The following is a 71,914-nucleotide window of genomic DNA, read 5'->3' as shown; positions in this document are numbered from 1 at the left end:
TTTGAAGATTATTGTAGATGGCTAAATTTGTTTGTTTATTTTCATGAAAAAAATGTTCCTTGCAATCCTCAATTTTATTTCTATCCCATGTTTTCATTCACCTTATATATGTGAAATGAAATGCATATAATAATTTGATTATCTAAACAAATTCATGATTGTTTTTGTAGATGTCCAACTTAATATCAAACCGGCGGTCAACTAGTAGGGGCAGTGAGACACCTTCTCAAGGAGGTAATGTTGCTGGCACCTCCACACGTAATTTGGACACAACGGGTGTCCCTTCGATCACGCCATTGGGGCCAACGGTGTCTACGGCTGCTGCGTCATCGACTTGTTCGGTGACGCATCCTATCCTAAATGCCCGATGGACTCATTGAAGGCCCCGGACTTCTAAGGAGGCTCAGCCATCTGGTGACACTTCTTCTGTCCATGGAGAGGCGTCCCAGACAGGTAAGCTTGCTCCCTCCCTCCCTCTCGCCTTCTCCTCCTCTTCTGGTGTATATTCGTGTAGATAGCTTATATGCAAACATATTTAACCAAAAAAAAAATAGGGAACATATAATTATGGGGATGCTCGTTTAAAATGATTCTATATCCTTGACTGTATACACCAGTTGATGAAGCACTTGAAGCACAATAATCGTTTTGATCTTGTTTTCAAAGAGCATCATAATTAAATACTATTCTAATTCTGTTCACTGAAACATTGAGGGAAATTATTAAATTGCATGGAATTCCCTTATCATTAATCAGCTTTATTTCTAAAGTGACTTGATGCTGCTAAAATTTGTTTTTTTCTTTTTTTTTTTTTAGAAAAACAGCAGCATGCCTGTAGATTTAAATTTTCCTATATTTCCGAAGTCGAAAATCCTTGAGATTTTAACACAACTTCGTTGTAGGTGTCTACTTTAAATCTAGAAATTTTCATACTTTTTGGTTAAACAAATTATTTTCGGTGAATTTTACGGTACAGGTTGTTTCTGCAATTTTTATTACCATAATGAGTCTTTAACTCTATTTCTTTGAGTTACCTTTGTAGTTTGGTGTAATGTAATTGTTGAGTTTAAATCTTCATTGACATAATCTTAAGCTAATATTTATTTTACACCCTTAAACAACCTTTTTATTCTATTTATCTCTTAATCTCACACCTTGAGTTTTGGGGTGTGACAATTTTGCTCTTAGCAACTAGAGGCATAAAGTCCTAATTTACTGCATTATTAGTTGCAGATAATCAAACTTCCGCTTAAAAGATGGATATTCAAAATCCCACCATTTTGGTTCAAGTATAGAATGTGAACTTATCTTGTGTAATTAAAATGTGAACCATAATATAATTAAGGAGTCTTATCTCTCCAATAATAAGCAGCAACGTTAAAAATATTTGATGCAAATCGTAGTGATCTTTTAATTTATGCAGAAAATAATATGCATGCTAGCTAGTTATTTTGAATTGTGATTTTAACCTATATTAATGATTGTTAAGTAGCACTGAGAACTCAAATCAACAAGTTGTAAATTTTTAGCTACGTTATTTTATTTAATTAAGTTTATTTGGTTTTTGTTCATTTGTCCCTTTTAATTACCTAATTTGGTATGATGATTTGTTTCGTCGCAGATCATAAGAAGGTGTAGTTCGTGAGGTATTGAATGCTTTAAATCATTCGTTTTCTTTTATCGTTTTTTGGGTTTTTGCTTAATAATTGTGAAATATTTTTCTGATTAAAAAAAAGTGAATTTAGTGTAGGCTTATTTAACTAAAGCATTATAAGTAAAAGATTTAGTGGTATTTTTCTTCGCTTGTAAATTAGTGGTCTTTGGTTCGATTCTCAGCAAAGACGAAGTTGAACCACATTATAGGAAGCTCATTGTAAGGCTTAGCCTACTTCCCCACCCCTTAGTGTATATACTATTGTTTATTGTTTGTTAAAAAAAAAAAAAATCTAAAGAATTATAGAGAGAGGTGTGGCAACACAGAGAGGTGAATTCTGAGGTGTGTATTATCTCACCCCATTGTGCCTTTGTTTATAGTAGTAGGGAAGGTAAATTCTTTACCCTTTAGGTATTACATTACAATCAGGAAGTTAGCCAAAAAATGGTAGAATCCCATAAAGATTTACTAGGATTTACAAAAGCACATTTAATTCCTAACTAAATTAGAATTGCAACACCCTCCCTTGAGTGTGTAAAAACTCAAGTAAATGGTGCATCATGTCTTCATCGATGAAGTAAGTATAGTTGATGAAGTTGTCGGCACATGATCGAATGTGAGTCTCAAATTAACGGAAAAATGCATAGATAGTAAAACTCACAAGACCTCGCTATGGTAAAACCTAGGATGAGAGGAGAAAAAAAAGAGAATTTGCAATAAGTCAAAACTATACGTCTTCAGAACGCAAGTAGAGCACACACAAGGGTATGACTAACCTAGGATGGATGCCTAAAACCTTGTCAGGTAACAAAAACCCAATGGGAAAAATGCTCCTAAGTGTAGAAAAAAATAGTACATTAAGGTTAAGTAAGTATACTTCTGGATACTCCCCCTGAGTTTGACAAAACTTCCAAATGAAAATAACAATCATTGCAAATAAATAGTTACGCATACTAATTCCTCAAACAAGTTATGTTGAAGGCTGATGTTGGCAGTGACTTTATGAAGAGGTTGACAAGGTTGTCTGGGATCAGATTGCTTAACTTCAATCTCTTGATGCTTTGCTGATGTGATGTAGACGTAATATGCTTAATGTTTACTTTGTTGATGTATTGTGTCTCGGTCTGATCGATACAAACAGCATAGTCTTCATGGACTTTGCTGATGGATGAAAAACTGTAGGTTTTCGAATATGCTCAACAAGAGCTCTAAACCATGTCTTGTGAGGGTTTGATAGGTAATCTGCATCAGCATAACAACAAGGTAAACACATCTTGAGGACCAAGGGGGTTGAATCTGCTCGGGATCATCACGTGCTTTGCAGTTTTTTGAAGCTCTTCCAGAGTCTTAGTGAGATTCATGTCATCGATATAAACTGCAACTCTAACAATTCCAAATATGACTTCTTAATTGAACAGACAAGGGCATTTATTCATATCACTGACTGATCAAATAATCACTTAGATGGGTATACCACATCCGCCCAAAATTGCTTAATCTAAGTGAACACCTCAATTGAATTGAGAGGGTGTTCTATGGTCTCAAACTATTTGAATTAGTCCATGTAATTCTTTGGCAACTTACATGTAAATCTCTGTATCAATATCCCAATGAAAAAAAATTAACCATTTTGATAAGGTTGTAATCAATCTCAAGGCAATTGAGAGAAGTCTTGCACCATAAGGTGTGCATTACATGTCATTGTTTTATTCATTCATTACGTTTCATTTCCCACTTATAACACAAAAAGGTTACCTTGGATAGTGTAGAAACAATAGGTCCAAACATACTTTGGTAAGGAATTAAACGTAAATTGTAATTTCAGTTGTCCAAATAATTTTAAATTATTTTTATTTAAATCATGAGGCATTTTTTCTTAATTACTAACATTGTGAAAAAGGGGTTAAAAAATAATCATATTTTCGTTCAAAATTCTGTTGTTTATTTTCCTACAGTCCCTACGTTTTCGCAACGCTGTGTTCATTAAGCTGTTTGGCTCTCAATGTAACTTTCAAGAAATAATCATTAATCAAATAAACTTCGGAGTTTTTCTATCCAAACTGTTGAACTCCAGAACTTTGTTGTTCTACTCTTGTAGTTCACTATTATATGAATCAAAAATCCAAACCAGTTGCAGGCAAGCTATGAAGCAATTGATCATGGATTTTCCTACCCTCCAACTACTAAATAACGAAAGTACTGTCTCTGCACATTGTAAACATTAGTAATTGATTGTAATATTTCTTCTAACAGATTCGAAAAGAAAGAAAAAAAAAAAAAGAACCTTAACATATTTGAATATAACAGTTGATAATTACAGTATTCTAAGCATTAAGAAAAATAATCAAGGGTATATTCGATATAATTGTACTTGGCAACCAGAATTGACTCACTACGAAAGCGGACAAGTGATTTAGAATATTCCACTAGAAATTTCAATATCATATATGGACTTAGCACACCAAGCTTGATTTTTTTTAGATCAAGTTGTAGAGACGGCTTCCTGCTTTCTTTGGCCAAAATTAATGTAAGAAATTGGTATGTCCTATTAGCATGGGCAACATTCATGGGAAAATTAATTTTCCAAACTCCCCCCATGGATTTTCTTTCCTTCATATTTATTCCAACTTTTAGATAATTTTCTAAGCTCTTAAAAAAACTTCGATGGTACAAGAAAAATTATTGAATAAAAAAAATTACATCTAATTGTGACATCCCACATCGCCCAGGGGAGTAATCCTTATATGTATATTCTCATCTCTACCTAGCACGAGGCCTTTTGGGAGCTCACTTGCTTCGGGTTCCGTAGGAATTCCGAAGTTAGGCGAGAAGGGGGCTAGAGCACTCCCATGATGGGTGACCCACTGGGAAGTTGCTCGTGAGTTCCCAGAAACAAAACCGTGAGAGAATGGTAAGCCCAAAGCGGACAATATTGCGCTACGGTGGTGGAGCGGGCCCGGGAAGTGATCTGTCCCAAGCCAAGCTGTGACATAATTGAGCGGAATATAAACCTTATACCTCTAAAACAAAATGGAATATACAAGAAAAAAAAAGAGACATAAATCTAACCCTCTTTAAGACAACAAGAAAAATACAAATAAAAGAGGGAAGACATAAAAGCGATCCTTCTTGAAAGCAAAATGAGATATACAAGAAAAATAGAGGATGTCATGAGCCTAACCCCTCTAAAAGTTATAAAGGTTTGAAACACCAAATATTTTGGGAATAAAAATATAATAACACATTAGGAAAGGGGATCTAACCTGTATGCCATGATATGCACTAATCTGAAAAATCAGAAGCCAGACCAACTAAGAAAAATTAGATTGCAAGAAGTAAGAACCGCCAACGGATGTGAGTCATGCTACACCAAAGATGAGGAAACAAACTCTTAAATCATCACCGTGGGTGTGTTGGCTCATGGGCACGTATTATGGTATGATTTACAAATTGGTTTACAAGGAAAATGAAATCAGATTTTTCATTTCATCTTTTTGAGGCCCAATAATATTGCAAAACAAAACTTGCAAGAATCATCAGATCCATAAATTTCATTTTTATTTATTATTGCAGATGAAAGGAAATACAGCATTCACTCTTTAATCAAACCTTCAATATTACGTAGAAGCCAGTTTTCGAAGGGAAAAAGAATATAAAAGGGAATAAAATCACACCAATATATCATGGAAAAGATGACACGAGACTGAATAACACATGAATGCAGCAACAAACAATGTTTAGTTGTAGGCATCTTGGTGCTCCAAGAGGTAGTTCTCAATCAACTTGAAGAGGTGGGAGGCCTTCTCTTTGCCAGCCTTGACATGCTCTTCCTTGATCTCAACATCACCCTTGATGTGGTAGTGGCTGGTGCTCTTGATGATGGAACCATTGCCAGAAGCTACCAACTTAGTCTCATAAGAGATCTTCTCAATTGTCTCAGAGATAGCATCTCCCTCAATCACACTATACTTGTACACAAAGTTGTCCTTGTCAAGCCCATCGATTCTGTGCTTCACATAGCTGTATGTGCTACCTTCACCAAAGTTGATCTTCTTAATGGTTCCAACTCCTCCATCTCCTTCAAGGATCTCAGTGCTCTTCACTGCCTGTGGTGCAATCTTGGGGATGAGGTTGTCAGCATCAAGGACAAAGGCATTGTACAACCTAGCAGGGGGGATGACAGAAGTAAACTCAGATTCGTATGTGAAAACACCCATGATTCTGAGATGTGTTTAGGATGTGGGAAAATAATAACTGATGTAGAGGAAGACTAAGAAAGAAAGATGATGTATTGGGAGATTTTGAGGTGTGAAGAAGTGAGGAGGATGTATAGGTATTTATAGGCCGAGGCTGAAGGTGTGGATCAAAAGGTTTACGCATGCTCCTAACTGTTAAATGGGTTCTATTCGTCGTAGACGTGGGAACCATTACTTTTGTATAAGGAAATTTGTAATGTAATCAAGGAAAGAACCATCTGGAAATTGAATAAAGAAATGCCCAATTGCTCCGCGAGGTGGACTAACCTAATTTTCTTTTAGTTTCTCTGTCATTTCCTATTTTATAAGAAAAAATGATCATATATATAGCTCAAATAAAACAATATTGTCCGTGGGCTATTGAAACCCGCTTGGGCTGCATGCACCCATAGACTGGATGATATGAATCATTAAGCAAAGCTGAGAGAAATTAATTTTATCCTGATGACGTACAATAATTTAGTTTTTTTTTTTTTGTCCGATCATACAAATGCAATGCGATGCGGTGTGTCTTGCGCTGTTATACACAGCCGACTTTTTAATAATTCAATTTTTGTTGTCGAATTGTTTAGCATTTGTTATCGCATCTTTGATCAACGTTTCCCGTGACAGTCGACACCTACTGACTCGTCAAATTAGGGATTGAAAGTTGATTAGGTTTAGAAATTTTTATTTAAACTCATATAACTTTTTTTTACATACAATTTATTCTCTATTTTCATATTACTTTTAATTAAACTATCAATATCTCTTTAAACCCAAACTCACAACCTAAATTACTCTCACAAACTTAATTCAATTTATAAAATTTATCTTTGCACCCATTCAAAAAATAAAAACCCAAAATCAATATTGTACAACTCATTCAAGGCTTAAAGGGTGCAATATATATCACATTTGTCTTGTGCTTAATCTTTTTTTTGCTTCATATTTGTCACTCTGACAAAGTCAAGGACCTGGTAGATACTGGATATGGTGCAATACGAGTCACTTCGATATACAATTGAGTCAAGTTAAAAAAATTGTATCATCTCAATACTAATGTTCGATCCTTGCTTTACATTTTCCAAGTTCAAGCTTAATTATTTAGAGCTTATAAATTATATTCAATGAATCAATGGTTAAGTTATACAAAATAGGCAACTTGCAGTTTAGAAAGCATAAAGATAGTTTGCTGTGTGCTCTCCATACGAGACTGTATTTTATCAGAAAGACTGTTTTCCCATAAACAAGTACATACTAATCTATGGGGATGCTATAGTTCTCAGCCAAAAGGCCAAGAAAATTACATCTCTAGTCTAGGCTATAAATTGAACATTTATTTTATTACCGTCTTTAACTTAGGTTTATCTTCTAGGCGTGCGTCACAGTGAATGCGTTAATTTTGCTCTTAGATACCAAAAAAATGAAATCAAAAGAAGAAAAAATTGCATAAATCAATTCATACCTCAATTGGAGGATTCAAAACTTGAAAATCACTATCCTTCGGTCAGGAAGAGTACGTTTTTCCCTATGAAAGCATCTTGGAATTTTAACTAGAATGAAGATAAAGATTGCATGATAGTAGGGTTTGATGTGATGATAGGGTTTCATTATTGAGTGGTTTTAGTGATAAATTTTAATCTTATAGTTAATTTCATCTTGTACTTGATTGTAATCATGCAATAGGGTAAAAAAGGCAATTCACATTTAAAATTTAAGTTGGGTGCAGAAAGAAGTTATATGGGTTCAAATAAAATTTCCCTTAGGTTTTTTATGAAAAGCACTAAATGTATTGTTGAGAGTATCCATCGCACATCAAAGAAATATAGAATCTTGCAATGCTTATATGTATATTCTTCATATTGTCAATTGATTTTATAATGGAACCTCAACTTTTTTCATGGTATCAAAGCAGAATATTCCTTCGACATGCCCTGGCTCAATTTTCTGGGATCGAATTCACCTTCTTAAGCTGGGCTTTCGAAACTCAACCTTAAAAATATTGGGCCTCAAAAAGATGCATTGGCTCTAGTCCTCAATAATGACTCGGCTTTCGAAAAACTAGCCTTCATGCATGTGCTCACGCACGCGCAAAAGACATTTTTTGAATCACGGCATGCTACTCACGACTTACACGTTTTAAATGTGTTTATATGCATAAATTGACAAAATGAAAGTCAAATATTTGAAGTAAATGAATAATCTTAAATCATGCTAGAAAAAAAACTCCTCACAAACCATCAAAGCAGCTGAATTCACATAATAAATTCGGTCTTTCAATTTCATCAACATTCTATTGAATTTACATTAAGAATAGAGAAAATAATATCTAATAAACAACTGATTGAGTCATATTATTGCTAGCTTATTGTGAGGCTTAAGTCCACCCCTCCCCATGTAGATAATATTGTTTGTTAAAAAAAAATTATTTGACAACTAATTTAATCACAGTATTATGCACGTGCAAAAGATCCTTTTTATAATCGGCACGCCTCTTAAAATGTTTTGAACGTGTTTAAAAATGGAGAAAATAATATTTAATGAACAACTGATTGAATCACATTATTGTTAGCCTATTATGAGGTACTTAAAAAAATGTACAAAAAGAATTAATTATTAAACAAACACTATTAGAATGATAAAAATACCCATGCATTATTTTGGGTTGCTTTTGAAATTTTTTGTTTTGGGGGCATTTTGTCCAAAAATTTTTGGTGAAGCTTGTGACCCCAAAAGAGGTTTATATATAAAGATTATGTTAGCTCCAAGTACAGTGACTTGATTAGTTCCCGATGTGGGAATTAGTTTCCCTTGTGACCTCGTGTCGGGCCACTAGTGAGCAGGCGTGTTAGAGAATATGGCCTTAATTTTCTTCATAGTATCAGAGCAGACTATTCTTTCTACACGTCTCAAGCCCGATTTTTCAGGCTCGAATTTACCTCAAGTTGGGCTATCAAAAAGTTGCGCTAGTACCAACTTGATGATATTGACTAATTGGTTTTGAAAAGTTGCGTTGACACTAGTCCCTAAATGATGATTGGGCTCTTAAAAAATTTGCATTAGCATTGGAATGTTGGCTTGATTAGTTTCCAATGTGGTATTTGGTTTCCTTTTGTGACCCCATGTCGAGCAACTCGTGAGGCTGCATATTGGAGAATAGTATTGTACATTAGTTATATGACATAATATACAATTACTATATGAGAGTTTCCACTAGTAATATTATCGAGACATTTTGTGACAAAACTCAATACCAAATAATATGTGATTAAATTGGGACAATATCGACAATATTGGAGGTGGACCATGCTGAGCCTAAAAAGTTTCTTCATGGTATCAGAGCATGTTGTCATGCGTGTGATGTCCAATCACTACACGTGATGTACATCGCCCTATTTGTATTGTCCAAATGCTAGACTTGAAAATTCGCCACACCTAAGAGGGTATGTTGAAAGTAAATCTCACAACGGAGAAAGAAATGATGTTACATGTGCTTATAAGTAATTGTGCTACTCCTCATATTGCCAATTAATTTTACGGTAGAACCTCAACTTTCTTCTAGTAGAATACGTAAAAAGAAAAACAAGCATGCATGCATAAAACAAAACTAAAGTCGTGACATAGAATCGATTAAATAGTGTATAAATATTACCTCGACTTATTATTGCTCATTACTATTCGAGCTAATCAAAGAAGTTCATTCTAAATATCATCTCGAAGTTTCAGAAACACTAACGCAATGATATTTTAAATCAATCATCCAAACTCGTTTGACTAAAACACTTGGCAACACATAACATTGCAATTTAATGAGAGTCCTCATGTTGATACTGTCAAATTATCAAAGAAACAGGCTAAATGCCCACTTTCAACAACACCGATATTGTCCCTAACTTATTAATTCCCTTGCACACTTCAACACGTGTGAGGTTCTATCACAAAGGACCTCGGTATATGTTGGTGTGGGGTTAGGATATTTAAACTCTTATTTTTCTCTATCTCTGCCTAATGTGGGATATTCAACCCGACCCTCCACTTGGGACCCAACTAGTGAGTCACACGTGAGAGATCCACATATCGACAACTACGAGGTACTCACCCAACACACAGGCCAAGGGACCCAGCATCATCACGCAGGCCAAGGCAACCCACCCATCACATGGTAGTATGATCTTGTTCTCTAGCTCCAATACTAGATCATATGAGTGCAATCATCCACGAAAATAACAACCCACTTAACTCCCAACGTAGTACTAATAGGGGAAGGCCCCAAATATCAAATGTCATGATCGAAGATCATGCACATGGCATAATGAAATTTCAAATGATATAAACTTGCACATAGAATATTCCTCTCCGCACCACATCACATGTCATGATCGAAGATATAATGAAATTTCAAATGATATAAACTTCCACGTAGAATATTCCTCTCCGCACTCTCGAAGGGCACATTAGCGGACCCTATTTAATGAGAAAATGTTTTGTTGTTATTGTTGTTACTCTTGAAGGGCACATGTTTGGAGATAAAAAAGAAGCATTAGTGGGAGTAAAATTAAGAACAAAAAAATAAAGTGAGTTTTAACGAAATACTCCTGGTACTATTCACTTTTAACGAAAAATCACATTTTTATCTTTTTCTAGTACTATTCACTGCACTTTTATTTATCATTTTTCATTAAAGCTAAAGTTTTTTTGAACTTTTTATTAGTTTCCTAAAAATAAATAACTAGCACCGTAAACTTGAGGGAGTCGGGATATAATTAACTAACCTATACCCACCACCATGAAACATGGATAAAGCTAAAGAATTTCATGCATACACACTAATTTTAGCATCGGAGTAGTTTCTTTCAAGTCCTTCTCCTCCCTCTTACATGTGGATTAACTGTTTATGATCCATAAAGAATGTTATATATGGTTGTACTCTAAAACCAATTGGCATCAGGACAAATAGCTAAGATAATTTTTCGATGTAGAATTCACTCAGCAACTAATTATTGACTTTAGGGTGAGTGGCCAAGGTCTCATATACATATCATATATGCAAAACAGTTATCAGACATCTACCAATGTGCAATCACTTTTATACAACCGTAGGAAAATAAAGGATTGTAAAGAATCTTAAAAGGATTTTCCGGGTCTCTACAGCATCTTTGGCGGTGGATAGAATTATCCAATTATTTGGAAGCCCGTTTAACGTCGGTACAAAATGAATTTTCAAGCAAAAAACACATTATATTTGATCAACCACAGGAAAATATCCATGCACGTCGCCACTAAGATCGAAATAAAGATTTCAGCCCTTGGCTCTTGAAACATATCAAACTGTGATGTAAAGGAGTATGTCTGAGTCAAAAATGATTAGTTGAAAATGTACTTTTGATGATAAGCTCACTTTCAAGAGAGTCTCAAACTGATGCAGCTGCAAGTCAATGAAAAGTATAAGAAAGGCAAAAAAAATTCTTGAACGCAATTTAAGTTTGGAGATAATCGATTTTAATGATTAAATGTACTTCAATGTAGCCTAATTTTCAACATCAAACACTCCTCCCACGAGCCACCAACTGCGCAGAGACAGGCAATGCCACCCTTGGAACCACGATTGGATGTGAATCTAGAGTAGAAGTATTATCTTGCTTTTAGAGTATTTTAAACTTGAATTATAAGGGATTTTGCATCGAAAAGTTTACTTTGTAGCATGAAAAGTGACACACCCCAACTTCGATATCCCCAAATACCAAGATAGGTACGTGTTGGTTGACACCGAGAGTGACAAAACCATTTTAACATACATGCAAGTGGTATCGGTAAACAAAAGTAAATAAAATATGTAAATATAAAGAAATATCCAAATGCGGAAACATGTTCAGAGCATACAACTAATCAAGAATAATGTGAAAGAATTACTATAAAAAGGTACGAACAAAGGAATGACTCCTACACTGAGAAGACTCAAAGATATATATGTGGAAGTGCCCTAACGTCGGGATTGTACGCCTCAATTCTAAATCTTGAAAGGGGCACAAAATAAAGAGTGAGTGGACCAAAGTTTATAATAATAATACTAATAATAAGAAAACCATTTTCTTTTTTAACATACTAACCCCCTATTTTGAAAACTCATAGAGTACTACATAGTAGGTTTTCTGAAAACTCTAGTATGCCATGAAAATGTTCATAAAAGATGTATGTATAAAACAGTGCTCGGTAATGATAACATAGTAGCCCGAAGCCAAATCCATAAAACCTTCGTAAACTCAAAATAATAAAGTACTCAACTAGGGGTATGTATCATAGTTGCCCAAAGACATAACCATCATCCGAAGGTGAAGTTGTACGACACTGGGTTACGCCAGTGAAGAAATATAGTAGGTCCCATCACCTGAAGGTGAAGTTGTACAACTCTGGGTTACGCCAAATAAGAAATATACATAACACACTGACACTAGTCGTGGCTAGTGAAGTTGTCCGACACTGGTTTCGTCAGTGAAGCTGGGGGTAGGTCATAAATATCCTCAATTGTGTCATATGGCTATAGACATATACATACTCAGGTTGTGTGTATGTGTTATGATTACCCACTAGATAAGCACACAAAATGTATCTCAAAAAAACCAAAACCTCATCATCTGAAATCATAAGAAATTTCATAAACGTGATTTCTATAAACACACCATTTTATAAATCGTAATTAGATAAACCATAAATATCTCGTAAAAGCAATTTAAATAAATTATAAATTCTCCGTAAACCATAAATAGATAAATCTGTAAAATATAATATAAAGCATAATCAATTCATGAAATATGAAATGCATGCAAGCCTAATGTTCTATAAAAACATGCAATTTGAGAAGGGGTCCACTCACAGATACTCCATCGCCGAAGAGCGGTGTAAGTTAAAGAAAATAGGGTTGCCCTTAACAAACACACCTAAAAACATAAAAGGAACAATTAATAAAACCCTACTAAAATGATTGAATTTGGGAAACAGAGTGCAGATTTGGAATTAAGGTGTCGAATTACCATAAGAGGGGTACTGGGAAAACTTCGTAAAAAAAAAATCAATGAAAAGGTCAATGATTGACCTGAAAAGTCAATTGAGACACCAAGCCAGTTAACTATGTTAAAACTTTGGAATTCCACTAAATGGATGTCAAAAACAGACTTGAAGCATCAAAATTAGATTAGGAAAGTTCCCGAGAAAATTTCGTAAAAGTCGACGTAAGGAATATTTCAAAAATATTCCTAAGAATATTCCTAGAATTTTCTGGTCACCTAAGCTGTGACATCCCACATCGCCCAGGGGAGTGATCCTTAAATGTATATTCTCATCCCTACCTAACACGAGGCCTTTTGGGAGCTCACTGGCTTCGGGTTCCGTAGGAACTCCGAAGTTAAGCGAGAAGGGGGCTAGAGCAATCCCATGATGGGTGACCCACTGGGAAGTTGCTCGTGAGTTCCCAAAAACAAAACCGTGAGGGAATGGTAAGCCCAAAGCGGACAATATCGTGCTACGGTAGTGGAGCGGGCCCGAGAAGTGGTCCCGCCCGGGTCCGGATGTGACAATTTGGTATCAGAGCCAATCCCTGGCCGGAAATGTGCCGACGAGGACGTCGGGCCCCTAAGGGGGGTGGATTGTGACATCCCACATCGCCCAGGGGAGTGATCCTTAAATGTATATTCCCATCCCTACCTAACACGAGGCCTTTTGGGAGCTCACTGGCTTCGGGTTCCGTAGGAACTCCGAAGTTAAGCGAGAAGGGGGCTAGAGCAATCCCATGATGGGTGACCCACTGGGAAGTTGCTCGTGAGTTCCCAAAAACAAAACCGTGAGGGAATGGTAAGCCCAAAGCGGACAATATCGTGCTACAGTAGTGGAGCGGGCCCGGGAAGTGATCCGTCCCGGGCCGGGATGTGACATGAGCCGCTGGCCGCCAGGAACTCCGCTGGAATCTATAGAAAATGGCTGGAAATATGGGCAATTTTCAAATGGCTATATCTCTCTCATTTCTCAACCAAATTTGATCCATAATATATCAAAACAAAGATAGGGAAGTTTAGAACAAGATTATACTTGTTTGGATTCTAAAAAAGGCCGAAGATGGCCAGAAACGCCTGCAAAGGCATGGAGGTCGCCGGAAACTGGGGAAAATTCAAATGGTTATAACTTCTTCAATACTCAACCAAATTCAATGATTCAAAAGCAAAAATCATATCTCTCGATGAGACGAAGAGAATGGTACTTTTCTTGACAGCTAGCTCGCAGTGGTTTGGCCGGAAAATAACCAAAAATGTCGAGGCCTGATTTTGTTTCTATCCCAACGATCCGGAAAGAAGTTTGAGATTAGGTTGGGTGTTCTAGGTTCGTGAGGATGAGACAAAGCTCGTGGTGTTCTTGGTTTGGGTGGTGGTGGTCGGGAAATTTGTGCACAATGACAAAGGGAGAGAGAGAGAGAGAGAGAGAGAGAAAGATGAAAGAGCGGGAGGGTTCCAGAGAAAACACACGAGAGAGGAAGGGGAAGTGGGTTGTGGGCCCCACGGCAACAAAATCCCACTTAAACTAATAAAATAATATTATAAAAATATAATAATAATATATAATAAACAATAATTATTTAAAATAATAATATGATATTAAAATATCTAAAATAGTAATTTTACAAAAGTATCTTTTGGATTCGTAGTTCCATAAACTCTCCGTCGTAGTTTCGAAATCGAGTCCACTTGCACCCACGCATTCATAACGTCGAGCACTACAAGAATATACTTACATAATGAGTCATACGTCGCATAATACGAGGGTCAACAAAAGTCAATGATTTCTCCTCGAAAGGCAATTTAGTACCCACACTTTAAAATTATAAAAACCGTAATATTTGGGACGGGCCGTTACATAAAGACAATAATTTGGTGTTAAGAAAGTAAAAAAAAGATTGAAGAAGGAGGGGATCGGTAAAACGCTACCAACCCCTAGGTAAGAGTTGATATGGTACAAATCCTCCGACCTAAGGTCAATAACGTATTACCAATCCTCCCCTTCTTCAACATTTTTTGTGGTTTTTTTGTCTTGCTATGTTATTTTATTTAGTTGAGTTTATTTGGTTTTTGTTCTTTTTTCACTTTTAATTATCTAATTTGATTTAATTGTTTGTTTCTTTACAAAATCATAAGAAGATGTAGTTTCTGGGGGTATTAAATGCTTTAAATTGTTCCTTTCTTTTTCTTTTTATTTTTATTTTATATTTTTGGATTTTTGCACTCATTTTTCAACCATTATTCTTCACTCATTTTCAATTATTTAAAGATGGATTTGATTGTATCTTTCACTCATTTTCATGGATGTGTCTACGGGTAGACAGTGACGTAGGGATCTCTGTTAGGCATAGAAAGAATATGTATATTGTGGTATTGTAGAGAATATCAGACTTAGAGAGAAGTCCCAAAAAGAGATAGATGTCCCCTTGATAAATACCCAGGCTAGAGTATTTATAGGGATCTTAAGAGTCTTTGTTGGGAAAGTAATCTTTATCAAATCGAGAGACTATCTAGGAGGAAATCTAAGATAAGATACTAAACTCTCCTATAATCTTGATTATGTTGCCTAATCCTCAAGATATCCTAATTTGACCGTAAATAGGGTATCCTTACTTGGGAGGCAAGTAATATCTTCAAAAGGCCTAAGCCTAGCTTGCTGGACTGTGTTTCATGGGCTATGGGCATTCCGATCCTTCTTGTCACGTGTCATGGGCCCAGAAAATTATGGTCCCATACATGACTTTTCCAGTCTTCTTGAATGAAGAATAAAAAAGATATGTTGCCATTAGTGTTTTAGTTAGGGTTGGGATGGCATTCAAGGCATGAATCAAGATTGAAATAACCAGTTTTGGAATGATTGAAGACGTTGTTCAAAACCAATGGTAAAGGTGTAGGATTTTGGGAAATTACGAGTTTTGCTAAAACTTGTTAGAAGAAGATGTTGAACACTTAAAGTTTAAAAGCAGAAAGTCTTGTTAAGCAAAGATAAGATAAGAGAAAGAAGAGAACCCTGGGGTTTTATAGATGAATCAATAAGGAGCCTTACGGTTTCTGTCTGAGAATCTAGGAGGAATTTTGGGGTACGCACTGTAATGATTGCAAGAATCGAACAGCTCGGGTCAGTCTTTGCATTGCCCAACGAAATTTTTAAAAGTGACTGCTTAATTTCTAAGGCAGTCATATTAAAGGAAAGGCCAAAGACCTTTCGGTAGCTACTTTGTCTAGAAAATCGTGGCACGTGAGTAACAGAGTTCGAACAGTCGTCCCTAAGAATCTGGCACGTGGTAGGAGCAAAGAGAAGTGTGTCAGTCGATGCAAAGTTGTCATGTAAATTGGGATTGAGGAAATTAATGCAAGATAGTGGGTAATTTAAAGAATATTCATTTCTTAAAAATCTTCATGCCAAGTGTCCATGGCCAAAGATTTCAGAAGTGAAGGGCAATGTTTAGGCCTAAAATAACAGTTTGGGCTGAGATAGGTTAACCTGGGTTGAAAAGGCCACGATACTTCGCTTAGTAAGTATCCCTAGGCCAGTGGGCTTTTTAGCCCAAAACAGGGTTGGTTTGACTGAGTCCTCACGAAAGTAAGATTATGTTAAGATTAAGAGCATATGTGCTCGGTTAAGTCCTATGCAAACTAAAATTGCCAAGGATCATAATAAGTCTTGGATAAATACGAACTATCACAGGGTCATAATGCCTACATGATTAGATAAAGATGAAAAAGTCGCATAATGAGATCAAATTCAGAGTCCTAGTTGGAGTCAAAGATGCCGAGTCTGGATGAAGTTTTGGCTAAAAAGGGAATTAAAGAGATAAAAGAAATATTCAAGTAAAAGCCAAGCAAGCACAGTCCCATCAAAACTCTGCCTCGATAGACTTGTTATCATAAAAGCCTTGCCTATAAATAAAGGAGGCTCTGCAACATTGGTAGGTCAAAAGACTAATTTTCTTGGAAGTCCAAATTTTAGTTTAAATAGGAAACCCATTATTTTCTATTTTATTATTTTATTATGTTTCCTAGTTTTATTCTAAGACCTTTTAGGGTTTTATTTTGTAGAAGTATAAATAAGGCTATTTAGCCATTAGAGGTGGAGAGGTATTAATTTGGAGAAATTAGCTAGGCTTTGATGATTTGTATTTCAAAGTGTTTTCTATCCTTTTTCTATTTCAATAAAATTCCTTTTGTTTTATAGTTGTTCATAACTAATTTTCGTTTACTAGGGTGAAAGCCATGAGCCTTAGCATAAATATTTGATTTTATTAATTTGCTTATGAATAGATGCATGCTTGCTTTGAATTATTAATCACCGTGATTAAACTATCTAATTATCTTAGTGATTCGCGACCATTAGGGTTTTTAGACAAGTAATTTGATGCAATTTCTGTTAGAACATCACCCTGAAATTGAAGTGGGCTTTTTGTGATTAGTAATTGTAAGTTCAGTTAAGGCAAACATCATGCTCTCAAGGGTTGCATGGTTTTTCAAAGGGTTTTCACAAAGCTTAATGAGTCTTGCATGTTTATATTTGATCTGACCATCACAGAAGGGTTGCATGTTAGATGTACGTTTTTACTTGAATATCACAAGGAAAATATGTATTAGGAAAACCTAATTTTCAAAGCATGTATGTAGAAATTCATAAGTAATTGGTGAAATTGCATTTGTTAAGGGACGGCAGAACCCTAGGCTTTTACAATTTGGTTTTCAAAACGTTTTTCTTTGTTTTCTTTACTTTTCTAATTTCTTTAACCTTTTTAATTAAACTCGTTTTTATTATTTTTAAATTCAAAAATCAACTTTTTCCAATCTTTGTTTTCAAATAATTAATTAAGATTTGGTATTTACATAAATTATTCATTCAATCCATGTAGAAAATGACCTTACTTGAGCTGCGATACTATGACAACCTTGTACTCTTGCAAGTATTTTTTTTAAATGTTTTTATCCTTACTTTTGCATGTGGTAAAAATCCCTATCATTATGTAACAAAATATTGGATTATAATCTGTAGATGGAAATTAGATCATACAGCACTCACATTAACCTTTCAATATAGGTTTTCGTTTTTGGTGTACCTTTCTGAAATGGGGACCAGCTGACCAAGGGAAAGCGACCTGAGAAACAATGAAATTCATCACGTCCTCTTAGATTTTCTAATTTTCAATTCAAATGGTTTTGTTATTAATCACGGGGAAGTGTAGTATATACTGTCGTTTATGTGCATGGAACATGTGCGTAGGTGCAATTTGATTTAAAATACACTGCTGACGATCGGGTCGATCGTGAGTTGTCCCTCACTACTGAACATTGCTTATGCCGATCGATTGTTATTAGCATTCTAAAAATCTCATTCTACACTCTAAACTTTCTATATTAGGAAAGAAAAATACACTTATGAGGAGTGTAGAATGAAATTTTTGAAGTGTCAATAACACTTCACAAAAAAAGAAAAAAAAAAAAAAAAGGCTAATTATTAGTGTTTAACCAGATAAAATAATTGCTTATATCATATAGTTTGTCGGTGCAGCCCCAGTTGGTTTCAAATTTGAATACACAACCAAAAAAAAACAGAGAGTTGTTGAGGAGAATATAGCACATTGGAGAGATGAAGTTTCCGTCAAAAGATGTAGAAAACGTCTCCATTATTGCATTCCGCCATTTTTTTTCACAGCTTCTCATATCCTTCTCCTTAAATCTCTCTTTTGCTTTTTGGGACTTCTCCTCCAGATTAAATATAACAGTATTTTTTTTTAAATAAAAAAATTGGAAACAAAATGTTGAATTTATGTTATTTTGGCCAAAAAAATTAGATAATAATTAATTTTGATAGGGTTTCAAAAGTCATTTTATAAAAGGTTAAATATGTCACTAAAATTTCCAATAAAAGTGGGTGGGAAAATAAGGTTGAAGGTGGGTTTATCATCACTCTAAATAAGGTTTTTATCACAAATGGTCTCCATCATCAAGATGATCTCTGAAATTGAAAATCAATCAATGTAGTCCCTGAAAAACGTTGTCGCAAATCAATATAGTCCTTCCATTAAAATTATGTTAAAAATTTCATTAAGTGTTGATGTGGCACATAAATGGGCCTCACAAGATTTACGGTTTTTTATCACAAATAGTCCCTGAAATTGACTCACACCATCAAGATGGCCCTTGAAATTGACCTACACCATCAAGATGGTCCCTAAAATTGAAAATCGATAAATGTAGTCCTTAAAAATAGGTGTCACAAATCAATATGATCCTTCCGCTTCAATTCTGTAAAAAAAATTGTTATATGCTGATGTGGGTTTAATAATTAATTTAAAAAGTTGTCTAAATATCTTTTTGCACAATAGAATTTTTTTTTCTTATAGTAAGACCTACTCCAAAGAGAGATCTCTTCCATAAATTCTCAAATGCACAAAACTTAACCAAGGTCCAAGAGGGGATTTAGAAAGAAAAATACATTTATGAGAAGTGCATAATGAGATCTTTGGAATGCCAATGACATGTCCCTAAATTTTTACTAAAACTGTAGGGTCTGTGTTTTTGGTCCTTGGTGAGGCTCTCCCAAAAATGTTACAACGGAATAGATAGCCTCTAACCTCAAGTTATATTGAAGGTATTGATTTTTCATTTGGAAGGGATTAGAAGAGACTATTGATACACTAAACTTCTCCATTCTAATCATACCATTTTGGAAAAGAATTGCAATGGATAAATTTTCTTCTTAAGTAATTCATCTCCTACCTCTATGTTTGCCACAAAATTTTTCATTTTTCCTTTTAACATATCTTGAAAAGTAATGGTTTATCCATTCCAATCCAATCCTTTTTACCCAATGAGGCCCACTTGATAATCCTTTTACCTTCAAATGATAGTAGTTTTAGCATTGTAAGCTTTCACACGCATGTAATTAGTGGTTAATGTATATTTCTTTTAATAGTAGGAAATGATCTTGCGAGATTAACTCTTCGAAAATAGTCACATGCGTTGCAAAAAGGAATGACAGTGAAAAGAAGATAAACTGATTGCAAATCCTTGAATTTTATTCTATACCTAGACACACAAGAAAGAAACACTACACATTTACAAGAATACTACCTTAATTACAATATGCACTTCCAGAAGTTCAAGTTAGGTGGCCTTGACTTACATTTCAAGATGGGCTAGCTGCAATTGGTCAAAATTAATTGCCCATCGTTTAATCAACCTTCAGCCTCTCCCTATAAATACCATACCTCCTCCCTCACTTCTTCACAACTCAAAATCTCCCATTACACCATCTTCCTTTTCATCAATTTCTTTTTCTCACTTTCCAAACACTTCGCAAAATCATGGGTGTTTTCACGTACGAATTCGAGTTCACTTCCATCATCCCCCCTGCTAGGTTGTACAATGCCTTTGTTCTTGATGCTGACAACCTCATCCCTAAAATTGCACCACAGGCAGTGAAGAGCACTGAGATCCTTGAAGGAGATGGCGGAGTTGGAACCATTAAGAAGATCAACTTCGGTGAAGGTAGCACATATAGCTATGTGAAGCACAGAATCGATGGGGTTGACAAAGACAACTTTGTGTACCAGTACAGTGTCATTGAGGGAGATGCAATCTCTGAGACAATTGAAAAAATCTCTTATGAGACTAAGTTGGTGGCTTCCGGCAGCGGTTCCATTATCAAGAGCACCAGCCACTACCATACCAAGGGTGATGTTGAGATTAAGGAAGAGCATGTCAAGGCTGGCAAAGAGAAGGCCTCACACCTCTTCAAGTTGATTGAGAACTACCTCTTGGAGCACCAGGATGCCTATAACTAAATTCTTCTGCCCCTACAATGATTTTCTAAGTATTGATAAAAAAAAAACTTTGTGTCCTATTTGGTATCAATTAATGAATTGTCCGTGTGGTCATTATTTTCTTTCTTTTTATTTTTTTTATTTTTTTTATTTACAACTTCTAAAACACTATTCTGGCTTGTAATTGGAGCTTTGATTGAAGACTGAATATTGTATTTCCTTACATTTATCAATGAATAAAAGGAAAATCATGGATTTGATAATATATTTGAATGTTTCTTTTTAACAATAGGTTTGATGAGTTGGTCTCCGTAAGTGTGGCCATGTTGAAATTCAGGAAGGGTGGCAGCTGTAAGTCTTGAGAGCCGACCCTCTTAGGCATTGAATATGCCTCCTTAAGGATTCGTCTTTGGCACCACATCAAATAAGAGATGACCATTTAACAAACCCAAGGTATTTAACATCTAGTTAGGGCCCAATTTAAGCATGCATATCCTAAATACGGAATCATTTTTCTAAATGACATGCCCATGTTCAAAAAAAAAAAAAAAATGACATGCTCATTATAAGTAATTTATTTCGAATCTGTACCGGCTGTGGGGAGAGGCTTGTTGGTCGAAGTTACCAGCCTAGGCCGAAGCTGTGGAGTCGCTGTTTAGAGTGCTATCTATAACGTGATGTGACCAGCGGGGTCAGAGTCTCCTTTGAAAAATTTAACCGGAGGCGGAGTGGTTGATCAGGCGGAACCTCCAACGTTAAACCCAGAGCAATGGGTCATCTCCGATCCGCGATCAAAGTCGATACTCAGAGTGGAGGTGGCTCAGGCCTGAAAGGTCGAAGTTAAGCTATTGGGGATTGCTCAGAGTGGGTTGGATCAGTGATTCCGCGTTGGTCACTCTGACCCGCGGGCCACCTACGAGCAGCTCCAATAAATTTTACGGAGTTCAATTAGTTAGTGGGGACTTGACTTGCATTTCAACGTGGGCCACCTGCGAGCAGCTCCAGCGGGACCAAATCCCCTTGCGAGTAGGCAATCTAATCCATTCATTCCCCATCAAAAACCCTCGAGCCCAATCCAGGGATCCAGGGGAGCCCGATTCTTCCATCAAGGCGATAATCCACTGGTCCAGTGCCTAGCCTATGTAACATAAGGCTGATGTCATCATGACGTCAGCCACAACTTAAATTATTAAAAATTCATTAAAAAAATTTTAAAAAAAAATTATATAAATACATAACCATGTTCTTTTTTCTTTTTCTTTTTTTTTTTTTAATTTTATAACCATTTTCTTTCACTTTATCCTATATTTCAATATTTTCAAGTACTTTCAACCAATTTTTTATTATTATCCGTAAATAAAAATAATATTTTAATATTAATAGCATGAACTATTCAGTTTATACGTGCAAATGCACTTGAGCAGTTACTGTTCACGTAGGGGAATTGAGTTGCTTATAGTGGAAATGCTCTGTCAAACATTGATTGCTCATCGGACAAACAGTTGTTATGAACAATAATTGAGGTCCGTCGACCTTGTGGTAAGCAGCGTATTTTTTTTATTCAATATCCAGATGGCCCCTTCCTTCCCCTTGACAAAAATACGAAATTACATGTACACAAATTAATGGTTCCCACGCCAATGAATAGAACCAAGCAGGAACTAGCATAAATAAACCTTTTGATCATCCCTCAGCCTCACTCTAAAAATACATAGCTCTTCCCTCACTTCTTCACAGCTCAAAATCTTCCATTACATCATCTTCCTTTTCATCAAAATTTTTTCACTTTCCAGACACTTCGCAGAATCATGGGTGTTTTCACATACGAATCTGAGTTCACCTACGTCATCCCCCCTAGATTAGGAAAAATGCTCCTAATCGTAAGGAAAAAGAGTACATTAAGAACATTTAGAGCAAGTGAGTATACTTCTGGCTACTCCTCCTGAGTTTGATAGAACTTCCAAATGAGAACTATAAGCATTGCATATGAATAGTTAGGCATATCAATTCCTTGGACAAGCTTCTGGAAGGTTGACTTTGGCAGTGACGTTGTGTAAAGGTTGGCAAGGTTGTTTGGGATCAGCTTGCATGACTTCAATCTCCTAATGCTTTGCTGATGTAGATGTAGACGCAATATGTCTTGGTGTTGACTTCATTGATGTATCATGGCTTGGTCAGGTTCATACATGCGGCATAGTCTTCATAAATCGTCGTCGGGACTCAACGATGAATGAAAACAACAAGTGCTTCGAATATGCTCAACAAGAACTCATAATCATGTCTCACGTGTAGCGTAGTGAAGTGAGGTGAGGTGAGTCTTGCAACAATTCGAAGATTTCGCAACTCGTGGACCTCCAAGATATTGCGATATCCCTAATGGTAAAGACATAACTATTTGGGGATTTTGCCTTCTGCAGGTTTAATAAGTAACTAACGTCAGCATAACAACAAGGCAAACATCATTCCAAGGATCAAAGGGGTTGGATCCGCTCGAGATGTGTTGGGATTATCCCAAATCCGTAGTACCTTTTAGGGTAGGGAAAAAACATCTTTAATACCAATTCAGTGGTTGCGTGTAAGCACGATGCTGCATCTTTACTAATAGATCAACAACAAAGGAGATGTCCTATCTAATATAATGAGCTAAGTACAATGAAGTGCAAAGTTGAACTCATATATGGAATTTCGGATTCCATAACCTCTTCAAGGGTCTTATTTGCATATAGCTTATGGAAGATCATAGGTATACTTAAAGGTAACACCTTCAGGGTGTAATTCGATTGGTAGACCAAAGTACCATCAGAACAATGCTTCAACCTCAGGTCAAGGCATAAATGAGTTTTTCCAAGATCCTTCATCTCAAATTCCATATTCAGGTGCAAGACAGTTTTCTCAAGCTCTTCTAGAGTCTTAGTGAGATTCATGTCAACGACATAAACTGTAACTCTAGCAATTCGAAATAAGACTTCATAGTTTAACACTCAAGAGCATAATTCATATATTTAACTGATCAAATAATCACTTGACGGTTTTAATCTGTAAAATGAACACCTCAAATAAGTTAAGAGAGTGTTCCGTGGTTTGAAATTGAACTAGTCCGTATAATTATTCGAGAACATACATGTCAATCTTCGTATCTATATCCCCATGGAGAAACACTAACCATATTTCATAATGATGTTATCAATCACAAGGCGTTTGAGAGAAACATTGAGCCGTAAGGCATGCATCATATCACATTATTTCATCATCTCATTTCACTTCCTTTCTCACATGTAACATAACAGGGTTACCTTGGACAGTGTAGAAATTATGGGACTAAACACTCTTTGAAGGAAGATTTGTGAAAAACAAGTTCATTTGAGCAACATCAACAACATGCAATTAACAATTAAAAGGCGGAATCATGTTTATATGCACTCAAAAAACAAAACTTAACCCATGAACTTCAAAGCCTAGTAGATAGGTGAACCAAGACTCAACTCAAAACAAAGTGAGTTGAGAAATCAATACCTTTGTAGATTCCTCTTTGCATAAGCAAAGGCTAATCACCCAAAGAGAGGGCCTTCATTCCTTGCATCTTAGATCCATGGATTTGAATGGATGAAAAGGTTTCTCCAAGTTCCCAAAATTGAGAACCTCTAAGTCTCCACACCAAGGCATATTGTAGAAGAAATGAGTGACCTTGGAGGAGTTTGATTGCTAGATGATCCCTCCAAGGTGGCCGGCCTCTTTGAGAGCAAAGGGAGGTTTGTGTTCTCATCTTTACTCCTAAGAAAAACCCTAAGGATGAAATGGCTATAAAGATGTCTTTATACCACCTCACAATGGAGTGGCAAACTTGCAATTAAGCCAAGTTCACTACCCTCCTCTAAATGGCCGGCCTAAGGGGATTTATTGGGCTATTTGGGCCTTTGTGAATCATTATTCATTAAGTTGTCATACAACTTAAGTCAATGGACTTGACGTTCGAAGCCCATTGGGCCTTAAGGTCCAAAACTATCCCGAGGTCTTTAACGAACTTATTCGTTTGATTAATTAACATATTAATTAATCCTTGCCATAAATAATTAAACCATTTAATTATTCTTACTCATCTTCGTTGAATCTTCAATCTCTACCTTACACGGTGTACGATCCATTAGGTTCCGTTTAGCGAGGCAGTGGGCGATTCAAACTCTTTCAAATCGATTGTGAATTGAAACTTACTTTCAATTCTCCCGTTAGTGATAATACACTTTTAGGGCTTCCACAAACCATGGTTGACGCCTAGCAGCATGTCATGGTTACCCAAGCTAATCAGAAGAGGTGGAGAACCTATTCAGTTTTAGGATTACAAATGCAATACGGTCTTTCTCTAATACAATACTCTTGACCACATTGTTTGGTTTGATAGTTTATTCATGTCTACTATCCAATGTGAGTCTTGTGCTTATATGATTACCTTGAATGTGATTTGGAACACATTCCTAAATCTCATTCATACTTTGGCCAAAGATTCTTAATCATATCATAGAGTATTCTCCCTCAAACAGTTTGAAGGTTAGAGATCCCTTGTTGCGCATTCACTTGCCTCCATGGCTAAGTGGCTTAACCCCAACGATGCCATGGACACCCTCCTGATGGAGTGACTTTGACATAATCAAAGATTAAGGACCTAACCACAAGACAATTGTGATGCCTCAGGTCAAAAGACTAATTTGCATTATCCCAACCATGAGTTCTCATGTGACATGAATATGAGAACTCTTCGTTGATCGTGTTCAGTGAACTCATTCTCTATAGAGCACCTACGTACTTGTCTTGATGTCACACACACCAATGACTCGAGACTAGTCACTCTCCTTGAGAGAAAACATAGCACGTACTGATCTTAACGAACTGTCAATGCCCAATTGACAATCCTATGATCAGGAACGTTTAGGATGTGTCAACGAAAGAATGGTCTCATGAATCTAACTTCTTTAGATCGCATTCTTCCAATCACATATTCCTTGGACTTATCGTTTAAGCATATAACATTTATATGAGACGGCTCAAACAATAATGTTTGCCCTTAATATTAAACTAGATTAGTTTAACATGTGAAATGTCCATAAAGTATCATCATATGATTGGTTTTAGGGCACATTTCCAACACTCTTTGCTAAGGAATTTAACCTAGATTGTAAATTAGTTTATCCAATCAGTTCTACGTTGTCACTAATCAACGAAACACGGTTAAGTCGGTAATTACCATATAAGTGAAAACATCATCGATGATAATCTCATTCCAATTCCATTAACTCATCCAAACTTGTATGCTGGACCAATAACTTCAAGTCTCGGGAGTAATCCGAATTAATCTTATGAGATGAAAATGATTTGAGACAGCGATCGAGTATGGATTCATTTTGTGACATGACTTTCCTCTTCTAAGGAAGTGAATATTAATCGAGTAATCTGTCGTGCTTCAGGCCGAGACAAATTGATTGGCTATCTGCCGGTGTACCAGACCATCCAACAGAGGCGGCCAAACCGTCTAACAAGGGCGGCACATCCTTCAGGGATGTTGACTTGACGTCCGTTAAGTACGTCTATCCTTGCAGGAATGTTTGCAGCTAATATATGATCTCATCGCTTTAGCTAGATAAGAGGAATGCATCTGGAGCAACATTCTGAAAGCTATAATTCATCGCATTTGCCTTTCATACTTGTGCAGAACGGGGATCAAGATGAGACATAGTGGGCAACATCCACGTAAATTTGCGTCGTTTTACAGGAACGTTGACGTTCTTATCTCCCCCTAATGGCGAAAATAATGTCTCATTGAAGTGACAATCCGCAAATAAGCGGTAAAGAGATGGCATGCAAAGGCTCTAAGAGAGCTGGTGTAAAGGAGAATCGTAATCGACAAAGATTCACATCCTTCTTTTAAGGACCCATATAGGTACGTTATGGCGGTGCAACTTGGCACATGGAATGCACACCCAACTGCATAAATACGAAGTGTCAGGTTTATACCCAGTAACCAACTATAACATCGAAAATGGTTGGATGGCAATTGGCCTCAAGACAGACCAACATAACTGCGTACAAGATTGCATAGCCCTAAGCAGAAATCGAAAACTTTGGTATGTTCACCAAGGTTCGGACAATCATTTAAATTGAACTTTATGATCACTAGGCGATGCTATTTGGCGTGAACATGGGAATTCAATGTTCAATTATAAACCCATAAAACATGCAATACTTATCGAAAACCGTCGATATAAACTCTCAGGCATTATCCAGTCTTCCAGACTTTATGGGATAAGTAGGGTGGTGAACCCTTAAAATCGGCCAGAAGGTTTAGCAGCAATGTGTGTGTATAAGCATATGACCAGTTTGTCGATTCATCAACCAAAACCATAAGTACTTATATGGTCCGCATTTTGGTTGGATTAGTCCACATATATTCCCTTAAATCCACTGTGAAAAGAGAGTTGGTTCGTATCTTTGCTAAGGATGATATAGAAATCAAATTTCCTAACGAGCGGGCTTGGCAAAGTGTGCTTGTAGGCACAACATCTTTACTTTGGGTAAAAAGATGCATCGTAACATCATTGTTCGACTTAAGTGTCCCAAAAGGTCATGCCAAAGCAAGTAAACTACTTGAATTAACCGGCTCCAGGCCAGCCACATGTGGCGTGTTCCCAATTAGGAAACAGCTCATTGGCCCCAAATCAAAGCTTCAGGCTCATTTTTGGAGGTGGTGCAAAGATATTCTACTCTATTTTCCATCAGTGGTTTCATTCATGATCATTGTTCTTTCGAATATCCTTAAAACTCAATGACATTCTTCTAGAACGAAAAGAATATAAGGTCTCTGAAATGGTAATTTAGTACCATTCATACAATGAGGAGAATGTCAATGCTCTTAATCAGGTTGGATAGACCTAAAGTCATTGCTAGAGATGTGATTTAGGTATAAAGTTATTTTGCGTATTATCACATTCATCCAAACAACTAACTTTCCCATATTCTTACCTAATCACTTGTTTAATTGAATTCAATCACATGTATGCAAGAAACATGATTCAATTAACTCATATTCGAGGATAATATCAATAAGATTATCCATAACTAAAACATACACCAAACTTGAATCCAAGAACATGAAAAAGTGTTCACAAAGTAAATGGTTTACTAAGGGGATTCGGCCAACAAGGTTATCCACGTCAAAATTCTGCTATTCCAACGATGTTTGGTGGAGCAAAATTAGTGTCACATATTGACTACAAGAATGGTACTCCTCAATAACATTGGTAGAGACACGAACTGGTGCATAACCAATGATCTATTCCATCGAGACGGAAATAGATTATGCAGGGTTGAGGTTCAGGAACAATATCCCTTATTCTTGAAGTTTTAGGTCTTAGGTGCCAAAGATCACGCTTCAGGCATGATGCCACACCTCGATAGGCCTTGATTTTACCATATGTTGTTAAAAAAAAAACTCGAAATTGGATTGTGAGAGAGACAGACCCAAACTTGGGTTTAGTAGGCTCCTGCCAAAGTTTGAGGGGTCTGTTTGGTAGGCCTCTGCCGAAGCAAAGCAATACCGTTCAGTGCATCTCTGCTGAAGTAGAGCATGCCCTTCAGTGCATCCCTGCCGAAGCAGGGCATCACTATTCGGTAGGTATTGACCAAACTGGGTTAAGCCATTCGGTAGACTTCAGCCTGGGTCATATCATTCAGTAGACTCCAGCCGAAGCTGGGTCTATACCTTTCTCTCACGTTTGTGGTAGTAATTAGATCTGAGAATTTGATAAACTTTCGTTTTCTACATTGCTGCTTCAGGAGCGAGTTAGAAACATAGAAGGACGAGGAAAATATTCTCTATTCAAAATTCGAACGGATTTATAAACTTCAGAATTTTATTCATTCATGGACGTAATCATGGTGTGGTTCAGGCAATGTTTTTCATGATTATATTGTCCATATGAGCGAGCCAAAGAGCCATGGAATCCTCGTTCGGGAGGTACTTCCGTGGGTAATGCTTCAGGCATAAATCTTCGAACAAAAATTATGGCAGAGGCTTATTCAACTCTTCCATGCCATTGTTGGCTACAATGGTTTCTCAGCTACTTGATAGTCAAGTAGAGATTCACATCTTGTACCCATATAAAGTGGTTTCAGTTAAGAAACGTCCAAATCAGTGAAATCGAACTTGTTACGGTTCGACAATCCACTAAATGGAGTAAACAAGATTGTGATTGGTCCTATGGAAATAAGATATTCATAAGCATCAAAGTTAGAACATTCGGGTTCTAAGACATGGTTTACATGGAAAACGTCGGGTTTTCATGGGTGTTTTGTTTTATGAAAACTTCGAGTTTCGTGAAAGGCACTAAATTCGAAACTACAGGTTCGAATTTAGTTATGAACTTCCGGTTCATAAAATGAGGTATATGTAAGAACACAGAATACAATATACAACTAAGTGTAGTGGATTTGGGTTGCTTCAAGAACTCAAGTGTGACTGCTTCGGGACTACAAAAGGGAGTCAGTGGTTCAAAGAAAAGAAATAAAATATTGAATCGTTAATGTCCAAAAGTGGCCTTCAGACCAATAATTTAGGGTGTCTTGTCAGATTAGTGGACTTCTGGTCACTTTAATTAATTAAATAGATCAAGACCATTCGGGGTCGATCGTAGAATCAAAATAATGACATGCGGGTCATATTAGTTTCAATTGGCGGCGGGCCAAGTGACAAGTGAATTATAACTTAATTAGCGTTAACCAAAATGTCCCAAAAATTAAATGGGTATGGTTATGAAGCGAGAATGCCAAAAATTGGCATTGTGTCAAAAAACAATGCAGCCCAGCTTGATTGGGCTGGCTACAGTGCACATGCAAAGCCCTGTAACATGGTTGTAGGCCTTTGGGTCGTGGGTTGGGATAAGCCCAGCAGCTCAAGGCTACGGGAATTAAGCCAAAATCAAGCGTAGGGAAGCAAGCCCAGCTTACGCTGGCTTGGGTTAGGGCGCAACGAAACCTAACCAAAGGAAAGCCCAACAGCAAAGGGGCCTGCAGGCTGTGCTGGATGTGGGTTAGGTTGTAGGCTTAACTGAAAAACCTACCCAAGCCAGAAGTCTGGTCAGTCTCACATGCAACAAGCCAAAAGGGCTGCTGCCTTGGTTTGGATGTCAAACGACGTCGTCTTGGTGGCTACTCAACACGACTGGGCTTTAGGTTAGTCAATGTGTCTTGGCTGGGCTTAGGGTCATGGCTTATTCCCCAAAAAAAAATCCCAATTTTTAACTTTTTCGACACTAGGGTTTGAAAAACCCTAATTGCTTCTAATTTATTTCAATGTTTTGACTCACAAATACCACATAGCATAATTGTGTATCGCATGAACAAGTATATATATTGACAAAATATATGAAACATACACAATATATATATATATATATATATATATATATATCGGAAGGTAGGGGGTTCATGCATCATGAGGAATGTTTTCATGCTTCATGGTCGTTTCAAATATCTTAATTTATTTTAAAAGAACCTGATTGGCAAAAAACAACTGAGCCTTTGAATTTATAGAAGATCATTCTCAGAAAGCCGGAATTGCATCTCCAATATGTTGTATCACATTCAACAAAGAAAAATTAAATTGAATCAATAGCATGTAGATCAATTCAATAAAATAATAAATTAATCATAAAAATAACTATTAAAACGTAATACTCCCCTAATTAAATAATAAACTCTCTTTAGCGGAACGTCAAGAGCGTGCTGATAATGTGTTGTAGGCCTATTTGACTGAATTGTATAAAGGACAGAGAAGGAGAAGGGCTGACGGCAACAAAGAGAGGAGAGAGAAATGTAATTATGAGGCGTGTGTTGTATTACCCCATTGTGCCTTTATTTATAGTAGTAGGGAAGGTTAAATCCTTACCCTTATAGGATTACAACTCTAATAGGATAATATTTAGTCTAAGAGATATGGTAGAATCCCATAAGGATATCTTAAATATGTTAGAATTTAGACAATCACATTCATAATCTAATAGGACTGCAACGCTAACCATGTTCTTTCACTTTACACTACATTTCAATATTTTTAAACACTTTCAACCAATCTTTTATTATTATCCGTAATTGTCTTTAATTATTTCATGAAAAATAATATTTTAATACCAATAGCCTGAGCTATTCAATTTAAAAATGAAAATGCACTTAGACAATTACTGTTCACCTCAAGTAATTGAGTTGTCTATAGCCTGAGAGCATTTTAGGGTGGAAATGCTCAATCAAATGCTCAGTCAACATTAATTGGTCATCAGACAAACAGTTATGATAAATAATTGAGGTTTGTCAACCATGCGGTAAGCGGGGCATTTTCTTACTCGATATCCACATGGTCATCGAACAAACAGTTATGATAAATAATCGAGGTTCGTCGACCATGCGGTAAGCGGGGCATTTTCTTATTCGATATCCATATCCAAATGGTCCATGCCCTCTCACATCTCAAAATCTCCCATTACATCATCTTCCTTTTCATCAATTTTTTTTTTTGCTACTTTCCAAACACTTCGCAGAATCATGGGTGTTTTCATATACGAATCTGAGACCACCTCTGTCATCCCCCCTACTAGGTTGTTCAATGTAACTACTCTTGATTAGGGGTGGTTCGGTATGGGATCCCATACCGAAACCCTTGTCCCGATTCCCAAACCGAAATTTTTGGGAATCCCAAATTCAATACCAATCCCAAACCAAATTTTCGGGAATCCCGAAATAATTTCGGGATTTCGGGACAAATCGGGAATCCTGAAATGCTTTTGGGCTTTTGGACTAAAATTTGACATATTATGTTTTTGGGCTAAAATTTGACATATTATGCTTTTAGGCCTAAACTGCCAATTTGTTATTTAATTTTATACTAATTTGCCCACTGCCCACTGCACAAATTTGATATAATTTCATAAATTAAGTTTCAATCTACCCACTACCCATTTGTGCACAAAGTTTCAATAATAACAAAGTTTCAATCTGCCCACTACACATGCATCATGCATGCAATAAAAATAAATTAGGTACCAAACCCAAAAGCAAAAATAATAGTTACAAGCCAAAGTTTTAAAATAAATAAAGTAACAAACTCAAAAGCAAAAATAGTAGTTACAAGCCAAGGTTTTAAAATAAATAAAGTAACAAACCCAAAATCAAAAAAATTAGTTATGAGCCAAAGTTTCAATAATTAAGTTACAAACCAAAAGCTAAAAAGCAAAGCTTAAAGTCTATAAATATTGTTGGCCTCTTCGGCCCCTTCGTATATGGGGATCTAACCTAAAAATAAATGAACGGCACAGATTAAATCTAAAACAATGAACGGTTGAAATAATTCTCTTATAATGAAAAAATAATATATATATATATATATATATATATGTATATATAATATTTATTTCAATTCGGTATGGGAATACCGAAAAAATGGAGATGCAATACCGAATCCCATACCGAAAATTTTGGTTTGGTTCGGGATGACATACCGAAAATTTCGGGAATTTTGGTTTGGGATCGGGATTTTTTTGGTTTGGTTTGGGATTTTTGGGATTTTTTTCCAGCCCTACTCTTGATGGTGATGAGCTCATCACCAAGCTTGCACCACAGGCAGTGAAGAGCATTAAGATCCTTGAAAGAGATGGCGGAGTTGGAACCGTTCAGAAGATCATCTTCGGGGAAGGTAGCACAAACGGCTACATGAAAAAAAAGAATTGATGTGATTGACAAGGACAACTTTGTGTACAAGTACAATATAATTGAGGGAGATGCTATCTCTGAGATAATTGAGAAGATCTCTTATGAGACTTTTGGTGGTTTCTGGTAGCGATTCCATCATCAAGCGCACCTGCCACTACCACACTAAGGGTGATGTTGAAATTAATGAAGAGCATCTCAAGGTCAGCAACGAGAAGTCATCCCATCTCTTGAAGTTGGTTGAGAACTACCTCATGGAGCACCAAGATGCCTACAACTAAATTCTCTTATGCCTCTTCAATGATTTTCTGTAGTGTTGATCAAAACTTTGTGTCCTCTTAGGCATCAGTGAATTGTGTGGTTTTCGTTCCTTTGTTTTTAACTTCTGGAATACTATTTTGGCTTGTAATTGGAGTTTTTAATTGAAGATTGAATATTGTATTTCCTTACATTTACAAATGACTAAAAAGAAAATCACGGGGGTTTGATGATATATTTGCATGTTCCTTTTTAGGGGAAACTTGATATAATACCAATTTTTTTTAGTCAATAGTATGAATGGTCCAATTTATTAAAATAAGTCCAATTCCCTAAATTTAATTATTTTATTATCAATAATTATCTATTCAAGGATAAAATTTATTATAAAAATCAAATTTCTTCCAAATTATCTCTTTGATTATTTCTTTTTATTTAGTTTTTTGTTATTTCTTGTTCTTCCTCCTGCTTTAAACCCATTTATAGATTTAATTTTTAATTTTTATAATCAACCTGTATCACAGGTTAATTATTTTTATGTTATCTATATGACAAATTCTTTTTTATAATCAACTTGTTGTCATAGATTAATGTGTCTTGCTTTTAGGTATATTATGTTTTTTTTTCCTACCCTTTAATTAGGTTTCATATTTCGCTTACAAGTATAATATGCATTCATATATTTGTTACTTGAGTTAAGGTAGAATGTTTTGTAGATAGATTTATGTTAGTTTATTTTTTTTTTTTTTTTTTTTTTTTTTTTTGTTATAAGATATTAATTAGATTTTTTGGAGTTGAAAAATGCATAATTAGAAAATATAAAAAGGAGTATAAAAAAAATAAAAACATGTAATTAGATAACTGGACTCACTCATAAGAATCATCCATGCTTTTGGACTTTGATCCAAAAGCCCCTTCTTTTTATGCACCTTGGTAATGAATTTAAAGCTTCATTTTATAACTATATGTGACCCGACTTATATATGTAATTCATATTAATCACCTACTTGTCACATCCCAGCTCGGGCGGGACCACTTCCCGGGCCCGACTCCACCACCGTAGCACGATATTGTCCGCTTTGGGCCCCGACCACGCCCTCACGGTTTTGTTTCTGGGAACTCACACGAGAACTTCCCGATGGGTCACCCATCCTGGGAATGCTCTCGCGCGCTACTCGCTTAACTTCGAAGTTCCCATGGAACCCGAAGCCAGTGAGCTCCCAAAATGCCTCGCGCTAGGTAGGGATGGGAATATACATATAAGGATCACACCCCTGGGTGATGTGGGATGTCACAATCCATCCCCCTTAGGGGCCCGACGTTCTCGTCGGCACACCACGACCAGGGTTAGGCTCTGATACCAAATTCCATAATTTTTGCACCAAAATGAAGCTTAGACCTAGGAGAACATAAATATACCACTTTTAGGGATTAAAAACCACGAGATCTCACCTGTCACCAAACTCCAAATTCGGCCAACTTCGAACATGGCGATCCCGACGTCCAATTTCTTCAAACGAACTACTCCGAGACTCCTTGGGACCTCACCAAGCTACCTACGAGCTTCATTTTCCTTTAAACGTGAGAAATTACGTTTGCATGAATAGTACCCCAAAACTGACTTCGTGAAATCGACGTGAAAACGGTGATAACCTTACCTGAAAATGGTACGACTGGACTCCTCCCAGCCTCACGAGCTCGACTATGGTCTTGGTTCCCTCGATCTGTAAAGGTTTGAGGGGTTCTCGCTCCACCACCGTAGCACGATATTGTCCGCTTTGGGCCCCGACCACGCCCTCACGGTTTTGTTTTTGGGAACTCACGAGCAACTTCCCAGTGGGTCACCCATCATGGGATTGCTCTTGCGCGCTACTCGCTTAACTTCGAAGTTCCCATGGAACCCGAAGCCAGTGAGCTCCCAAAAGGCCTCGCGCTAGGTAGGGATGGGAATATACATATAAGGATCACACCCCTGGGTGATGTGGGATGTCACATACTGATTTTTTAAGAGCAAATATCAATCACCTAAATACTGTAATAAACTTATATAATATCTGAGTGGATAGGCTGTTGATTTTCACCATGCGTCTCGAATCCAAATTTCTTTTCCTTAAATTATTGTAATAGTTTTGAACGTTGTGCATAGGCCTGACAATTCTTGACATAACCTGATAACCCGACACGACACGACACGAAACGACACGAAATTAACAAGTGTTCGGGTCAACACAATAACGAATCGATCATTATTGGATAACCCGATAAGCACCTGTTAAGATAACGGGTTGATTCAAGTATACACATGGGTGACACGATTCACGATAAGCAAAACATTAATTTTATAATTTTATAACCCTAAAAAAATACTATAATTATATATATATATATATATATATATTAATTTAACAATTTAATACCCCTAAAAACTATAATAATTATATATATATATATATGTATGTATATTAAATTTAAAAAATTAGTGACCATTGGATCAACTGAGATTTAATCTCAGCCGTCCATTGTGCATTAGGTTGGAGGCTAATATATTTTTATATAGTATAGTACTATTGTTTTATTTCTTTCCATAATTATTTAGGTAAACTTCTCATAATTTGAATGGTTTTTATACCTACTCCTTCATATTAGCCGGCCACTAATTAAAAATGTGACAAATATCATTTCATTTCTTTATTTTAAAAATGGAGAAAACTAGTGTCAAGTCATGGTTATTTACTTCTTCTGAATCCAAAAAAACTATAGAGAATTTCACCATATCCATAGCCACAATCAAGCAGTCAAATATCATTTCATTTGACCTAGTACTTCATATTAGCCGGCCACTAATTAATATTGTTAAAGTCTTTAAATTGATAATGTGACAAATATCATATATCATTGGACCTACTACTTCATATTAGCCCGCCACAAAGCATACGTCGGTTACCAATTTAAAGATAATAGTACAGGATATTATCAGCTTATATTATATTTGGATGATTAATTTAAGATACTAAGAAATTTCCCGGTTACAGAATTTGAAATAATTTAATTTAATTTCTAAAATTTGTGATTTTTTTTTGTTCCGCTAATAAAAAGAACAATAAAATTTAAATACAGAATTTAATAAGTATATAAAGTCATTAATAGATAAATGAGATAAAGTAATTAGTAAATGTGTTAGTAGTAATGGTGGAGACATGGTGGCAATAATGGTAGCAGCAGTGATGTTGTGCGGTGGTGGCGGTGGTGGTGGCAACAATTGTGACGATGATAATAGGTGGTGGTGGTGGTGACGACGGTATGATGATGGTGGGTGGTGGTGGCAACAATAGTGACGATGATAATAGGTGGTGGTGGTGGTGACGGCAAGAACAGTGACATTGGTATGTGGCGGTGACATGTGGTGGTGGTGGCCGCTTATGGTTGAGTTTATATTTGTTGTTTTTATGCACTATCAAAATTTGAAAATTTCAACCATTTACGTGGAATTTAAACTTGAGAATAGAAGGTCTAAGATTTCAAAATTTTCTTTTTCATGCGAAAAATATCTAAATTTTTATGTTTATGAATTCAAACAAGAGAATTTGTGCAAGTTAATACACAAATTCTAAATTACAAATTTATTTCCTTTGTTCAAACATAATGCTATTGACCAGGGCTAACTAAATGAGTTGAGCCAACTGCTATAAGACAAAGACTACAATTCCAGAAGTGATTCCTATCTCTCACACAAAACGAAACGACTATTTTGAAGCATCATATCTACAATTCACAAGTGATTCCTATTTCTCACACAAAACAAAACGATGATTTTTAAGCATCATAGTTTCCAACTAGATGACCTGACCACGGCACGGCGAGGCCTACATCGTTAACCTAAGGATCATAACACAAATGAGTCTCATCCAACATATAAGGCGACCGGTTAATGCAATTAAAGAATCCCATTTCGTTTTTCTTGTAAACCACTTAGCAATTCACACCATAAATACACTCATGAGTGTAAAGAGTGTTGGAAACCTCAAACTGATGCTCATTTACAAGTAACTCAAGCTTGCGATCACTAAAGCTCAATTTGTGGTTTTTGAGATTGGCATAATTCTTTATTTTGGTCTCTGAAATGTAAAATCAATAGAAGTAATCCCTGAGTTTGTTCACCGTCAATCGTTGTAATTATTCAATGAAAATCTCCAGTAAATCATTGTGTCTCATTGTTTATTAAATTGAGAGTATTTTTGTCACTTTATGAAGAACCAAAATGATTGAACGATGTACAAAATCAATGACTACTTATATCGATTTCAAATCTCAGATACCAAAGTAAAAAGATATATCAATCTCACAGACCATTTTAGTTAAAATACGTTTATAAAATCAAGGAGCAATCGTCTGTCAAAGGGCCGGTTCAAGACCCACATAAATTGGACTGGTCATGCCCACCCATTTGCCCTTACAAACGCATCCCAGGGTAGATTCGCACAAGTCAGTTCGTTTGAGGTTAACACTTTGGACCGGGACAAGCACGTCAATTTCAAACAGGAGAGGATAGTGTAGTAATTTCACAGACATCGTATATACAGAGTTCTTCTGGAACGAACCCCACAAGAACCCGCTGAAGCTGTTCTCGACTCTTCGTTTTCCTTCGGTTTCCCAAAAACAAAATCCCTTCAGCATTCCGTCTGCTTTCGAAACAGTTTCACCCTGTCTACTGAATTCGGTTTTCTCCAATGTCCGGCGTTTCGATTGCTCGGATTCGGGGAGAGAATCGGTTCTACAACCCGCCAGCTGTACGACAACGGCAGCAGCAGCAGCGACAAAAGCTACAGGAAGAGAAGCATCAGAGGCAGTCGGTGGACTCAGACGACTGTGCGACTTCATACAGTTCTGGTTCAGGTCGGGAAGTGGTGAGCGATACGAATTTGGATCGGTTTTTGGAGTACACCACACCTGTGGTTGTGGCCCAGTATTTTCCGAAGGTATTGCAAAATCAATCTTAAAATTTTCTTTTGGATTCGAAACTTTAACAGAGATTGAAATTTTGGGCATATGCCATCGCTGAGAATTTTATATTTTGTTATCTGTTAAACTTGGATTGAAGTTTTCAACTTTAAAATTTCTTGTTTTGGGTTGCGGTGCATTGTTTTTGTAATTGTGTAGAAGTGGTTCTTATGTGTTTCCATTTGGTAATGGATAGACAAGTGTGAAGGGATGGAGGACTCGTGAGTCAGAATTACATCCGTACTTTGTGCTTGGAGATTTATGGGAATCTTTCAAGGAGTGGAGCGCTTACGGTGCGGGTGTTCCTCTTGTGTTGAATGGGAGTGACTCTGTTATCCAGTACTATGTTCCTTACTTGTCCGCTATTCAGCTCTATGTTGACCCATCAAAGCCCTCAACGAGAATAAGGTGAGCAATATGTCAAAGTATTGACACTTTCAATCAATTCAAATTATCATTTAATGTTGCTGCTCATTTCTAACTTATGGGTTAGACATGAATGTCATTATGTGGGGAAACTGTCGGAGGAAATTTGAATTTAGTGAGGCAGATTCTGCTGTTCATTTTGATGTGATCAATTTATTCGTAATCGTTAGTTACCTGATAATAAGACAGATCTATAAATGTATGATGGTTAAGTAATCTCATCCGCTATTGCAGATACAACTTGGTTGATTCGGTTACAATTTTTATCTACTTATAGTTATGGCTTCGAGTATATGAGGATAGGAAATGTCGTCTTATCAATCTATGTTGAGAAAATGGCTGTGGTAGTAGACAGTGGGAAAGATGTATTGTGATGATAGGTTGTGAAAGACGAAATATGGTAGTGGAGTGCTGTTGGTTGAGACGGAAGTGAGACATCTTGTAAACAATGGGTGACATGATCTTTGATATAATTCATGGTAGCGTACTTGGATATGGTGTTACTTGGTGTTTAGGTGAGACGTCTGGTGGTTTATGGCTTAATCTCAACTTGAATTGGCAAAACATTGCACGGAATTACATGCTGATGGCTAGTTTGAACTGTATTTTTCCTTTCTTTAGTGAAACATGCTAGTACTGGAGCACAAGAATTACCTATCTTTATCATTTGTGAGATAAATTGTGCAGAGGCTCCGTGCACGCTAATAGCTAGTTTTAAATGTATTTTTCCTTTAGTGAAACACGCTAGTACTGGAGCCAAGAAAATTACCAATTTTAGTTAGTTGTGAGTTAAATTGTGCATAGAGGTACACAAAATCAATGTTCACTCAGATGAAATCAATCTTGTTGGCTAGTAAGTGTTCTTGTCACATAATTTTCCACATGTGTGCATGTTGTTACAGGAGACCTGGTGATGAGAGTGATGCAGAGTCATCGAGGGAGACAAGTAGCAACGGCAGCAGTGATTATGGAACAGAAAGAGGATTTAACAATGTTCCTTATAGTGCTTTAAGTTGGCAGAATGCTGCAGATGTAAATGGCCATGGTTGGAATAAAACCTTCCTGAGAAATAAACCCTTAAATGGTTCCTCAAGTGATGAAAGTGGTGAGGCTTGCAACCCTAGTCAGCTTATATTTCAATATATGGAGCATGATCAACCATTTGGTCGTGAACCTTTGGCTGATAAGGCAAGTCACGCATCATCTCAGAACACTTAATACGTTGAGTTTTCCTTTTTCTTTTATGAGTTTGATGGTAACATGCACTCATCGCTATACCTTCCAACAGATTTCAGTTCTTGCATCTCAATTTCCAGAGCTGAGGACATACAGGAGCTGTGATTTATCACCTTCTAGTTGGCTTTCTGTAGCCTGGTATGCTTTATTTTACTCCTCGTAAACACAGGATTGATGCATATGCTATCATAAATCTAAAATCGTTTCTGTGTATGTTCTTGTTAAAGGTATCCGATATATAGGATACCTACAGGTCCAACATTGCAGAGCCTAGATGCATGCTTCTTGACCTTTCATTCCCTATCGACTCCCACAAAGGGTACATCTCTCTCTATCTCTATGTACATACGTATTATATATTTGTGTACATTCATGCACTTGCTTGTTTTGCAAATCACGTTATAATATATCATGTTGTCAGGAGCAGGTGCAAGCGCTGATAGACTTCAGTGTGGTGGTGCACGATCTAGAGACAATCAAAATGCCGATTTCAAACTATCATTGCCAATCTTTGGGCTTGCTTCGTACAAGTTCAAGGTTTCCTTTTGGAATCCTAATGGAGTTTACGAATGCCAGAAGGCTGATTCTCTATTGCAAGCGGCTGACAATTGGCTCAGGCTATTGCAAGTTAATCATCCTGATTTCAATTTCTTTGTGTCGCACAGCATTCCAAAGAGGTGAGAAGGGAATTTATCTATAATCAGCTTGCAGTAGTCATCCCAGTGTAAAAGGGATAAAACCGACTGATGATGAAAACTCTATTCACGGGCCAGTTTTTCATGTTATTGGTTGGATACCAGTTCGCACTCCTGTTGTTATATTACACAGACTTGGCCCTTGATATCTTATATTATCATCAAAGCAGAATTAAGAGTGATTTTGGCTAAGCCCGATTCGGAAAGCCAGCGCATCTACGTTGAGGTTATGCAGACCACTGTATTTACTGCAGCATTTATTCTTTTTCTTCTGAAAATTTGAAACATGCACATTTATATTATTGAAAAATTGAAGGATTTAGCTATAATACTTACGTGTGTTCAATATAATTATCAGTTCAGCCATCAAATGATGATGTATATAATATGCATAATTCAAAGGAATATAATTACTAGATGGTAATTATATTAAATGCATATAAATATTTGTAGCCAATCCTAAAATTGAAAGCTTTAATCGACCTGAAAGACAAATTTGCTATATCTGGTTTGGTATTGATAGAATCATAGACTCAAAACTTACGTTTATAGCAAAACGCCGAGCCTTGATGCTTCCAAAACAATAAAGATGGCAACCTACCATAAACTCTTGAATAATGGTACTTTTATGTACCACAAACTTCGAGTTCAAGCTTCGAACCCACAACTACCACTTAAGTTAAATCCTTGTATAAACCAATGGAGGAAATTAATCGCAACCTCACATGACACTGAGTTGCTGACGTCGTTTTGACAATTTACTTGAACGTCAATAAGATTTTATTTCGAGCAAATAATTTCCAGCAAGTGGTCGTTTTACATTCTCTTTTGCTTTGCATGCACTTATCTTTCTTTTTTTCTATTCTGAGAATTAAACAAATCAAAAGAAATCAATTGACAAAAAACCCTCAGTTTATGATTTTCACAATTTTGTTTACTTTGTTTGCACATTGCACTCACATCCCCCTCCCCGCACACCCAACACATAAAATCTACGACATCAAGGTGTCGTTTGGTGTCTAGAATTTGATTGAAATATCTGTTATGTTCAAAACATGTTCAATGAAGAAATGAAAAAAATCATGTCTCAATTGAAAATAAAAAATAAATTACTCATTAAGAAAACTTATTCGCTCCAATCCTTGAAATGAAAAGATCAGAAGGATAAATTTCTTTCATGTCAAACTCCTTCCAAATGAAAAATCACTCACCCCTCCCCACTACCTTCAATGAACTTTCCGACTCAAATCCAATCTTGGACACTAATTTATGAGCTATCAACTCGAATCTTATTCTTAGACACCAAACGAGCCTAAAGTGCCCCTATGCCATATCTAACCTAATATGTCATTATTCCATTTGATTTTGTATCCCCAACTTGGGATCAGTGCAAATTAATTCCCTGACAACCTTTGGCAAGTTATCAAGAACATATAGACAGATAGCAAACACAGAAAGTGGATAAATTATTCCATATTTTCATTATGCACATAAAGGTTTGAGTACATTACAAATAGATAGACGTTGTTCTGATCATCTAACTATTACCCCTTGTTACATAAATAGCACCACGTTCTTCCCTCTCGTATTACTTAGGTCTGTGCTCTGATCCTATTAACTTATCATTTCCACAACTCCCACTACACTATTAACTCATAAATCATCAAAAATAGTCGACATCAGCAATCCTTGAACAAACTCACACCTCCGCGCTTGCTCCTCTTGGTCCTTGCGAGATAACGGTGGCTGTTGAACGCTTCTGTTGCAACCATAGACCAGTGTTAGACCTTGAAGAAATCATAGTAAATTCACCGCACACAACGGAAACACGTAAATAAGCACGCATGATATATCTGTTGTATATCCAGACCTCAACACAATCCCTTAATACTATCCCTACGTATCTGTTGTTCTATATTCCGAACAAAAAACAAGATACAGGACTCTCATTTATTACTCAGGCACCAAAAACATAAAAAGAAAAGATAAAGATAAAAGTTGTAAAGTGGTGATGATGCTCATACCTTTCCGAGACCTCTTCCTTTGTGCTCTCCTTCACAAAAGATGGTTCAACTAAAGGATGGGTCTGTGTACTGACATCCTCATCAACCGTGGGAGGGTTATATATAAAAGAAGACAACAAAGGATCAGCTTCAGTGTTTGAGGAAAGGAACGAAGACCCTCCTAGAAGGGATTGTAAACTTCCTTCCCGCAGCTCTTTCCTTAATATAGAAAATGTTGACCCAGATCCCCTGCGAAGTTTCCTCTTGCGCTGAACGTGATGTATAGTCAAGGAGCACATGACCCTTACTTAGGACTTAAAAATATTGACAAACTCAAAATAAACATGGAAGCGAGAGTTATCAAAGTTTTTATGCAGGAAAAATACCATGGCAGCAGAGTAGAGTGACTGATGGAAATACAGGAAGTGTCAACAACAGGAACAAGGTCATGGTGACAATCGATCACATTTAATAACTAGTCTGCTTGCAGGCCAGACACATTAAGATATGCGAGAGTGATTCAGATACTCGAACATAAATTTTGCTGAAATTGAGGAAATTTTAAGGATAAAGGTTTTATGATTCCTGTCACGCCGTTATTTAGATGGCCTTAACCAACTACTAAACGATAAAAATCCTCCTTGCATTAACCGACCAATTTTTATGGCACAATGAGCATGCATGTAAATCATAACCAAACCAAAGACAGAAGTCCAAACAAAAGGATATCTTTAACAAACTCCCATGTTGCGTAGTAAGATGGCTCACAAGGTTTGCTCCCACCCTTTTCGCACAAACTGGACAGACCTGCCAAATGGAAAGGAATGAACATTTAGTTCCATAAAAATCCACGAGAGGAGAACATCCCAAACGATAACAATGGGCAAGATCATAAACAATCCAAGAGGAACATTACTTCCATTCTATTAATTAAAACACCAATTAGACCTGAAAGATCATATATCCGTATATCAACAAACAAAGTAACCACAAGCCTGGCTCAAACCCATCATAAAGACGTAGTCTTCAATCCAACACACAAAACTAGCAATGAAGAATACCAATATTGTCGATCTATTCAAGCCAACATTGTTGGTCACCATCATATACTACATGAACCACATAAGCAGTCATGACAAACTCACTAAAATGACCCCTCAAGATAGCCCACTAATTCGCAACTCAACCCTACTCAAAATGGAAGTCCTACTCGACAAACAAACCCCTTCCACAAGCAGAGCCAAACCCCAAGAGAAAACCAAGTAAACTGCTAGCATCCTTTTGCATGACTCGACAATGATACCTTTCTCTCCCCAGAGAAGTTCACTCACTCTCTACGGGCTCATACAGCTTCTTTTTAAATTACAAAACTAGTGAAACAATCACAACAAACAACTGCTGCTTTCTAAGCCAAAACGAAAACCAGACTACCAACAAAACGCAATCATTAAAATTCATAAGGGAAAACAACGGAAAGCTCGACAGTTGTATTTTCACACATTTAGAACAACCACTTTCCGAATTAAGCTAGAAACTAATTAATTACACTGTAAAACTTCAAATTAAACCAAAAAAAAAAGTGAAATTGAACAAAATACCCCGTTCTTAGCCTCCAGCGGATGCTCCTCATCGATGTGGCAGCAAAGCCCAACGACATCAAAATCCTCGGCGCAAAAAGGACACAAAAACTCTGCCTTTAAATCATCGTCCCCGTCAGTTTCTTCGTGCGAAAACAGATCTGCACCAACCAACCGCAATCAACACCCCCAAAAACCAACCCATAAAAAAAATCAAGAAAATCGACAACAAACAATGAACACTGCCAGGAACAGTTCGGTAAACTCACCGGATCGCGACAGGTACCGCCTCGACGAGGGGGTCGAGAAGAGACTGCTCCACGAATTATCAGAGTCCATTTCTTTTGCAGTGCAAAATCAAATCACGGAAACAGCGAATTCGGAGCTCCAATCGGAATTTGGGGTCCGAATTTGTGAAATTTGAAGCCCTAGAAAAAAAAATTGGAGACGGTAGATAAAGCGAGTGTGGTGTGAGAGTGTGAGGAAGCGCCCAAGAAATTGCGAGTGAAGAGAGAGAGCACGCAGCAGAGACTCTCCACAGAACTTCCGGAGCGGGTTAAACCGCGTTTTATAGTACCCACGTGCCGGAAATGCCCTCGTACATTCCGGTGAATTTCGGGGGATGCCACTATCTACCTGAGCCATGCGATTTTTCTACGCATGTGGATTTCATTGGACGGATGACGTGTGGACGGTGTGGTGAATTTATAGGTTTTATCTCTTTTGGGGTTTCTTCAATTGAGATTGGACAGATTTTAGTTCTTCTAATAAATTTACAAGTATTTAATTAAAATTTTAATAATTTTTTCAAATATAATGTGTATTTAGTCATTATTTTAAGATAATTTATTAACCTCCTTAAAAACAATAATATTATTCTTACCATGTAATTGTACCACAATTATATATCACCTTAAATGATATCTGATTTGATTGTCCACGTCATTTCAATTAATCAGAACTTTTATTCAATTAAAATCAGTTTAAAAAACCAATAATTAAAAAATAAAAAAAAAATAAAAAAAACTGCTTAAATTATGACTGGAGTTTACGAGGAGTTTGGTTCCACAACTCCTTTGGTTGTATGAGGGGGAGTATTTTTGTTTACCACCATTTAGTATGGTGTATGTTCACTACTTTATTTATCACCGTTAAATGAGTTTAAATTTCAAGATTCATGTGTAGGGAATAGGAACAAATCTCAAAATTCAAGCTCATCTAATGATGATAAATAAGATGGTGAGTATACACCATACTAAATGATGATGAGTAATGCACTCTTTTATGAGAAAAATTGCATGCCAATTCTTCACCACCACAATCTAAATCAACTTGGTTTTTTAAACGATGGAAATTTTCATGTGCAATTTTTCTAGCAGCCTGCACCTTTGAAATTCAACACCAAAACTTTCAGAATTGATCCGAATGTTGCAACTTACTGCAATCTCCAACATAACAAAATTCCACTTTGTTTCAAATTTTATATTACAACAAACCCAATTATTTCTTTGAATCTCGGGAACAATTTGACCGAATGTAAGCATGGGGTACTCAGATTTTAGAACTTGGGTAGTGATTGCAGAAGCTACTTGAAGTTGTAGTCTTTAAAGTGAAAGATTCATGATTTTTGGGCACAATACAATTTCGGTAGCTGTAGTGCAAATAACAAAATTCTCGCACATTCCAATGGAGGACGTAGAAATTAAATTGAAATAGCTTAATTCTTTCTAGCTAAACAACACCAAGCAAGTAAATGAACAAAAATATGAGAGAGAGAGAGAGAGACCGATGGAGTTTCTCGGGGGTTCTCAGGCGGATCACAAATTGAACGGAGGAGGACGAGAGGGTCAAAGATCGGAGGAGGAGCACAACCCAGATAGCCCGTCGATCGTTGGAGCTCCGAGGAGTCTGCTTTCAAGTCTTCTCCTTCCTTCCCCTTCTCTTTCACGACTTCCTTTTCCTTATCTTTGATTGTTTTTTAAATTAATCATTTAATTGTTAGTTTTTTAAATTGATTTTAATTGAATAAACTGATTAATTTAAATAATGTAGATGTCTACATCAGATGTCATCTTAAATGGTATATAATTATGGTACAATTACATGTAAGAATAACATTACTCCTTTAAAAATCTGGTTGTATCTAAACATGATTTTAAATAAGTTTATATTACATTTTAGGTATATTTAATGAACTTTTATTTTAAATAATTTTAAAAAATTGAGGAATTTTAGGGTATTGAAAATTTTTTGTATTGTATTTCAAGCGTTCACAAACGTCTCATCTTTCTAAGATTTCAAGAGAATTAAATCAAAGTTTTATATAAAATCTCTACAAGTCAGTTAAACTCTGTGAAAATTGTTTATAAATTTATTATATAAAATCCATCAATATTCGTGAATTTATATAACTCTATTACATGAAAGCTCTACAAGCCACTTGGTTGATTGCCACTTGGTTGATTTTGTGACATGACGCGGTTTTAGCTTTTCATGATCTCGCCTTCTCTCACACGTTATGAAAATTTGATAAAGTAATCTATCAGGGAAAATTGGAACTAAAATGTCGACGTCCGTTTGTTGGCAGATAGGACAAAATGATGAATACAAATATTAGTCCTAGATGTCACTTAATATTACAGTTTAGTAGTGTTCGTACTCATTTATAAGTGAGAAATTTTATATTCGACTCTCTTCAAAGACACATTTGAACCACATTATTACTAGCTCATTGTGAGGTTTAGTCCACTCCCTCACTCTTGTTTGCCAATGGTTATTTGTATTTTGGATGAGATATTAACTTTAGGCTTAATTGTAATAATAGTTTTCGAACCTTATTCCTAGTTTAATTTTATATCACGAACTCTTATATTAGTCTCTTTAGTCTTCGAACTTAACAATGTATTTACAATTAGTCATTTTCGCTAACATCATCTATTTTTCCATTACATTTAGAGGTATATTAGAAACTTCCTACCAACATTAAAATCGCATTGCCCAGTATTTACAGTTGCTAAAGTCCAACCATTTTCATTTTGCATATTTAAAGTTCAAATTTCAATTTGTTTTAAGTTTTAGACATTAATTGTCACTTAATACTTTGGTCTAGTGGTATTCTTTTTAATTTATAAGTGAGAGGTCTTAGGTTCGGTTATCACCAAAAGCGAATTTGAATCACATTATTATGGCTAACCCATTGTGAGCCTTAGCTTAGTCCCCCACCCTTTATTATAAATAATATCGTTTGTTAAAAAAAAAAAAAAAAATAGATATTAATTTATAAATTTTTTTTTTTTTTTTTTAGTTTTTTCTATTGTTTTTTGAAGTTTTAAGTTAAAGTTTCTAATATATCCCTAAATTTAAGGAAAAATACACGACGTTAGTGAAAGAACCAATTGTACAATACATTGTTAAATCCATGGACTAAAGAAACCAATGTGAGAATTCAGGATCTAAAATTAAACTAGAGGTAAAATTTAAAAATCATTGCTACAATTAAGTCTTAACCTTAAAAGTATATATGTTTAGTTATAAAGAATAGATAATTGTGAATATAATTGTCATCATTTCATGTTGTGTTTAGCAACAACCAATGAATGGAAAGATACATCGTTCTCACATCGGCTATGGGCGTTGCATACCTGAAAAATTAGATATGGGATAAACTAAGAGAGAGATTGTTTATCTCTTGCACATACCGGTTCATGGCTACTCAGACTTCAATCAACTAAATATGCCATAAATAAGATTCGTCTTGCTTCACAAACAATTCTTTGTAGATTGATTTACATTAGTGTTAAGCTAAATAGAATTCAAGGGTTAAACGAGACTCGTTTAGTTGGAGAACTAAGACTCAGTATACAAGTCACTCAGTACTATGGTCCGGTAGTATTCATTTTCACTTGTAAATGAGAGGTCTTATGTTTGAATCTCGTGGATTGCGAATTCGATACCAAATTAGGTTGTCATTGCGTGACTTAACCAACCCTCTTAGTATAAAATATATCGTTGTACTAAAAAAAAAATCTCAGTATATAAATTTGGGGGTAAAGGAGTGGTTATAAGCTCTCCAGAACATTTATAGAAATATAGAAGACAAATTGAGTATGACGACTTTTTTTAAAGATTTTGGTATTTATTTTGCAGTCATTACTACGGATTATTAACATATGCTTGCAGATGAAGTTATTCATGCTTCTTCTTCTTCTTAAGTAACACTGCGGACAGAAGACTTGAAACTCCGCTGCAAAAGGTCGGCGACGCCAAGGTTGAGGTCAGAAGTCATGTTTGGAAGTATCGACGACGGCAAGTTGACATCCGCCATGGCCCTGTGTTTTGGACCCTCTCTAGAGATCTTGTACAACTCACTAAGTCCATCAGGAGAGATCTCTGGAGGAACCTTTGGTCTGTCAATAGCATTATTCGAACCCACTGTTCGTTTTTTCCTCGTTTGAGTGCTATTTTAATTAATCTAATCTAAACTAAGGGAGGGGGTTTCGAACATAGGTGTAGAGGAGAGTGCACTGCTCTATCCAACTTGTCTACGCAGTCTGAAAGAACTTGCATTGTTTATAGCTCTTACCGTATAATTTCCTCAACTCGTGCCAGAGCGAGGGTGTCCACTGTCCAGAAACAGCCAGTCAGGAGGAATTTCGAACGAGCAGGAGCTGAATTCCTTGATCAAGAAGTGCCAATCGAAGCCCCGTACATTGTGAGCTTCAAATAAAAGTCTCTCTGGTAGTTGCCGGCTTCTGATGTATTAAAAAGAATCGGAATCAACTCCCAACATCCTACACAATATATTCTAACCAGTTATTGCTGCCAATTCTTCCTGATGAAGAATGTAAAACTGCCGCAAGTAACCTAACGTATAATGAGTGGCTCCACTACTAATTGTGTCGACGCCTTTTGCATAAAACCGCTATTAGCCGCAGATTAAAATTTTCAAGGGGAAACTAGAAGAAGGTGAAAGAATAACAAACCTCGGGACATCTGAATGTGTCACCATGTCAGTTGTTATACCGTGGATGCAAGAATTTGGAACATGTTGTTGAGCGTTCATCAGGGTTTGGAAGCAACTGTTGGCGTGATTTCAGTAACATGTCCTATCTTTCTGCAATCCATTGGTTTCAAGATCCAGAACAAATATTTTCACAAGATCATCCAAAACTCCGTAGTCCAAAATCTTGGTTGAGCATCGGGGTATTGTATGCTTCTGAAGCATTTCAAAGGTGATTTGCTTAGAGTAGTGGTTGCTAGCGTTGTTCTTCCTAAAGATGCTAATCGAGAGAAGGTGATTGGACTCCAATTAGGTACTTGCAAGTTGGAATAGCACATGGAGCATGCCCTCATTTCTCCTCAGCGACTGGAAAATATAATTTAACAAACCATAAGATTTGTAGCCATTTCGAAGGGACTTGGCAATGAACAGAGGTTGAATAATTCAACTTTCTAACAAGAACCGAAATACCAGTGGCATTTTTGAGTTACTTAAATCAGGCAAATTCAAGCCTGATTGTCTTTTGTAGCTACTAACAATGCCACAGTGTTCATGCTCAAAATTAATGTGGGTTAGGTCAGTTTGACAACTGTCCCTTTGCACCCAAATCGAAATCCTCTGTCCCCAGGGCCGTCCCTTTGGGCCCGAGTTAAAATCCCCTGTCCCCATCCCTAGGGCAAGCTTCTTCCTTCAAGTTTAGTGTTTTGAACTTCAGTATGTGACTCAATTTTATGTATTGTTTTTAATTTCATTTTTCCGTTTTGAAAAATAAGCACGTACCATTTACACATAGGTGGGGTCCAGGCCATTTTAGGAATCCGCAATGCCAACCTGATCTTCTTTTATTCATCAAGACAAACACAAACCCTTAACAACAAATAGGATCGCCTTTCACATGTAATTATTTTTTGCTTAGCTTCTTCTCGAAAGAAGTATGAACCCTAGCCTTCACCATCATTCATTTGAAATTCTCGTTCTCTCACTTCCTCTTGGCCTCTTTCTTTTTCAATTCTAGGTCTCTCTATTACTAGTGAAGGGGCGAATATATTTGCAATTCAAGGTAAGCATAAACAAACTATGAGTTTAATTTTTTTAAGTTGGTAAACTTGAATTTATATTTCATTGTTGTAGATATATTATGTTTAATGTGTTACTTTTTTGTTCTGGTAAAGATGTTCATAAATGTTAATATGATAATATATTGAAGAATTAATTATAAATGGATTTTTATCACAAATTGTTCCTGAAATTGACATTCACCATCAAAATGGTCATTGAAATTGAAAATCAATCAATGTAGTCTCTAAAAATAGATGTCTCAAATCAATGTGGTCATTTTATCACAATTATGTTAAAATTTTCGTTAAGTGTTGATGTGGCATATAAATGGGTCCATAAGATTTACGAGTTTTTATCACAAATGATCTCTGAAATTGAATCACACCATAAAGATGTTCCCTAAAATTGACCCACACCATCAAGATGGTCCCTAAAATTGAAAATCGATGAATGCAGTTCTTGAAAATAGTTGTCGCAAATCAATATGATCATTCTGCCATAATTTTGTAAAATTTTTTATTATGTGCTTTTGTGGGTTTAATAGTTAATCTAAAAAGTTGTCTAAATACCTTTTTGCCAATGGAATTTTTTTCTTCTTATAGTAGGACCTACTCTAAAGAGAAATCTCTTCTATAAATTCTCAAAGGCACAAGGCTTAACCAAAGCCTAAGATGGGATTTGGAAATAGTTTTCAACCAATAACAGACACACCTTGGATATAATTTCATTATCTCAAGAGAGACATCGCCATTCTTTGAGTCGCTAGACCATCAAGTAAGTGCCGAACAAGCTTTCCAAGATTAAGGTTGTGAGGATGTTGGTCGCCTAAATGTTAACAGTGATGTTCCAGAAGTCGTTGCCAATCCGCCAAGCCGTCACCAAAGGTGATCTCGACTCAGGTTCAATTCAGTGAAGGGTTTCGAAGCCCGTAAAGGTGGGTGTATTGAGATTTTTTTTTTTTTTTTTTTAGAGAATAGATAGGGAAGGAGATAGAGGAATGTGGACTGGGATCGGAGGTGATTACATGACTGTGCTTTAGGGTTGACAACTTTTTAATAACTATTAAATTATTAAACCTATTTGTAATTTTTTTTTAATTTAATTAGACTTGTGTGATCCATTTATATGTCACATCAGCACATAACAAATTTTTTTACAGAATTGTGACGGAATAACTATTAATTTGGGACACTTACTTGCAGGACTACATTGATCGATTTTCAATTTCAGAGACCATTTTGATGTCGTGGGTCAATTTTAGGGACCAATTTGATGTCACGGTCAATTTCAATAACCATTTGTGATTAAAAAAAATGACTTATGAGATCTATTTATGTGTACCGTCAGCACTTAACGAAAATTTTAACAAAATTGTGATGGAATGACCACGTTGATTTGTGACACATATTTTCAAGGACTACATTGATTGATTTTCAATTTCAGGAATCATCTTGATGGTAAGGGTTAATTTCAAAGATCATTTGTAATAAAAACTCATTATAAATAAAAATACAAATTATATGATCACTATGCATTGAAAGACCTATGAATTGAAGGACCTTCTAACAAGGACTCACCTAGATCTTAGGGTTAGCCCTGCCCGTTTCGTAACTAGAATAGTTTAAAATAGAAAACCGCCTGGTAAAGAAAACATCAACTTGAAGTATTTCATTTGCCTGATGTGTTCGAAACGGGAAAGAAACTACATTTCATTTGCAGATTTGCTTGAAGCTGGAAAAAAATAGTTATTGTGATTATATAGGAAGGGGGAGTGGGGTGAGAGCAGCACTTGCGGAACCCACGTCAAGGCAAGGTCCTCCTCTGCACTCTGCACTCTGCACTATGCACTACCAGAGTCCCCGAGCTGTGGGCGAAGAAATTTTTTAATACACATATTTCATCATTTGTATAGTAACACTTATTATACTATTCTGTTTCGATCACATTGAAAAATCCGTTATGTGCACGCGATTTGCCGTTTTTAAGTAACCGAGTTTCAGAATTTGGCGCTTCACTATTTCCTCATGCTCTCTCCAGTTTTGGGCCTTTTGGATATGTAGCATTTGATGTGATATGTTTTGCATGTTAGGCTTTGAATAATATAGGCCCTTTGTCATTTTCCCTTTTGTTGGGCCATTGTATAGGAAACCTCATTCCTTCACCTCGCTTTTTTATTCTTCACGCTGAGTGATTGGTAAAGAGCAGGTATACTTATGTGCACAATCTTTGGCACTCCAGTTAGGATTACCGAATCTTCATTATATGCTAGTCACGACCGCAAGAGTTTGTATTTTACATAACAATTTAAAGATTATTTCACAAAAGCATTCATGTTTAGGTAATTCATGTGTCGAACAAATTGACGGTTTTAATACCAATTAAGATTTTTATGAAGAGAATAATACTTTTAGACCATAGTACTACTTGCTGTTTAAAATCTTAGTTAAGTAAGGCTGACACACCAACATACAGTATATGATGCATTATCGTTATTTAACTCATATTATGAATTATCAACCAAATATCAACACTATCTAAAACATGTGACAAGGCACCACTCTTTTAAATCCCTTTTAATTAGTAACTAACAAGTGGGAAAATTGTAAGTTAATATAGGGATTATTTGGCAACGTGCGAGTTGTTATTGACAAATTAAAACAAGCTTAAGGATCATTAGCTACATGTCCAGTGCGAGGCAAAGATGATCAAATCCTTAAACCGATTTTGTGAATAAATATGTGATAATCCGTCGTGGAAAGTGGGACGCAGGATCTCGCAGGTGCTGCTTCGGTTATGTTATGTTAACTTGCACCATGTCCATGTGCATTCATCCTAGGAAAATAAATAAATAAATAATTTAGACCATGTGCATGCACCTAACTATTGTTTTATAGAGGAAACAACTTTGTTGTGGTGGTTGTTTTCTGTGGCCACCGGCCGCCGGCCACACCGTTGCAATATAGCCATATAGGACGATGACTTTCAATTATGCAATCATCATATATATGAATGCATTGTGAAATTTGTGTTGATTCCTTCAATAGTTTTATTGGGAAAAAGTAATATACCTAGATTATGATCCAATTAGTCATAAACTATAGGCTAGTTTTAGAACAATATTTTTAGCTCCAATGGAAATCCCTAAAAATATGTATACAACTAACCGTTGGAAGATCGAAAACAGTATAACATGAGAGATTCTTTTTTGCAACCATTTCAATATATGACAAGTCTATTGGATGAGTGAATCACTTTTTCAACATATGGAAAATAATAATAGGCTAAGAGCATCTCCAAAGGAGATGTCAAAATGTTCGTCAAAATGTTCACATAAACTATAACAGTAAAAAAAGAACACACTAATGTTCTCCAACCAAAATGTCAAATCCTATGTGTCGATTACATAAATTGGCAGCAAGAGAGTTGCTGTAAATTTTGACAGCAGTTTCAAAATTAATTATGAATGCTTTTTATTAATTTTTTATTGGTTTAATCATCATATCAATTAATGTTGTTGTTGAACCATTTCCCCTTTGTTCAATCAAGGTAAGTGAACGGTCCCCTCTTGTTAAAAAGAAATGACAAACGGTCCATATTTCATAATTATTAAATGCCTTTTATTAAGTTTTTATTAATTTAATCATTTATTTTATAATATAATAAAATAATAATTTAATTTGACATATCGGGTGGACAATAAAACTTTAAAAAATGTCAAAATACCATATAGGCTATCAAATTTAAATTTTATGTTCAAAATTTAACATCTCCTTTGAAGACGCTCTAAGTGAAGCCAAAATAACTATGAAATAGTTGCTAGAAAGAATCTCTCGTTAAGAGTGGAGAGAGGATCACAAACCAGAGGCCAAATTTATGACATGCATGTAGGTATATTGTAACAAAGAAGAGACGGTCACAAACTAGATATCAAGTCTTGCGATAAAACTTTTAACACATGTAGAGCTGCATGTGCATGTGATTAAGTTGTGCCATGATCGTTCGAAGGTGATGGTGGTAAAACCAGACACAAGTGGGAAGGTTTTTAACTTTGTGATCATCATCGGATTTCATTCTTGGCATAGTAGCAGTATATATCCTCCAATGACTCAAACCCTATTTATAAACAGTCAAGTTGGGGTTGGGGTTAAATCGACCATGGACCTACTTGGCTAATTCTACTACAATGCGCGAACCTTGCCTGCGAGCCTGGCAAAAGATGATACAAGCCTGTGAGAGGTTGATTTATTTGCTTGGATGACAGGTGGCCTTCGCAAGCTTCACTTCAATAATTCTTCTGATGAATTCATAACATTTTCTGGATATCTGCATGTGGACGTGAACATTGCACAAGAAGTTGGATGTCGGGAGGAAGCAGAAACTAGCTGCCACGTGCTCTTCATCGTCATCGTCCATCCTTCCTTTCATTTTGTATAATTATTGAAAGTCCTAATGTTACCAAAAATGGTTTTAAATAGATGGGACAACGAACCCACCTGGGACCCTTTGATCCTTTACGACCACCACCCTAATAAAAAATTTAAATTGGTTTATATTCTAAAGAACGTTAACGAAAAGTTCACAGCTTTCGGTAATATTTATTTTAACGAAAAATAATAATTTTACATTAAAAAGTTAATATTGGTAATATTCATTTTACTCTTTATTAGTTTATTTTGTCATTATCGTTAAAACTCAAAGTTTTCAAATCATTTTTATTTTATCCTGTACAGTGTGCACTCAGATCACAACCTTAAGTATTTTCTAATCACCATATAATGTCTAGTTGTACAATACCGATAACATATCGGATCGATCTACCTTAAAATCAAAGTTTATTGTTTTCACTTTTTATATATGCATGCACCACTCGGCAGCCTATCTTTCTTCAGACTTCATCAGTTTATTTACCCTACTTGTTGGTTCTAGAAGATGATCGAGAACATTGACAAGTATGGTCCGATTTTTAAGTTTGTGAAAACTCAATTTACTGGAAATCTATATGGGTTGAGAGTTGATACGATAACTACATTGAGAACTTGTATTGCACTGAAGAAGTTATAAAGACATATGCACGATGCATGTCCTAACACCAAAACTTCATCCCATCTTCATATACTATGTACCAAGCAAATATACCCATTAATTGATTGTTTACCAAAATATTAAAAATTACTCATTAGTTAGTATAACAGTTTGAAAAGTATGTATATCCAGAAACAATAACGAATTCAAAGTTCTAAAAAACGATAAACGCTAATCATAGCTAGCATAGATTGATGAATTTTCCCTCGCATACACGAACAATAATGTCCTCAAACCTCTATTTTGTGTCCCTAGTGATGAGCCGCGATAGGGACGTGTAAGAGGGGTGCACGGAAGTTACAACTGTCCCACAATTCTTTCTAAAACACCGATGAGGGTCGTGGAGTGGGGGCGCAACCCCATGCACCTTCCCGCGTTGGCCCAGCTCTCCCGCAAACGCATCAGCCCTTCTTCCGGGGCCCGCCCGTTACGCTAAGGACGCCACCACGTGTCCGTCCGATTTCCCGGGTTTAGCACCGCTCAGCACGTCACGTCTGCGTTGCCTTCGTCGCTGATGTCGTGGATGGAGAGATTTTTTAGTGTGATAGGTAGATGGAGTGGTACATGTGTCAATATACAAATGTTGGGATATATGTACTAAAAAATTAATAACTTAAAAAATAAAATTCTCTACTACTTTTATTAAAACACGTAATACACCACTTGTGTTTCTGTCACAATATAAAAAAAATTTCTCGTAGACGAGCCCAGAGTAGGCCTAGTGGGTCCCGACCCGAGTCATCTCAATACTTGTCTTAAGTTCTTGTGGGTGGGTCTTTGACTCGTTGTTCATCCATCATTGCTGCTTGGTATAGCACAGCTTAGCTGGATCTTGCTGTAAAATTTTGGATTAAAATATTGCAGTATCCAACGAAAAAAAGGGGTAAAAGTAAAACCTTCAAGGAATCTGTAAAAAAATTTTGATTGGATAATCGGAGTGAGGACATGCATGGATGCATGCTTTGTTTTTTACTTTGTTAACAATCAACTTAAAAGTGGTAAAAAGAGAGCAACAAAATGGTGTGAATGATGATGGGAAGGGCATGCCCACAAGTGATTTTGATAGTGATTAGATGCAAGTGATGTTAATGTAGCAACAATAGAACATGTGAGAGAATGGGTAAGTGAGATGCAAGCCTTTTAGTCAAGGGCAAACAAAAATTAGACAATGATTCTTAAACAACCCAAGAATATTCAACAATGGTACCCAAAACGTGTGAAAGGAAGTAGGGTGAAAAACCAAAAAGAGAAATAATAGTCGTGGACACGCATAAGTGATTGTGACCTATTGATGCATGATGAGAGCTATTTAGGTTTTTTTGTCCTTGTGAGTTTAGAAAGCAACTTACATAGATCAAGACGTCACAATACAGCAGTGAATATGTTTTATATAAGTTATTCTCGTGGATTTTGGGTCTTTTTTATTCAATTGCTTTAATTAACCCTTGTATCTTGTTTCTTTATGACAGAATTATGAAATTCTTGAAATTTATCTTGAAGCTTTTATTTTCAATAAAACTTGTATACACATCATTTTCTTTAAATCACAAGCAAGCGTAGACGACTACTAAAATGATGTACCATGAAACAATGACAGCCAAAACATATAAAAGAATGTACGTTGAAAAACCAAAAATAAGAGAATGCTACAATTCTATGGGCTCAAGTGATGATGAGTCAGTCATGTCTTGTGGACTTACTCGCAAACACGAACGACTAACGTTATAGCATACAATTCAAACATAAATTACGTCTTTTCTTCCACGTTGGTTTTCACATCCAAAAGCAATTAAGATGAAAACTTTGTCAAGAGATCACAAGTATATATTCTCACAAGGCGCATGCAGAACAAGACTGAGGCCACTATCATATCATGTGGTAGTGTTGGTTTGAAAAGTGAGTTTGGAGAGGATGTGTGCTTTTGCTTGATTGGGACTTGGGGAGATGACACTCATGATTTAATTGGCATTTGCCAAAGGAGATGGGGGAAAGTTAGCAAAAGTAGCTTTGGACTTTTTCTCCAACTTCCACGGTATGCCACGAGGCAATTCAACAGTAGCAGCAGCTCTAATCACCTGTAACCTACCCAAGGGAGCCACCAGCATCGCAATTTTGCATCGCATTTCGATATAGTTTAATGGACGAGCGTGAAATCAAGCTCGGGTTTACACACAAATATTATTCCTTTTTTTTTGCGTTAAAAGCAAACCCTAAATTACTAAACCCATCAAAAGCTAGAACAAGAAACGATAAATAGTAATTATAAAATTAATCAGTAACTTTATGGATTTAAATCTCTGCTGGGAAAGCCTAGAAAAGCCAGAGCTTAAAGCATAAAAGGCAACCACACTCGCAGACGCTGAGGTTTCATTTGCTGGTTTTTCTTGGGGCTGGAGAGGAAGAGTGGGTTTTTAGGTCACGAATTTACAGAGTTTTTCTTTTCCTGTGACGGTGAGAGATGAAAAGCAAAGGGAGGTTGGCGTTTGTTCATCGTAATAGAGAAAATGCTAGTTACTAGAGACTCACAGGGAATATACGGTTTCAGAATATGCTTAGTTGCTTTAGCATGGTTGTCACAGCTTTTCTTGTATATGGAATCGGAAAGCAATACTTTTTTTATTATTTAATTATAGTTTACAGGATTAATATATTGGTTTAGTTTGCTGATTCAGTTATGCTGTCTTGGATTCTATGGTACGAGGAAATTGTGATTACTTGGTAAAACTCCAAGTTTATATACGAGATTTTAGATTCGATTTTTTTTTTTACGATCTCGCTTATAATTAAAAGAAGAAAAACGGCCACTATTAATTTGAGCTAATGTTCAATGAAGACGTGTGGTTGAAGAAAGTTAATGTTCCACCTCAAAATCAATGCCGAATAAAGTTGGAATATGCAAAAGTCCCTTGAGTTTTCAATGTGGGGCAAAATTCTGTATCTTTACAAGTACCTTCACATATGAAGATACTCAAATAAAACACAAAGACAACACATATCAAATAAACATGTGTGATCGTTATACTTTTACACATAAGCCAAATATGTTTGATTTACAAATGATCATACAATTAACACATAAATCTAGCATCAAACATACCATATTCGGATCAATGAAAATTAAGAAATTAAGAAACGAATAAAGTAATTAGGTTTTAAAAGAAAACATCCAGACACACCACACCACACCACCAAAACTGAAAAGCAATGCATCTGCAGGTGCAGGGAGGATGAGTCATGGCTAGGAAATGAGAGAGCAAACAATATAGGCCAAGGAAGCCTTATCCTGACAAATGGCCCCCCAAAGGACACGTGTCGAGAGGGGGAAACGGGTTGAGAATGTGGTTACTGGTGGGAAAGTAAAAGCTGGACACAGACAACAACAGCAACAGCGCTGCGCAGCAGAGAATTACACCGGTTAACTCAACGGAGGTAAAAAAAAAAAATTAATAACTCAAGGGAGCAGCTTTTTGGGAAAAGAAACAAAAGCTCATTGAACGGACTTCCGCAGCCCCTTGTCTGTTCCGTTCTGTCCTGCATCACGGGGAATCATGTTTGCCTCTGGACTAATGGGTTGGTACCTTATTTTCTTTTGTTTTTCTTTCTTTTCCTTAAAATTGAAAATTTTCTCCACAGAGTGGTCCAATCACATCATTTATTGAGTATATTTTCAAAATGTATAGAATTTCTTGTAATTTACTATAATCTGACTCCATATTGCGTAAAGTTAGTGTGAAAATTGACCTACTTGACCTGCCAATCGAAATTTTTTTTATAAATTAAAATTATTTTTTTGAGTTGGTATTATAAAATTTGCAAGTTTATTGTATGACCACTATTGGTGAATTGAAAGTGGAAAACCTAAACCACCCCGAGAAAGTATGGAAGTAGTTGTTTACCTTGGCAACTTGGTTTCCAAGTTTTGAACAAGCGAATATTATGTTGGTGTAAAACATTAATCGATCAAAATAGCAAACATTATCCTCTAGTTCGTCATGAAAACGGCTTTTTGTTTTTGTACTTATATATGTAAGGTTGTCTTAGGTGTCTAGATGCTTATTCATGATGCACTTTTCGATAATTTATCTAGTCACACGTGTATTTTATATTCTTGACGTTATAGTTATTTTCATAATCTTAAAACTTTCCCGTATAGTCAACATTTTCGGAAAAAAAAGAAGAAGTTTGTTTGTATTTTAACTTTTGTTTCCTTTTCTAATGATAGAGTGCTAGTGACCCAAATTGAATCTCCTACAAGTAAATGAAACCCAAAATAAAATCAAAGGTAAATCAAAATTTGGACGACTTTATTGTTTTTCTAACTTTAATATTTTTCTTTTACTAGGTATCATTGGCTGCATGATTAAATTAGTAAGGAAGTATGATTCTCTTCCTCTAAAATTTCTTTCCTTTTTAGTATGTTTTTATTTGAATGGTTACGATTAAACTACGTCAACATCAAAATTTATGTTGACTTTTTTATTAAAAAAAGAGACGAAGAAAAAAGTGAGAAAGCATGGAAGAAAAGGAAAGATGATTTGGAAGGAAGAGTATCGAAATCCGTTAGATTTAAGCTCAAAATTAATAAAAATTTGAACAAAAAAATTTTAAAAATTTAGATTAAATGATTTGACTTTGATTCAAACATTAGATAATTTGAAAGGTCAAACCACAGGAAACAGATAAAACGGGAAGGTAAATAGCAGAGTTAAAAAGGAAAAGATTATACAAAATTACAAATGGTAAGCAGTAAATTAAGGAAGGAACTTGTTAGTTAATCGAGCTAATTTTTTATTTATTTTTATTTGTATATGAGCTGGATCCACTCTTCCAGGAGTGACCCACCTCTGAATAAAATATTCAATTATTAAAAAAGGGTAACAAATAAATAATTAAATTCATAAAATAAACCCAAAACACAGACAATTAGAGCTTGGAAACAGAGACAGACAAGTCCAGCTCTTTCAACTTCAATCCGAAGAATATATACACACACACACATACATACATACATAATAAAAAATTTCTCAGCAGAAAATCAATTATCCTTTTCAATTCTGTTGCTTTTGCTCAACTGGGTTCTTTGAGTTTTGAATTGGGTATGAATCAAAACCGGAGCTTAAGCATGTAATTCGGGTTATCTGGTAGGGAATTTATATATATAATTATATATAGATAGAGAGATATCTTGCAGTTTATTCGGTTTCCGAGATTTAGGTTTTTTGAAGCTATGCATCTGAGCAACGGCATGGGATCGATGTCAACGGCTAGTTCGAGTGGAGCTTGGAAATCGGGGGATGTGGTCACTGACCAGTTTCCTGCGGGACTAAGAGTCCTTGTGGTCGACGATGATCCTACTTGCCTTATGATCTTGGAGAGGATGCTCAGAACTTGCCTCTATGAAGGTACTCTTTTCTGAGTTTCTCTCTCTCTCCCTCTCTCTCCCCTCTCTCTCTAGAGACTTTGCTTCATGGGTTTTCTTCAATCCTTCTGTAGATGTCATTTACCTGTCTCCCAACATGGATTTATCTTTCTTGTGGGTGATTTACTGCAAGTTTTACCACCTGGGTTATAATTACTTGTGTTTTTCATGCTGTTGTTTAAGGGATTTGGAGCCTGTGGTAGAAGTTAAGATTTGGTAATTGATATCTTTTACTGCTTAAGTTGTGATTTTGTTTGGATTTGAATCATGGGTTGTGTTAAATTTTGTTACTTGCTTTCTACATGGTTTGAAATTGTACAGTGTTAATTTTTTGTTTTTAAAATGGTTAATCGTCTTGTTCCAGAAGCAAGATTTGAGTTTTGGTTTGTGTCTTTGTAGATTCATAGCCCTGTTTTATTAATTTTGTTCTATAGTTTGTTTATTTACTAAATTTGTGGATTGATTGAGTTGGTTTGTTTGGGATTTTTTAGTGACAAAATGTAATCGTGCGGAGATCGCACTTTCGTTGCTTCGAGAGAACAAGAACGGATTCGATATTGTTATCAGTGATGTGCACATGCCAGACATGGATGGATTCAAACTCCTAGAGCACGTTGGACTGGAGATGGACCTGCCTGTTATCAGTGAGTTCCTCGTTTGACTAATTTTGTGTAGATTTAACTATTGTTAACCGGAATCGTATGTGTTAATTTGGAGCTGACACCTGATATGTGTAATTCCACAGTGATGTCTGCTGATGATGGAAAAAGTGTTGTTATGAAGGGTGTGACTCATGGTGCTTGTGATTACCTAATCAAACCGGTTCGCATTGAGGCGCTGAAGAACATATGGCAGCATGTAGTGCGGAAGAAAAAGAACGAGTGGAAGGATGTGGAGCAATCTGGAAGTGTGGAAGAAGGGGATCGGCAGCAGAAACCATCCGAAGATGCAGATTACTCGTCCTCGGCAAATGAAGGGACTTGGAAGAACTCAAAGAGGAGGAAGGATGAGGAAGAAGAGACGGATGAGAGGGATGATTCATCCACATTAAAGAAGCCGCGGGTCGTTTGGTCAGTTGAACTTCATCAACAGTTTGTGGGCGCTGTCAATCAACTAGGCATTGATAGTATGTCTTCTTCCCTATACTCTTCAATTTTATACTTCCTGATTGACTGTAGCAGAATATGTGTAAGTGCTTTTGATCCTTTGAGTTTTGCACCTGTTTCTGCAACTAGGAGCTCAGTCGGTTTGAATTTATGTACACACTCTTCACGCGAACGGAATGGGAATGCATGACTCATAATTAAGACCATGGATTTATATTTCTTCAACAGTGTAGAATGAATCACTTTATTTTCCTGTGCTTTTGGATAAAGTTGAATCATGGATTTATGTATGTATGATTAGTCGACGCCCGTCTCATTTTGTATTGCAAATTATTTTTAATAAAAATTCAAACTTGATTATTTGATACAGAGGCTGTTCCTAAGAAAATTTTGGAGTTGATGAATGTTCCTGGGCTTACTAGAGAAAATGTTGCTAGCCATCTTCAGGTATGATAATTATGCATATTATAATAATTTACGAGGAGGAATTCTCTTACAATATGAATTTGAGAAAAGTTCTGTTCTTATGTGACATGGTTAAAATATGTTTTTTGTTTGAGAATAACTCAGCGTGCCAATTTATGAAACAGAAATACAGATTGTACCTTAGAAGGTTAAGTGGGGTGTCTCAGCACCAGAATAATTTGAGCAACTCTTTCATGAGTCCTCAAGAAGCGTCTTTCGGAGCAATGTCATCGCTTAGTGGGCTGGATCTTCAGACGCTAGCTGTCACTGGTCAACTCCCCGCTCAAAGCCTTGCCACACTCCAAGCAGCCGGACTTGGGAGGTCAACGACAAAATCAGGCGTACCTATGCCCCTTGTTGATCAAAGGAACTTATTCAGCTTTGAAAATCCAAAGTCGAGGTTTGCGGAAGGGCAACATCATCTGAGCAGTGGCAAACCGATGAACTTACTTCATGGGATTCCAACAACTATGGAGGCAAAACAGCTTGCCAACTTGCACCAGTCTGCACAATCTCTTGGGGCTGTCAATATGCAAGTCAATGCTCATGGAGTCCAGAACAGTTCTCTACTTATGCCGGTAGCTCAATCACAGCCAAGAGGGCAGATCTTGAATGAAACTTCTGGAAATCATGTTCCACGGCTCTCATCATCAATGGGGCATCCCATCATGTCTAACGGTATGAATAGTGGAGTTTCGGGAAGAAATGGAATGGTTGATAGCGGCAGAGGCGGAGGATATAATCCAATGCAACAAAACTCGTCAATGTTGAATTATCCCCTGAACAACAGTTCACAACTACCATGCAACAGTTTTACTCTTGGAAGTACACCAGTAATGTCCAGCCTCACGTCTAAAGGAGCATTTCCAGAAGATGTAAATTCTGACGTAAAAATATCTTCTGGATTTATGCCAAGTTATGATATGTTTAACGAGTTACAGCAGCACAAATCAAATGAATGGGACTTGCAGAATGTGGGATTGACTTTTGACCCCTCTCAACATACAAACTCCATGCACAATAGCCTTGATCCGTCAGTTTTAGTTCATCAAGGATTTTCTTCTAGCCAAAGAGGTGGACAAAGCAGGAGTCCAACTACTGTCGGAAAAGCTCTGTTCTCAATGGGCGAAGGCAGTCATCTTGGGAATGTGCAAAATACCGGTCAACATCTTAACGGTTTTGTTGTTGACAATACAGTTAGGATTAAAGCTGAAAGTGCCCCCGACGCAACTTCTCAAACTAGCTTCTTTCATGAACAATATGGTCAGGATGATCTAATGAGTGCACTTCTCAAGCAGGTCAGTTTTTTGCCTTTATTCCATTTTACGGTATTTGAATTTTTAGATACATGTTTCGAGCTATCAAGGGCATTATTTACTCATGAAAGTTCTTTTGTTTTTCAGCAGCAAGATGGACTTGGACCCGCTGAAAATGAGTTTGACTTTGATGGGTATTCCTTGGATAATATTCCTGTGTAGAATGCGCTCCTACAGTATTTTGTATGATTGCAGATCTGGTGTACATAATTGCGGCAATGGAAGTCGTTTCTTCTGCAATCTGATGGTGGATATTCAAGTTTGTTTCTACATCAGAGAAAACCAGAGTGCGTAATTTCACAAATCATATCTTTCGTTGTGAATATCATGATCTGCTGTTTTTAGGAGATAAAAGATGAGGATGATGGATAACCGAGGTGGATCGAATATGTCTAAGGATATTTGTTATGCACAATACTGCTGCATGGTAGGCACAGCATACATGCAAAATTTAGAGGGGCTAGAAAGAAGCATCGTTTTCTGGGGTGCCGGTGAAACTTGTCCTCGGTTTTAGGCTCATCTTGAGTATTCTAGGGTAGGTTTTGATACTTCTTCTAACTCTAATAACACATGAAGCTTGCCGTCGGAGGATTTCTTTTGCCCTGTCCTTTGTTCCGTTTCGTTCTCGTTCAAGGAATTGAGTTTGATGTACATATATTCTATTTGGTTACTCAAGACATAAGTCGGGGGTATTCTTTTCTGTTTGTTTTTCTTGTACTTCAAATTTCTAGGAATTCTTGTATGTCCTCTATTCTTAATAATCTTCTCCTATCTTAGTACAGGGTTTTTCTTATTTATTTATTTATTTATTTTTGAAGTAGGGAGAGAAACTTTGGTGTGTCTGTCCGACTAGTGCAAGCTCTCACACCACGTGGAGCTAGTGTAGGGTCGGGTCAGATTGAAATACATGACGTTGTGTGCTTTTACAAGAGGTGCTAACGAGGTGGTCCTAAGTTTTATGCTAAAGTTACAAATGAGCAATGCTAGTGGTCATGTTTCACTATTTTTAGGCACTAATTGGAAAAGGTGTATTGACTTGTGCTAGAGGGAGAGAAATGGGCAAACGGAATAATGCAGCATGAAGTGGTCGGATAAGATAATAAGAAGTGGTCCACATTAATTAAGCATGAGCTTTGGAATCATTCCAACTGCCACCAAAAAGAAGCAAAACAAAAAAAAGGAAAGAGCCTGCAGAATAGAATAGAATAGAATATTAACAAGGAATAATTTCAGTTGAACAAGTCGCCAAAGTTGGTTAGGTTTTCAATTAAACGAGACCTCCCCTTCACAACGAGCGACATGAAGTTCTTCAGTTCTGTGCAAGCTTTATTTTTAGCTACCCTCGTTAAAACATAAAATTTGTTTCACTTTGACTTTGTGAACTCTCATTCCTGAAACTCAAAAGTTGCCCTCAGAAACTTATGTGGGACCATCACTTAATAAGATTGTCACCTGCCAATGAATTTGATTATAAACCTCTACTGTGTGTTAACATTCAATAATAATAAAAAAAATTAAAATCGAGTTTCAAGGATCAAAAGACAAACTTAACATAAAATATTATAAATCTCCATTATGCGTTAACGTCCCACATAACGGAATTAACAAAATTAAAGCAATATGAAACGAATTTTGAGTTTTATAGAAATGACGATTTTTTAGTTTTAAGGAGCAAAATAAGATCCAAAGTCAAGTTCCAATGGGCAAAGTTAAGCGAATTTTGAGTTTCAGAGCGTAAATTGGCAACTTTTGAGTTACAAGAGATAAAAGTGAAATTAAAATCGAGTCATAGGGAGTGCAACTAAAATAAAGCCTTAGTGCAATTACCACTTGAACTTAAAAATAGGATAGGGCTATTCACACGTTCATTTTCACCTCTCACACACCGTTGTTAATTTTTTGTCATTGATTTTCTTCAATTCATTTGATCCGGCAACCGAAAATTAAAAGGTGTGTGAGAAGTAAAAATTCACATGAATAACACTAGGGAGAAAAAAGCGGCACAAACACTAGTCTTGGAAACATTAGGGTGAGTCTAGAACGAGATTATATTGGACACTATGCTATCACTTCCAGAACCAACAAAAAAGAATCAAGAACAAGCATCTAGTTCAATATATATCGTTTATACAAAATATGAGAACATTAGCTATATATAGTTACTTTGCGGTGTGTCGATCCTCCCTTCAGTATTTGCAGATGAAAAGCAAAAGAATACCAGCCACAACCAAAATCCGCCTAAAAACCTCCTTAAGTACCGGCAATGGCATGCACGCCTTCTGGTGGTTGGGATTTCGCAAAACCACCCCGTTGAGCACGTATCAATCAAAACCACTGAAAGAATACAAACATCAGCAGTAGCTACGAGATCTAGCATTGCCTCATCCCTCAGCTCTATTGCTGCATCACCATAAACGCTACAACCGTTACGAGAACCGAGAAAATTAGAGATGTGCTTTTTCTGTAACCACTGCTAGGATATGCTGTAGGAAGAGAGCACTCCTCCCCGTTAAAGTATACTTTCGTCGGAAACCCATCTCCACCAACCAAATTGATTCCGGGAGTAATCTTCTTTGTAAACGAGAGCACTGACTGCTGTTTCCCAGGCACCCTAGGATCCTTCTTTGGGTTGGCTCCATCTGTTTCCGCCACAAGATAGTTCAATCCTTTGAGGCCTTGCATGAATACGGTATTATTGACACCATTAATTTCCAAGTGACTTGCGTTAAAAGAGTACGCCTTTTCGAAACCAGGGCCTGCTTTATCCAGTTGTACTGCAGCGAACCAATCAACAAAGGCCGTTTCATCCCAATTGAAGACTGTGACTCTTGCACTCCATCCACGAGAGTAGTCTGTATATAAATGCCAGTTGATGCTGATCCCACAGTTATCACCACAAGGTGTCGGGTTTGGGACTGGTAGATGTTTAATATCAGCCCAAGATTTTGCCTTGACAGTTCGGTTGTCAAAGGGAACAAGAAGTGACTTTGGTGGGAGAAGCATAGCTGGTGCAGTTGTGCTGCAAGTTCGAGCTGTATTACTAGGGCAGCCACAAGCGCAAGTGTTGCATGGGACGACAGACTCATTGTAGAAAGCAGAAAATGAAACACAGCAACTAGGGATTGCTCCTTTGGGTTGGGTAATATTGCACACAACCTGCCAGCTGACTACTGCAGATATATTCACTGGCAAGCCAGATCGGTCAGGGAACTGACTGGGACTCACCCGGACAGGAGGGCCACATTTATAATCAGGGTTGAGCGTGCCTTTGATTCCCCAGTTTTGTGGCGGTGAGAGCTGGGACCGGTTGAGATTTGGAGGCATTTTAAAAACTTGCATCTGGAATGATGAAACTGACTTGCTTGCATCCATTGTTGGTGGCAAGATAGTACCATTTCGGCAACAATAAGGGACCAGACCAAGAAGTGTGTCATTGGCTTTTGTTGGAGGAAGGTCAATAATTGTTGGCCGTCTTTCACAATTCAATACAGTTGAGAAGTCTAGATTCTCGTAGAATGTACCTTGTTTACCGAATATACAATCAGAAGAATCAACAACAGATGGATAAGCCCCTTTCGTTGAAAATATGAACTCATCTTCCATCCAGTCCCAGCTCAGTTTCCAATTATCAAGACGACCAAGGGAGTTATGGTTGGCGATTGTCACTTGCGCCGTGTAATCTGTTGCCCGAGTACTGATCACATCATACATAATTGTAAGATCTCCCTTTTGAAGGGGGAGGAACTCTTCATCCAGAGTGATGTTCGTTTTAAAATTTGCGTCTACGGTGCAACAGACTTGCATTTCATGGGTCCCTGTAATGAACATTATCAGAGCAGTGTATGAGCATGCTCATAAACATGGACAGTAAAAGTCGAAAATGAAAACCCAACTTAGTATATAAAGTAAAACATGGGGTCGACATTAAGCCAATGATCTCAGTATAATAACCAAAAGCAAAACAAAAGACATACCCTCACGTTATAGCATTCTTTTCTTTGTAGATCAAAACTAACAAATTTATCATGCAGACATAGAGAGCGTTGTCTTCTGAAAACGAAAACTAATGTTTTGTGGTTCAAGACATTCTCTGTCGACTATCAAACTTTCCTAGTGACTGAAGGCAAGTCAGCAGCTTTGAGGCAGTTTGCATAACAGATGCATATCCTAAGGAGACTCATACGGTCCACCTCGTACCGAAATAAAATGTTCAATAAATCACTAAACAAAATCGAAATACCAAGTATTGTCTCATCAAATTCAACTCATTTTATACGGTTAATTGCAATAAACATTCAAAAGAGCTATCAAAAGTATTCAATTCACAACAGCTAAATCTAATCTGTATACTCCAAATCAAAGTCCATCAAAAACCAACATCCAAAAATGTACCGAAAGAACACAAAAAATGAAGTTTAAGAGCTCACCTTGCATTGCAGCCGCTGGGCAGACGAACCCATCATTGGCCAGAGTAATATTGGAAGGCATGGGAACTTTGGGTGGGGCCACACCGAACTGGGTCCCGATCAATTTGACCTGAACCTGCATCTGGGCCAAGTCCCCCGCGGTCTTAACCGCCGTCTTCAGATCGGTCATCGGATACCCAGAAAAAACGGTGCCGTTTCCGACACCCCCAGGGATACTAGTACCGTCGGCCAAAACGGCATTGGAGGCAGAGACCAAGTACTCGTTGTTGGTAAACCCCACAAACACCCTCCACGACTTGAGATCGTCGAACCCGTTGTTGAGCACCGTGAGAACCGACTCAAACTTGTAAGGCTGCTGTTTCGGGTCTTTGACCTCGGGCGGGAGCTGGGCTCCTGTAGTATAGGCGTAGGACAGGAAGACGCCGTTGCAGGAGTCGGAGGCCGGCGCCGGAGCTGCGGCGGTTGGCTGGGCGAGTGAGAAGGGCAGGATCGCGAGGATAATGAGAAGATTGAGGGCCATGATCGGAGGCCAGTTCCGGGAGCCCGAGTCCATGGCTTTTGGTTTTCTTGGGGTTCTCCAAAGTTTGGATTTTTGAATTTGGAGAAACAGATAGGGTTTATATATGTGCGACTGTTTCTGTGTGCGCCTTTTTTCAAACGCGTAGACAGAGAGAGAGAGGGAGAGACAGACAGAGAGAGAGAGAGTAACGTTGGATAAATTATGTAATATTAATACAGCATAGTGGAAGCTGTAATTTGACAATATTTTTTTGTTTAAATTTTTTAAAATATATGTTTTATGTATTTGTTGCCGTCTTTGAGTGATTCAATTTCAAAGGTTGGTGGATTTCGGTTTATGTTTGAAAGCAAATGGCAAGAAAGTGCGTGTGTAAAAAATACTAGTGTTAAGACTGCTGCTTGTGTTTGTTTTGAGCGTGAAAAGGTCCTTTTGTCTTTGTCTCAACGAACCTTTCCCCTCTCTTCCTATTTGATTTTGAATCCATGTTCGTTAATCGGTTGAGGGAACCGATCGCTTCAGATGGAAATGTTCTCTTATCAAACTTAAGTTAATAGACAATTAAATTATGTATTTATCAGTCGTACGTTTAGAACAATGATTACAAATAGAACGCTCAAACAAAAGTTAATGCGATCAAATTCTCGATTCACTGTCTATCAATATAAGTATCTTATGTTGTCAGACAATTTGTAAGAGAATAATAACGCTGTGAAAGAATTTTGTTTCATGTAAATAATTGGGTAACCAACAAAGTCTATGCATGCCATTATGTTGCGGGCACGTCCTTTTGTCTGAAGCTCATAGACACCAAAACGTGGCTCATTCGTTTGCATTTGGATCTATATGTTATGTTAATGGACTCGGCCTGGTTTTCCACAATCTGACTATTGCGGCCCTTCACATGGACCCAATTTTGAAAGGCCTCTACATGCAGATTGTTTTGAGGGGTGCAATTTGGGTTGGATCAAAATCTTACTCTGTTTATGTTTAGTTTGATTTTAAACCCGATTCAGGCCGGTTAGAATTAAATAAAACCTCGTTTCAACGCCATCCAATCTCAATTGATTATTTATTGGGTTGAGTTGGACTGAGTTGGGTTGATGCTTATCTGTCCATTTTAACTCAAATCTAACCCAAGTTATATTCTGATTTCTTTCAAACATAATACTCACTTTGCTTCATATTATACAAGCTACGTATAAATTTTGGGAGGAAATTACTTGAAATTTGGTGGTGATTTTCATTTGGTCAATGGTTGATGCTATTTAGTTTGACTTTTGTGTGAGGTTAATTTATGGAATTGAATTCTAACTAGTATTGATGTTAACTACTTCAAACTTTTGAAAAAATCTTTCAGTATAAGATATTAAAATATTGAACTTGATAAAGTTGAGCAACCCAAATAAACCTAGACCTAAATGAAACTTGAACCCGAAAGAGCCTGCATGAATCCAAACCCAACCCAAGTCCAAATTGTGATAGTTGAATATTAGAGATCAATTGACATTCAACCCGTCCGAGTTGCACCTCTAAATCTTATCGTAACATATGAATATCTTGAAAAGGATTTTTATTGTTACCTTAAACTATGAAGATAACCTTATACAGAGAGAGCTATCCCCAATAGCTTAGATTAAATAATTATTTTGATTAACCAATAACCATCCAATTATGAGATTTTGTTTGGACCCTTGGATGTAAGACGTTTGTTATGACCATCAACTGAAAGAAAAATTTGTTGTAAAATTATACTAATCTCAAGTTATATACCTTTTTTTTCCCAAAAAAAGGTTATTATTATTATTTTTAGGAGGAGGGAGAGGATTCTAAACCAGTGGCGAAGCTAGAAATTTACAATAATGAGGCACAAATAAGAAGCTTACGAAAACTAAATATACTTTTATTTATAATTGGCAACGACATATTCTCATATTTTAAAACATTGTATCACAACATCATTTACAATAGAATCAAATACATTTTTCATTACATATAACCAAGTTATTATTCGACCATTGACTTCCATTCATTTTTCATTGTATACAACCAAATTATCATTCAATCATTGATTTTCCACACAATGTGTATCCTTCACAATGGTGGTCACAAAAAAAGCTATCCCTGTTGTGGATAGGCAGTAGTTTTGGTATGTTTTAATTAAAAAATATAATAAATGGTCTCTCTATTTTGCTTTCCTTAGCTATTACAGGGTCATATAAAAATTCAAATGGGAGATATTCGAAGTTGTTGGGGTCAATGGCAGCCAATGTCTTTATGTTGGCTCCGTAACTGTTCAAAACTACTACAATAATTAAGAAAAGAGCAAGTTTTAAATTTGAGACGCACAGTAGATACCCAACATCCTATATCTACTGTTGGACCATATGCATCTCAAGTTGTACACCTAAAAAACTATTGATTATGCTACAGTGTTAGTACTAGGGTTGGAAGATGAAGAGACAGAAGGGTGAGACATTACATCACATGAGACCTCTTAGCTACAAGTCACTCAACGGCCGTCAACTCACAAGGGTCAACCTTTAACCAGTTACACTAAAAACGGACATCAACTATTGAAATCGAAGGAGGACAATAATACTTTTATGATTAGGGACAGATATACCTTAGTGGAATGCATTAACTCATTAAAATTGACCTCTCATTCCACCAGCAAATTAAATGGTGATTAGGACATAATAGCAAACAAAGAAATCTATTACGTCACCATTAATATATATCCACTCACGTGAGTTTTATGCATACACAAAAACGGATATTACAATTGTAAGGAAAAAGTTCTCTAGTCTATTACTCCGTCGATCAAACACAATCTCTATAAAACAAAAGGTTTACTTACACACACAACTAACATCAATTTCTCAATCGTCAACCGTTTGTATGCATGTGAACGAGTAACTGTGACAACCCGTTCCAAATTTTACGATTTTATTTTATTTTAAAAAACGTGAATTTACGAAATTGCCCTAGAGGCAAGGACTTTGACTTCCGTTGACCATCGACTTGAGAGATGTGGGACTTATTCTTTTAGCATATCCTCGTAGTACTCATTGGTACGAACGTATAGGCGAAAGCCGTTTGCGAGTCCGGATTATAACAATATAGTTACGGACGTTCGAAATTGGTTATTCAAGGTTTAGTGTTTATTTAAATTAAATCCCCACTTTGTGGGGTGAAGCCCAATCAGAAATGGAGGGGATAAAAAAAAAAAAAAAAAAAAAAAAGGGAAAAGGAAGTGGCTTCCTGTCCACCCGCACCCACCGCGAGTTCCCATTTTCCAAGGCCGATTCCGGCCAACTCCGGTGGAGTTTTTTGATGCCACTATCACCATCTTGAAGCTCTCATTCCCCTCTACAAAATCTACCCAAGAACCACCTTGATTAACCATGGTATGTGGCGGTTTGAGGCCACAAAAGTTGACGAAAATCAATAGTGCTCCGGCCACCCTTTTCGATTTTCCGGCAAATGGGCAAAGCGATGGCTGATGCCACCACTTGGGCTTTGTAGCCCACCATCCCAGGAGCAAACCCAACCAAACTTGACCCCGTTGGACCACCGTAGACGACGAATCGACGTCGGGAAGTTTTAGGCACCCGCCGGCTTTGTGGGCAAAATTGACCATCTTTCGTCCACTTTTGGACTTCGTGGCAGGTATGAAAGTTGATTCACTCACTGAGATCTTCATTTCTGTGAAGTTTGAGAATTTTTTGAAATAGTTGGATTTTCCAGCGAGTCGGGGCGGCGGCGCGTGGGTAGTGGGCCGCCAATGCTATTTTTAGGCTATGTCGAATGTCTTGAATTCAGTTTTGTCATTTGAATGACGTAGGTTGATCGTTGGAACCTAAATTC

At 36.7% G+C, this 71,914-nt stretch overlaps 6 protein-coding genes and 2 pseudogenes across 7 annotated transcripts; 4 read left to right on the top strand and 4 right to left on the bottom strand.

Moving 5' to 3' along the window:
* Window positions 1-5,200: 5,200 nt before the first annotated feature.
* LOC137731569 (major strawberry allergen Fra a 1-3-like) lies at window positions 5,201-5,950 on the bottom strand. The gene has a single exon (XM_068470708.1). It carries the CDS (start codon window positions 5,869-5,871, stop codon window positions 5,392-5,394), a length of 480 nt encoding a protein of 159 aa, XP_068326809.1. The 5' UTR covers window positions 5,872-5,950; the 3' UTR covers window positions 5,201-5,391.
* Window positions 5,951-20,199: 14,249 nt separating this feature from the next.
* LOC137731253 (major strawberry allergen Fra a 1-3-like) lies at window positions 20,200-20,857 on the top strand. The gene has a single exon (XM_068470353.1). The coding sequence runs from the start codon at window positions 20,261-20,263 to the stop codon at window positions 20,738-20,740; it is 480 nt and encodes a 159-aa protein (XP_068326454.1). The 5' UTR covers window positions 20,200-20,260; the 3' UTR covers window positions 20,741-20,857.
* Window positions 20,858-31,300: 10,443 nt separating this feature from the next.
* On the top strand, window positions 31,301-32,742 carry LOC137730516 (major strawberry allergen Fra a 1-3-like; annotated as a pseudogene).
* A 4,593-nt stretch (window positions 32,743-37,335) lies between these two features.
* LOC137732099 (uncharacterized) lies at window positions 37,336-40,280 on the top strand. The gene is made up of 6 exons (XM_068471390.1): window positions 37,336-37,695; window positions 37,914-38,125; window positions 39,046-39,331; window positions 39,432-39,517; window positions 39,607-39,698; window positions 39,807-40,280. Exons 1-6 carry the CDS (start codon window positions 37,447-37,449, stop codon window positions 40,058-40,060), a joined length of 1,179 nt encoding a protein of 392 aa, XP_068327491.1. The 5' UTR covers window positions 37,336-37,446; the 3' UTR covers window positions 40,061-40,280.
* Window positions 40,281-41,532: 1,252 nt separating this feature from the next.
* Window positions 41,533-44,126, bottom strand: LOC137730997 (protein DEHYDRATION-INDUCED 19 homolog 4-like). Its single transcript, XM_068470031.1, has 5 exons — window positions 43,924-44,126; window positions 43,676-43,815; window positions 42,807-42,884; window positions 42,099-42,352; window positions 41,533-41,833 (listed from the first exon to the last, which is right to left on the bottom strand). The coding sequence occupies exons 1-5, from the start codon at window positions 43,991-43,993 to the stop codon at window positions 41,728-41,730; spliced, it is 648 nt and encodes a 215-aa protein (XP_068326132.1). The 5' UTR covers window positions 43,994-44,126; the 3' UTR covers window positions 41,533-41,727.
* Window positions 44,127-47,861: 3,735 nt separating this feature from the next.
* On the bottom strand, window positions 47,862-49,006 carry LOC137732654 (exonuclease DPD1, chloroplastic/mitochondrial-like; annotated as a pseudogene).
* Window positions 49,007-59,779: 10,773 nt separating this feature from the next.
* Window positions 59,780-63,879, top strand: LOC137731692 (two-component response regulator ARR1-like). Of its 2 annotated transcripts, none has more exons than XM_068470876.1 (6): window positions 59,780-60,196; window positions 60,705-60,857; window positions 60,959-61,339; window positions 61,690-61,766; window positions 61,910-63,082; window positions 63,191-63,879. In XM_068470876.1, exons 1-6 carry the CDS (start codon window positions 60,022-60,024, stop codon window positions 63,260-63,262), a joined length of 2,031 nt encoding a protein of 676 aa, XP_068326977.1. In that variant the 5' UTR covers window positions 59,780-60,021; the 3' UTR covers window positions 63,263-63,879. The 2 variants fall into 2 exon arrangements, with proteins under 2 accessions (XP_068326977.1, XP_068326976.1); XM_068470875.1 differs by having other exon boundaries at window positions 63,188-63,879.
* A 1,286-nt stretch (window positions 63,880-65,165) lies between these two features.
* LOC137732430 (COBRA-like protein 7) lies at window positions 65,166-68,174 on the bottom strand. Its single transcript, XM_068471738.1, has 2 exons — window positions 67,528-68,174; window positions 65,166-66,915 (listed from the first exon to the last, which is right to left on the bottom strand). The coding sequence occupies exons 1-2, from the start codon at window positions 68,078-68,080 to the stop codon at window positions 65,495-65,497; spliced, it is 1,974 nt and encodes a 657-aa protein (XP_068327839.1). The 5' UTR covers window positions 68,081-68,174; the 3' UTR covers window positions 65,166-65,494.
* Window positions 68,175-71,914: the final 3,740 nt, after the last annotated feature.

Source organism: Pyrus communis, chromosome 4, assembly GCF_963583255.1.
Source record: "Pyrus communis chromosome 4, drPyrComm1.1, whole genome shotgun sequence".
NCBI classification, from domain to species: domain Eukaryota; kingdom Viridiplantae; phylum Streptophyta; class Magnoliopsida; order Rosales; family Rosaceae; genus Pyrus; species Pyrus communis.
The sequence above is the reverse complement of the archived record's forward strand: the minus strand, read 5'-3'. Positions and strand labels throughout refer to the sequence as shown.

Bases quoted from the DNA above. Each gene is read 5' to 3' on its own strand.
- LOC137730997 (XM_068470031.1), bottom strand. From the start codon at position 43,993: ATGGACTCTGATAATTCGTGGAGCAGTCTCTTCTCGACCCCCTCGTCG. The intron at 42,353-42,806 runs ATATCCTTTTGT...ACTATACATCAC, and splicing joins AACATGGGAGTTTGTTAAAG to GTTCAGCGCAAGAGGAAACT. The intron at 41,834-42,098 runs GTATGAGCATCA...TGGTTGCAACAG, and splicing joins AAGGAAGAGGTCTCGGAAAG to AAGCGTTCAACAGCCACCGT.
- LOC137731569 (XM_068470708.1), bottom strand. From the start codon at position 5,871: ATGGGTGTTTTCACATACGAATCTGAGTTTACTTCTGTCATCCCCCCT.
- LOC137732099 (XM_068471390.1), top strand. From the start codon at position 37,447: ATGTCCGGCGTTTCGATTGCTCGGATTCGGGGAGAGAATCGGTTCTAC. The intron at 38,126-39,045 runs GTGAGCAATATG...ATGTTGTTACAG, and splicing joins AAGCCCTCAACGAGAATAAG to GAGACCTGGTGATGAGAGTG. The intron at 39,332-39,431 runs GCAAGTCACGCA...ACCTTCCAACAG, and splicing joins GTGAACCTTTGGCTGATAAG to ATTTCAGTTCTTGCATCTCA.
- LOC137732430 (XM_068471738.1), bottom strand. From the start codon at position 68,080: ATGGACTCGGGCTCCCGGAACTGGCCTCCGATCATGGCCCTCAATCTT. The intron at 66,916-67,527 runs GTGAGCTCTTAA...TGTTCATTACAG, and splicing joins CCCAGCGGCTGCAATGCAAG to GGACCCATGAAATGCAAGTC.
- LOC137731692 (XM_068470875.1), top strand. From the start codon at position 60,022: ATGCATCTGAGCAACGGCATGGGATCGATGTCAACGGCTAGTTCGAGT. The intron at 60,197-60,704 runs GTACTCTTTTCT...GGGATTTTTTAG, and splicing joins CAGAACTTGCCTCTATGAAG to TGACAAAATGTAATCGTGCG. The intron at 61,767-61,909 runs GTATGATAATTA...TTTATGAAACAG, and splicing joins ATGTTGCTAGCCATCTTCAG to AAATACAGATTGTACCTTAG.
- LOC137731253 (XM_068470353.1), top strand. From the start codon at position 20,261: ATGGGTGTTTTCACGTACGAATTCGAGTTCACTTCCATCATCCCCCCT.